Raw genomic sequence first — 57,404 nt, 5'->3', positions numbered from 1 at the left:
ACGCATTTAAACGCACTTTGCATTCCAATCAAACAAGAAATTTTGTCAATGCACAATTTCCTGGTATACCGATTACACTGATGCACACATCAGAGCTACAAAGATGGCGTGCCCAAAACCATAGGCTGCATCCTCCTGAGGACCCGGCCATTGCGGTCTATGTGGGCCGGGTCTTTAGAAGGTCGGGTAGGCCGGAAGTAAACTGCTGTGAAATTGGATGGTCTTGCCTTCAGATTTGCGTCACCGCTGTCTCGGTGGAGTTTAATAAACTCAGCCGTCTACTCCTTGCTATCTAAAATATAACAGGGCACTGGAGTAAATTCTTGACCATCTCACACTTCTGTTTATTCAGTTTTCTTCGTTTCAGCTGTGTGAAAACTAAGGAGGAACCCACCCGAGGGATTAATAAAGTTTTATTTAATCTAATCTAATCTAATAACTTTAATCTCAGCCAAACCGATTTACTCACAAACAAATAAAACACTGAAAAAGCCAAACAGTAACATTTTTAGGTAATCTAAGTGACTTATATATTACGTTTTACCTGAGTAGCGAAAGACTGCGGTGATCTGAAAATGATGTGCTGGGAGTTGTGCCATTCTCGACGGCTCTAGTGACCCTCGAGCTCCCGGCTGGCTATCGAGCTGGTGGGTAACAGACGTCTCCAACAACGTCGGAGCACTTTTGCAAGTATGCGATGTCTTGATAAACCGAGCAGATATTTGAAGATTACACAGCTACATTCTCGCCTGAAAATATATTAAAAGTTTATTTTGTGACCCAGAAAGCGTAATAAGAGTAATATTAAAACTAAGTAGCTGGGCTGGGCCGCGCTATGAATTCTGGGATATGGTGGGCCACGAAGGATACACCAGACTCATCCTCCAAATCTGGGGAAAAGGAGGATGCATTTGTCTGCTGCATTTGGAGGAGTCTATGGTTTTGGACAGCCTTCGTAACCTGGCTGTGACGTAATCGGCCTACAAATGCGTCCTCAGGAGGATGCAGCCCATGGTTTTGGACACCCCCAGAATCAGAGTAAAGCGCGTTGCTAGGAATGGTCGAAGGCAAATTTAATTTCAAAAGACTGGCAGGCGGAAGCCTTGATAAAAGTGTGGTTTTGTGCAAACTGTGCAAAAAGGAGTTTGCATACAAGCACTTTAACCTTATGTTACTATCTAAATGCAGATGTAATGTAATGTAAATTTTAGAATATTATTAACCTTTTTTACTTCAAAGTGTATATTTACTCCTCTTACCTCAGTCTGAAAGTGTATATTTATTCTTACTCTCTCTATATTTATTGCTATTCTTTTGCACTGAATGGAACTGGATCCTCGTCGTCTCCAGTTCTCTATATAGTGTACTGTATATAGCAGAGATGACAATAAAGTTTACTTTGACTTTGACTCTGAAAACATGTTGCAGCGAGCACAGAAACTGTGGGAGCTATTAGTGCTAGCAGTTCCAGTTTGAGTACCAACTAAAGGTGTCGGCAGCCCAAACTTGATGAAATGACTGGTTTCAGGACCAAAATTAGTAAGTCAACACCGGACAAACTCACAAATTCTCTTGCAAAATGGACTGTTCTGGACTGTAGAACACTATCAGTGGTAGAAGATAGGGGGTTAGAAAATGTCACATTGTCATTTGACTTTGGGTCCTGAAGCGGACTGAATTTAGGACCCAGATTACTCCGTGAGGCACCTGCCTACGGTAGCTGTAATGCTCCGACAATCCATCAAGTGGTGTGCGGCTTTGTAGCTTACTAAAGTCGTACTAAAACATTTTTTTGACAGTTTTTTAAGCGCCGTGTACCACATAAAATCGGTTTGAGGTCAGTAAGCACAACCAGAATTCATACATAAGGCAATTATAAGGTGCACTGTTGCTTTTTAAAAAAATCTAAGGATTTCAAGTGAGCCTTATAGTGCGGAAAATACTGTACATGTCTGGTAATTCCAAAATTTTAAATGTCTCTCTTTTATTTTCTGTTTTCAGTAACTGCATATGGTCAGACCTACTTTGCTATAAATGCCAGCTACTCGTCCAGCCCTGGGTATTCAAAACCAGGTGCTGATGGTTCTCAGACAGTGTTTGTAAGCCATCAATGGTATTTACACTCAGGGCAGCAGCAGCATAAAGGTGCCTCCGCCTTGCACCAATCAGCCTGATGAACGTTATGACTTCTGTAAGAATGTGTGTGTGTGTGTGTGTGTGTGTGTGTGTGTGTGTGTGTGTGTGTGTGTGTGTGTGTGTGTGTGTGTGTGTGTGTGTGTGTGTGTGTGTCAGACCTCCTGCTGACCAAAGGGTCGTAAACGCAGGAAGCTTACATCAAAAAGCACAAGGATGTGTCTGTAATAAAAGACTACAGCCCCCCACCTAGAACCTCGAGAATCTGGGGGGAAGGACAGTAGAATTCCTTTCATCCCACAGTTAAACAATGTAGAGATGGATGGTAAGCATAAAAATGACAACATTTAACAATCCACTCTAACATAAGGCTTATCCAGATTACCTCATTATCTTCTGTTAGTGCTTCATCATGGGGAATATTTCCTATACAGCTAATACATTTTCAACACCGATTTACCATCAGTGTTCTGAACAGTCAGGCCCCATCTTATGTTAAAGACCTCATAATACTGTATCACCCCAACAGAGCACTTTGCTCTCAGACTGCAGGCTTACTTTTGGTTCTTAGGATATTTAAAAGTAGTGTGGGTTAAGATTAAATTAGGCTTAAAACTTCCATTTTTGATAAAGCATTATGTTTAGTGCAGATGACCCCTCAATCCTTCCCATGATGCACTTTATGTTTCTTTTTCACTCATGTTTTTCACTCTCTGTGTGTTTATAAACTACTGTGTATTTAATTGTTAATTAGAATTTCTGGCTCTTCCACAGTGTGTCTGTTTTTCCTCTCTTCCACCATTAACTATTCAACCAGTCACAGCACATGGCTGAGCAGCCAATCAAATAGTCACTCTGTAGGAAAAAATGGATAATTAGCTGCTCAACTACACAACATTAAACAGCAAATAAATCCACCTTCAAAAGTCTCTGTGCTTAAATTCCTGAACGTAAATTCAAAGAAAAGTGGTTTCTCATGATAGCACAAGTTTTACTTTGTGTAACTGCTTCTGCCACAGCGCAGTCTGGGTCCTTACTCAGCAGCGTGAGATGAAAATAGAAGAGGTGGATTTTCCCACCCCTTAATAGGCGGGGCTGCTGAATGGGAAGGACATATTTAAAGAGGCACAGATCTGATTTCGAGACAGTTCAACATATAATTTATGTGTGGTCACTTTCTCTCAATTTACACGTAAAATATGACCGTTTCAATAATTGTTATTCTAACCATATGTTGAAAAACCATGTAATTATTTCTTAATGCACAATAAACTAAGCTAACTTTAACTTTATGGTAACTTCAGTTGGACACTAAAGATTGGGTTCTGAGCTTTAGATATTTCTAGATTACTGCTTGAAACTACATGTGAGAATGTGGAAGATCACTGTTGGAGATCAAGACAAAATCTGTAACTGTAAACAGACATTCATGCGAAAATTAAAACATTTGGTGATTTATAGGATCACAAATATAAATGCAGTGTTTAATACTAAAATGAAAGATGTGTAATTTCCTCAGCAGTTAATAACAAGGAATTTTGACTTTGTTTAGTAGCTGTAGCTTTACGAAATTTTAAAAGTGTTTTTAAAATGTATTAAATCAGTAACGCTTTTTTGCCCGGTGATTTTTTAGATATACTGTGTTTGCTCTTAAAATAAACTATTTGAGAAAGAAAAATCTAAGATGTTTATATAATTTGTTCAGCAATATGATCTTCACAAACTGATGCTTCTTCTCCATTGTTTAAAGAATCAATGTAATGTATGCTATTGTTCATGGCATGACATCTGTCCATAAAGGACCTCATCACATGAATCAGTCACTGCCACAAATCTCCTGAGCTTATTTACCTCCTTCTTAGTAAAAGTCATATCTGTAGATTTTAGTGTGATGTTTTCAGATGAAAATATGAAAACAGCTCGAGCTTGAGTTAATGTCAGACCTCACATAATTACTGGTAAAATGTCTTTCTCAAAACCATATTAAGACATAAATATGATTTAGAGCAGCGGTCCCCAACCTTTTTTGCGCCACGGACCGGTTTATGCCCGATAATATTTTCACGGACTTTAAGGTGTCGCGGATAAATACAACAAAATAAAACTAGTACCGGTACCGAAAAAAGGAAGATTTATTCATAACACACGTGAAAAGACCCAGGAAAACCGAGTTAACGATAAAAACGATAATAAAATAACGCTGAAAACCGATAAAAAATCCTGAAAACCACACATTTCACACCTGAGCCTCAACTCTCGCGGCCCGGTACCAAACGACTCACGGACCGGTACCGGTGACCGCTGATTTAGAGTTATACTCTGACAGCTGAAACACCTTGTAAAATACCTGCAGAGCAGGTGAGCTGAAAAAATCCCCTGAGAATTAAATGCAGCACTTTTTCCATTGCTGGGTGTGGGAGTGTAAACATGAGGATGTGATACTTTAAAAGTGAAACTGAAAGAAAAACGGGCACTCAGAGCGGCCAAATGTTTGACGGGATTAAAGTTCTCATGTTAGTGTAGACTTGCAGATAAAATGGATGAATATCAGTATCCACTGTTTTTTGAAGCCACTGACTTTACAGACAGAGAGAAGGAGAAAGTGAGGAGATACTTTCAGAAAAGGCGAGAGTCCGGGGGTGGCGACTGTGGAAATCTTGAAAAACTCGGAGGAAGCGTTTATAAAATCTGTTTCAAGGAAAAAGAAGGTAGGACAGTCGGTTATTTGTAAAATGTATTCCTATATTTGTGTTTAATTGCAGGCTGTTTCAGTGACTCTGTTTATGGATGTTTTACAGATCAAGACAGAGTTTTGCAGAGGAAGTTTCACACCATCACTCTTCCTAGTGGACAAGTGCGGCTGACCGTGAGCCGGACAAGTTCACCACAGACCTCTGACCAGCCATCGCCAAGCCAATCACTGGTACAGTTTACTGCCCTTTCAAACATGACTTTTGGTTACAGTAAAAACTCAGCGTCAAAGCCGGATAATGTTGCCGAATCAGTTTAAGAGTAGCGAGTTAACCTTTTTTTTTTTTATCTAACTGTCGTGTCTCTGATGTTTGGCACTATTTACACCCCCACAGAGGAGAGTACTCGTTTTTTCACAGGTACACCACACTTATTCTAGGATGGATTATTTTCTCATCAATAATCGGTTGACTCCATGGGTCCAATCCTGTGAATACCAGGCCATAGTAACATCAGACCATACCCCTGTTGTGTTATCAATGAGTTTTCCAGACGTCCTTCAATCCAGACGACACTGGTGTTTTAATTTAACTCTCCTGGCAGATGTAAATTCCCTGGAATACATGAATATATATATATATATATATATATATATATATATATATATATATATATATATATATATATATATATATATATATAAATGCATGGAGCTGCAGACTAAATTTGATCTTGATCTCTCAGCCTGCCTGGAAGCCCCTTAACTGGCTGGCTAGCATCTTACCCGATTTGTCACTATGAATATAAAACAAACTCTTACTCTTCAGCTGCTGACATTCGATTGAGTGTGTTGAGAGTAGAGATGGACCGATCTGATATTATGTATCGGTATCAGTCCAATACTGACTTAAATTACTGGATCGGAGAAACAAAAAATGTAATCCATCCATTAAATATCAAAAAGCATCTCACAAAACCTTGTGACATGGCGTAACTCGGCTCATAACCGTAGCACGTCGGAGCAGTATGCATCACATGATAGAGTGGCTGTGGCGTGCCAGACCCGTCTGCGGTCTGGTTGAGCAGTCGGAGCCTCGCTACCAAACCAGCATTTCATCTCCGAGAAAGTTATCCCAGAGAGAAGTAAAGCAAGTGTGTAAGTCCATCTGAATGTTTGTAAAGCATTCCCACGTTAAGCTTAACGACTGATATATGGAGCGACTGCCTCTTCTCTCTCCCTCCCTCTCCTGCTGCTACTTCAGCGTGAAACTGATTAGTGATCAGCTGATCGGAGTCTGTCTCTCTTGTTTGTTTGTCGCCCAATTCGCGCCAGAAAGAGAAAACCAGCAGCTGAACAACAGCACCACGTTTAAGCTTGATAAGCAGTTGTTAGAATTTTTTTTTTTTTTTTATAAAAAAAGATCCTGGTGTACAAAGTAATTACTTTGTACACCAGGATCTACTAGCTGACGGCTGGTAACTGTGCAGGGGCGGATCTAGCAAAGTTTAGCCAGGGGGGCCGATAGGGCATGAACAGGGAAAGGGGGCACAAAGACATACTTTTCTTTCTTATTCTCATTTAAAATGTCTAGCTTTTAATAAATAATTATCTGAATCTTACACCCAAATTTTAATCTGATGTAAAAAGTATAGAAGTCCATTACTGTATATAGTAACTATTAAGTCTAATATACCCTAGTAAGTTATAGTACTTTTTCCTTTGGGAAGGTACCATCTGTGCAGTCTGCAGTTCTGTTGAAGAAATATGTTGAATCTATTTAAATGTTCTTGAAAAATAATTGATTTCTGTGCATTTTTTTTCACACTGCATCAAATTAAAGTTGATTACGTCGATTAAGCATCATTAGGTGGGGGGTGGTTCCCTATTTTATTTATTTTTTTGCTGGGAGTTTGCAGCCCTATTAGTTAGGTTGCTTACTCTTTAAAATACCAGAATAAGAAGGATTGAGTAGGTTTAAGTTTATTAGATTGATCAGTATTGCTGAACTATGAAATATTTTGGGTGCAGTGTATTTTTTGCATACAGGTATAACAGAATAGCTTTAGTGTTTTTTTTTTAGGTTTGAACTTATACAAAATGCAGCAAGATATTAAAAAACAGTTTTATTTATTAAAAAACACACTATATTGGTGTCATGGTCCGGAGTCTGTGACTCCGTGTTTATGTTTTAGCTTATTATTATTCTGTGGTTTTGTTTATTCTGGGTTTCTGTACTCTCCTTTTTTCACGTTTCATGTTCCTATGCCATTTTCCTGTGCCTTCTCCCCGCATCTCTGGTTCATGTCTCAAGGTTTCATGTTTGTTTTTGCTTAGCTTTTCCCAGTTTAGGTTACTCTTAAGTTTTGGTTTTCGTCCACCTCGTCCCTGTTTGTTTCACCCTTTTGTTAATAAAGCTCGCTCACGACTTAAGCAGTCTGCATCTTGGGTCCGTTAATAATTCACACACGGCTTGCCCCGGCAACCCGTGACAATCGGATTCATATCGGTATCGGCCGATATCCAAATTTATGATATCGGTATCGGACATAAAAAAGTGGTATCGTGCCATCTCTACTCATAAGCAGAGAGTGCTTGCTAGCGCTGTCCTTAGACAGTAAATTTGACAAAACTATTCAGGAAAAAACGCAGCGTATATATTGTTTATCATGACTCTGGTTTTACTGGCCTATCAACACAATTTAAAAACCAGTATATATCACCTTGTTGCTTTGTCATCTTGAAGTGGTCATGTGACTGGCTTACCATGACTACTTTATTCTTCCTCAGTCAAACAGCAGCACTCATGTGATTGTTTTGCCCCTTAGCTCCAGGTGTTGTGCCAAAAAGTGATTGTCTGCTGAACACATCTTCGACCGCCTGTTTGTGGAAAAATAGTAACGCACTGCACCGCACTTTTCTGTTAGTAATGGTAACGACATTGTAACGATAGAAATAGTAACTAGTTTACTCGTTACTGAAAAAATGTAACGGTGTTAGTAACGTTATTCCTATCACTGGAAATAACGTAGACGATCCAGTAACGAACACAAGAGAACACACACTGTAAATGCACAGAGGGGAACGAGGAAACTACACACATAAGGGAGGCACAATTGACTGTAATTGACAAGACGAGACAAGCAAGTAACCAATGCCATGTATGTTACTCCACCTCCATACAATCAAAGATAGTGTTTTTTTAAAACATAGGTCATAAAAAGCCAGAAGGTAACACTCTCACTGGACACTTTATTAGGTACACTTTAATAGTACCAAGTAAGACTTCAGTGCTGTTTCTTTTAAATCTTTGTTGTTAATTTTGGATTGTAATGTTGTGATGTTATTTGAGTTACTGTTTCCTTCCTATCAGCTTGAAGGAATCTGGCCAGTAAACAAAATTTTTAATTCTTCGTGGAATCCATGGACACTGCTGCTAGCAAACAGATTAAAAAAAAAAAAAAAACCCTCAACATCGTGTTTTAACTGATTCACAAACCATTGTATTCTGCTTTCATTTACATTGTACACAATATCGAAACTGTTTTAGAAACTCGACTGTAGCATATTTCTGTTCTAACACAGTGTCATAGTCAGACATAACAACAACAAAAAAAAAACATATACAGAGAAATATTAATGTTATGTGTTTTTATTTACATAACAGAAAGGACTCTATGAATCAGTACAACTGAAAACTGCTGTGAAATCAACTTTTTTTTTAATGTACGTTGATTAGAGTTTTTGAATGAAGGTTATGATTCGTTTTTGATTTACTACTCAGGCCTATGTGGTACACTCCAATTGTTCATGATAAGTAGTCTATCTTATAGCATTAATTGACAGATTTGTTTGATTTCTTCTCTTCTTTCAGAGCTCTACAAACTCAAACATAAATGGTCTTGAGAAGACTTTCAGAATAGATGTTTTCCTGCTGTTTTTCCTGAGAGACAACTGTAAAGCATACAAATTTTTCGAAAAACAACTGTCGTCAATCGGCTGCACAGTGGAGCTAAATTTCGATGAAGAGGAGGTTTTGGTTAGAGGGGAGGTTGACAAGGGGCCAGGAGGAGGTTTTGGTGGTTCTGCAGAGAAATGGGAGTATCAGGTAAATCAGGTCTTCGTCCAGCTAACTGAGAGCTACAACTGCTATCATGTGCTTGAGCCAAAACAGATGAAAATCGTACTGCAGGACCGGTCCTTTAAGACAGATGATATCAAAGTTTACACAGAGAGTGGCTATGCTGTGGTTGTAGGGAGAGGTTGATGCCATGAAGGAGAAGATTGCAATTCTGGAAAAAAGCCTACCCACCAAAAAGGAAATGCCGATTGTGGAGAAGAACTTCAAGCTCATAGAAGAAGACTTCAATCGAGAAATGCGTGCTAATTGTCCAGAGGTTACAATCATCAGAGGTAGTGCCATGATCACTTTGGAGGGCCCTGACAAAGAGGTGCAGTCAGGAGCTACAAAACTGGATGAACTGATTAAGAACGTAAAGGAGAAGAGCGTTAAGTTCCCTACAGCTCTGCTAACCTTCATGAAGACCAGTGATGCCATCCCAAAATACCAAACTCGCTTCCAGCAGAGCCTCAGAAACCCTGTTTTCTTTGAGGTGGGTGCAGATCTGGTTCTGTCCAGTTTGTCCTCTGATGCTCTGAATGAGGCAGAGGCAGCAGTAATGAGAGACTTTAAAGTGACCACTGTACAGCTGCAGGGTGCAATAGATCTCAACAGGTTAAAAGAAATTCTGACGAAAGCCAAGAACGAGGCAAACAGTAGAGAGTTCAGAGTGGACATCAGCTACATGCCAGGCGCCAGTGGAACCTCAACAACCAAAGTCCAACTGGTGGGCTACAGTGAAAATGTGGCCAAGCTCAATGAAGTTCTTCATGACTTCCAGTTGAATCAAGTTTCAACTCAAGAAACCATCAATCTGCTTCATCATGACACTGTCTACTGTTTTAATAAAATCTTAGACTTGATTGGCATGAAGCAGACCAAGGTGACCTTACAAGCCTCACATTTTCCAAATCCTTGTGTGTTTGTGTCTGGTCCTCGATGTCATGTTCAGGAGGCCAAGGAGGCCCTAACATCAACTCTAGACAGTGTTGTAGTAGACACTTTGACTCTAGATGGACCAGGGGCTCAGCAGTATTTCCAGGAAGAGGGTAAAGTGACTAAAGAGCTGATAGAGGGTTCCTGTCACGTCATTATCCGAGAGAAGCAAACTGCAGCCACTCGAAACATGCAAAGACCACGAAACACCAGCAGACTCAGCGACACACCTAGATCTCTCAGCTACAGCAGCAGCATGTACAGCACAGTTGGAAACTCTGCAATCAACAGAACAAACCTGAAGATCAAACTCAGCAGTTTAGAAAATGAACAGGTTTGATTATTTCCATTCAATTCTATTTCCCATAATCCCAAAATAAAATATCAATATTCATGTTATTCAATATTATTTCTGCAGGTGGATGTTCTGGTGGTCCCCATGCTCAACAAACAGCTGACTTCTACAAATATTGGCAAAAGTTTGTTGGCCAAAGCTGGGAATATATTAAAGTTAAAGTTTGATTCAGTCTTAGCCAGTTGTGCTCTCGCCCCTGGTGATGTTCAGCTGGTTGATGCACCTCCATCTCTGGGCTGCTCCAAGATTTTCTTCATTGAGTGCTTGCCTTGGGACGGAGTAAGAGGAAAGAGTGTTCAGGTAAAATTGAGGACTTTTATTAACACTTCTAGAGATGGATAAGAGCTTATTCATATTTAATTTTACCTTCAGAAAACCAATGAAATGCATCAATGAATTTCCTTTGGGAATAGTAAAGTTTTATGAAATTAAATAAATATCATTGCTGTGTATAGTTGAAAGGTTGGAATAACTTGATGTTATATACCACAAACTCCAAGCCAGGACTTATGCAAACAAATTTAAGGTTTTTGTGGAGCCTCAAGGTTTTCCTTGTGTGCTCAGTTGCAGTGTACAATCCAAGAGTTAAGTTTGAAAACATAGTTTAAAAATATGTAACTTTTGATTTGCAGGCTCTTGGTAACGGTCTGCAGAAGTGTCTGGAGCTTTGTGTACGGCAGAATTTTGGTTCAGTGGCCATTCCAATCATTGGGCCAGGAATTGTTTTAAACTACCCACTGAGAGAAGCTATTCAAGTGTTGACTGACATCATTCACCAGTTTGGATTATCTGCATCCTCTGGCTCTCTTACAAACATCCACATTGTGATTAAACCTGGTTACCCTGATTCTGAGGAGGTAACCCTTACTTGATGGCCTGTATCTGATATGTAACATGCAGGCATCAATTCTTTATCATGTTATTCTTGTGTTTTTATCTACAGTGCTACCACGATGTCTACAGACAGCTCAGCTTAAATATGAACCAGGGGGGCCAAGGTAAACTAGCACTACTCAGACTGTCTTTATTATGTGACATTAATGCATAGTGAGCAGATAAAAAGCATTCAGCCTGTGCAATATTTTACCATATTCATTAGTACCCTCAGTTATCAGATTAAATATCAAACAATAGCTAATGTGTGGTGTTCTTCATCTCAGCAATCTTCAGGTCCCTCACCAGTGACTTGGATGACATAACCATGACAGTGGAAAGTGGGGTTAAACTACATGTGGTGTTTGGTGACATAACCAATGAAACTACAGATGTTGTAGTGAACACAACAGACTTCCAAAATTTTATCCTTGGTAAGTGAAACTGAGGATGCACACAAGTACATAGCATAGTGACCAGGAGGATCATGTTGTAACTGTGACATTATTTTTTTTTAGCCACAATGGTGGCATAGCTCTCTACGAATTTCAAAGGTAAACACATGTTCATGAATGTTTGCTCAGAAATGGAGATGTCTTTTTAAACATGATCGTTGAACATATTACGGGTGATCGTGGCTCAAGAGTTGGGAGTTTGCCTTGTAATCAGAAGGTTGCTGGTTCGAGCCCTGGCTCCGACAGTCTCGATCATTGTGTCCTTGGGCAAGACACTTGACCCGTTGCCTACTGGTGGTGGTCCGGTGGCGCCAGTGTCCGGCAGCCTCGCCTCTGTCAGTGCGCCCCAGGGTGGCTGTGGCTACAATGTAACTTGTCATCACCTGTGTGTGAATGGGTGGATGACTGGATGTGTAAAGCGCTTTGAGGTCCTTATTGTCTAGAAAAGCGCTATACAAATACAGGCCATTTACCATTTTTACCATCCAAGTTTTCATCTAGTATTATCAGCAGGCCACTTATTTTAAGATCAAATACTTACTTGTATTTTACATCTCGTACCTATCATGGTTGTAGTTTAATATTTTTGTGCAAGTGCTGACCAGGCAAATTCAGTTGGAACAGGTTTGGTGGATGACAAAATGCAAAGCAGAGATTTATGGGCATTGTTGTCCAATGATGACTTGCTAATTTTGGTCCTTAAGCCAGTCATTTCATCACATTTGGGCTGCCGACATCTTTTGTTGGTACTCGAACTGCTAGAGCTAACAGCTCCCACAGTTTCGTGCTTGCTGCAACATGTTTTGCAATTAGATGGAACCGTAAAGTTGAAGTGCTTCATGGTACGCAAACTCCTTTTTGCACAGTTTGCATAAAACCATGCTTTTATCAAGGCTTCCGTCAGGTAGTCTTTTGAAATTAAATTTGCCTCCGATCAGTCACAGCAAGTCACTTTATTCTGATTCTTTTTACCTCTGATGTGTGCATAGTGTAACCTAGTGATGTTCGATTCGTGAACGAATCGTTCAATACTCGAGAATCACTTTACTGACTCGTAAATCATGATTCACAAGTCCAACTGACTCACTGACTCATCCCTGTTGCTGTTAGCAAACTAATTCCATTAGTAGAAATATATCTAGCTTATAATTAAAATTGTGGGGGGGAAAAACAACAGCCAGTTTCTTAACAAAAGCATTTCTGCTCTGAACTGAAAGAATAAACCCTGAGTAGAAGCTCACATCAAGAAAATAGCTCCTCGGTTCACAGTAGCATCGCTCTACTAACATGCTAACACCCTCCCTTCCTGTGCTGAATCGTAAGCGTAAGCGAATCACTCAGGACTCGCTCACCCCCTCCCTCCTGGCTCACAGCTTCTTCTTCTTCTTGGTTGGCAGCCAATGTTAAGGCGCATTTCCGCCCCCTGGCTCACAGCTCAGAGGACATTTAGATGAGAAAATATATATTTGACACATTTAAGGAAAATACTAATAAAATACAAATAAACAAAATAAATGTTTATTAAGCAATTTTGATAGGAAATTGCTTAATTTTAGAAATGTTTTTGCTCTTTTTTGCTCTATAAAATAGTTTTTTGTTTTTTTTAGAATCATTCATCTTAGCAGTAGGATTTACATGAAAAGAGAAACAAATTAACTTTGAGTGAAAATGTACATTTTTTGCAATCTCTAGTCAACTGACTCAGTGAATCAAATGACTCAAAAATCCCGATTCACTTTGGTGAGTGACTCATTAAAACTCGATTCAGTAAAAAGAATCAAATTTACCATCACTAGTGTAATCGGTATACCAGGGAAACGAGCATTGACAAAAGTTCCCCTTTGCTTGGAATGCAAAGTGTGATTAAAAGCGCTTTTTTTAACGCGTTACATTTTTTGCTAATTAACTAATTGCAATCAATGCATTAAAATCCCACCCCTTGTAAAAATACATGTAGGGCAGTTAGCAGGTCCAGATTTAATTATTCAGTATTTTTTTTGTTCTTTTTCTCTTCTTCTTCTACAGATGAGGTATGCAAAGATATCTTAACTGTAGCTGGACCAGAGGTGGAAGCAGAACTGAAAGCAGGTGAGAAATAGAGAAGTTGCTACTTATCTTCTCATCTTACTTATCTGCCTCTCACTCATGCTTATTTTGTCACTTTCTGTGCAGCATACGTGGAACGAGGAAAAATATTTGTGACCCAGTCTGGAAACTTCCCCTGTAAAGCTATTTTTCATGTATGTGGACAAAGAGATGAAGTCTACAACTTGGACTTCATCCAACTTGTGTGTAATGTCATTTACTATTGTGAGTCGTATAAATACAGCTCAGTGGCAATTCCTGCCATCTTTGCTGGTACGTATTTTGTTTGGCATTCAAGTCTTGTTGTGCTACACACACAAACACACACACACACACCTAAATGCAAGTGGTGTTTCTGCAGGTGCTGGCGAGTTGGACCCTACTGTTGTGGCAGGTGCCATCCTTCGAGTGATCAAGTCTTCTACATCATCAATGAACAGCCTCACCAACATCCGCCTCATCCTGATTAAGATCGATGTCTTCTTGGCTTTTAAAGAGGAAGCGATGCAGATGTATTCCCCAGCTGTCATCAACAGAGGTGACAGAAATATTCACAAAGTGCCATCTTGTGTGGTTATTTAGTGTAGTGATTTTTAAAATAAAAAGGGATTCAATTATTATTTTACTGAAAATACTTGCTTATTTGTTTGATCCACCTTCCAGTGTCATTTCAAGAACAACAACAGCAACAACAGTCTGCTCCTAGTGTGAGTGCATACCTCAGCAGTCTCCAAATCAGCTCTTCTAGTCATCAGTCTGTCTTCACATTTCTGGGTCTTTCCATATCCGACATTGATGATGCCATGGAAAAGCTGAAGCATCAATATCAGACGCAGTGCTCCAGTAAAACCTTCTCAAAGGAGGAACTGGAACTCCTCAACCAGGATGACATGATGGAGCTGAAGGATCTGGTGGAGGCTGAGGGTTTATTTGTGCAAACTGATCAGTCTGGCGCCCTAACAGTGAGCGGGCTAAAAGACGGGGTCACCCGGGTACTGCAGAAAATGAATCAGTGCCAGTACATGAACCTTGCTAGAGAGGTGAGAGTGAGGGAGGAGGAGGATGTTTACAACAGAGTGGTTTGGTGCATCCTGGCAAATCACGGTAACTGGGAAAGACTTCCCAAATCAGCTAATCACCAATTGGAAAAAAAAGAATTAACAGAAGGAATAACAGATGCACAGGGACTTATATGGGAGGTTGATGTACAGGCAATGGTGGCCACACGACCACTGAGCAGACAGACGACAAAGCTGAAACGACTTGAGAATCTTCCAGGTGAGTAGATAGTTCTCAGAGATGTTATAAAAATGAGCCCGACTGATACTGGAGTTTGATGCTTGAGAGTAATATAAACTTAAATAAACAAATGTTAAGGTTTTGAAAAAAATAATTATACTAAAAAAGTATTAAAAAATGTACTTGTAAAAATAGTTGCAAAAGTCACTATGAGGAATGACAGTAACAGTAAACAGTTTTGAAACAGGAAATGTCAAAATTTCAATATTAGAAATATCAAAGTCTCTCCTTATCTGCTGATTTCAAATTGCATTGCAAAGGAGTGTTAGATTGGTGTCAGAAGGGCACCAATATAGCAAACAGTGTTAAGACTGATATGTGGCTGGACTGAACCACATCCCAATTTTAAAACATGTAAGACAATGTGTAAAAGTCAATGACAGCTTTATTGCTAAGCTCTTAAAAATACAAAGAAACAGAGGAGAAAAAAAAATACTTTTTCAACTTCTTAGAAAACACAAGGCACAGAGGAAAAGAGCTGAGAGAGAACGCAACAAAGGGCAAGGGAAGATTGATGAGACAGAGGAAAGAACTGGACACGAAGCGCAAGAGACGAAAGACCACCAAAGTAAAACAGGAAGTAAGAGATGACAGGCTCACAACATGAAAGTGTGACAGAGAGACAGAAGATAAACATAGAGACACAGCTGAAGGAACAGAAAGTATGGAAGCCCGTTTCCGCCACTAAAAAAAAAAAAAAGCTAGTATCCATAACTCGAAATTTCGAGTTATTTTCTCAAAATTTCGAGTTATTTTCTCGAAATTTCGAGTTATTTTCTCAAAATTTCGAGTTAGCTCTGCCAATCAAAAATATACGTGAATGAGGTCGCTTTCTTGTTACCCGGAAGCATATGGCGCACTCAAAAACGGATCCCAACAAATTAAAGTATGTTTGCTGATAGTAACACCATGTGATTCAGCTAATAACACAGGGATTTCATCATTTGTGAAGCCAGGCTGAAAACACTCAGCAATCTGTGCATTCACGACTGGATGTAATACCGGTAGCTTAGCTGTAGCATTTGTAGCTGAGGGCTTCAGCTTCCGGGTAACATGGAAATGACGTCATTCACGTAGATTACTGATTGGCAGCGCTAACTCGAAATTTCGAGTTGCTTTTCTCAAAATTTTGAGTTAATATGTCGAAATTTCGAGAAAATAACTCGAAATTTCGAGAAAATAACTCGAAATTTCGAGTTATGGATCCTTTTTTTTTTTTTTTAGTGGCGGAAACGGGCTTCCATAAGAAAGGGAATAGAAAAGGGCTTTAACAAACTTATCATCAGTTAAAGAAAGCAAGCACTAAAGTAATGGAAAACAGGAAATGCATTCCTATGCCAAACCAATAGTTACCTGAGTTAATAAAATATAACAAACATGTTGTCTTTTTCAGACTTTACTTTCCCTCTGTACTGGGACCCCATGGCTGCCAATGAGACTATGAAGGTGGTTTCTCTGGAGACTTCTTCTGCAGAGTATCAGAGTGTGAAGGAGGCTTTCAAACGAACTGTCCCCAAAACTGTGATGAAGGTGGGTGGCTTTTCCTGCACAAGTACAAGTGCATATATACACAAGTACATGCATACAAGCTGAAAAAGTTGATTGTGTGGTTACAGTGCAAACTGGTGAGCATTACTGGCTGTAATGTGGTCTGCTTAACTGGTCAGCTATCATGATACATGTTAACATTCAGGGAAAGAAGCTAATTAAAATATTAACTGCACCAGACTTTATATCAACAGTGCATGTGGTCATTAATTACATATTTCGATAACATAAAGGGTGTAACAAATAGATATTTTTATTTTTAACTGACTTACTATAAATACTGTTTATTTATTTTTATTTAAACATCAATAAATAGTGTTTAATTTCCTATTATTTTATTTAACCTTTAAAATGCATAAATATTAAAAAAAAATAATAAATGAATATTAAAAAAAAATAATAAATAAAAATATTTTTCCCTAGGAACTTTTTTTCCTATGTAAAGAAATGATGTCTTGTAACCCATGGCAACTGCAACATCATCACATACCTGCTCTCCTTTTGTGTCCACACGTAAAACATGATTGAATTTAATTAATTTATTCAGTAAATTTATATATTAAAATCGAAATGATAAAAGAGAAATACAGGAAATTAAAGGAAACAGAAATCAGTCACATTCTGTCAACAAATTAATTGCCACATTAAAAAAAGAAATACATTATATTTTATTTTATCAATCAATTTATCTATCTATGTTGGATATTTGCACTTTCCGGCCACCATATCTCTGTGGTCCATTGAACCGATGTTAATATATTTGCTCAGAAATGCTATGAAAAATTCAAACTCCCTACCTGAGAAATATCATGTTTCTAAAGTGTTTTTTTTATTTTAATTTTTAAGTTTCTAAAGTTTTCAGTTTTGCAGTAAGAAAGTCATTAATTATTCACTGCTGTAATCTAAACGTCTCATACCTGAAACCCATGCCTCAGTTTATGGTTACCACCATAAAGACATGAACTAAGCCATCAGATGTAATTAATATCCACACTGCTTTGTTTGGCATCTCTTTGATCCTTTGGCTTCGGTCTCTCTTGTCAGATTGAACGTTTGCAGAACGTTCACCTGCGGCGCGCCTATGAAGCCCAGAAGAAGCACATTTCTGATAAGAACGCACACGAGGGAGGAGCAGCGGAGAAACCTCTGTACCACGGGACGACTCAGGAAAACTGCCACTCCATCATGACAACTGGATTCAACAGGAGTTTTGCTGGGCAAAACGGTGATAATTGTTACTGAACAAGACAACATTTTTCTGTTGCTTCAAAACGAATCACTAGTGTTGACTTTGTCTTAGAAATTATTACCTCCTATACACCAGGGTTTTACATATACATGTAAGTCTTTACCGCTCTGATCACTCTGACATTGTGTCTATATTGGTCCACCATTACATGGTGACAGATAGATCATTTGCAGACCGCTTCAAGTATTTTATGGTCTTGAATGTGGTTGTATTTAACCATCATTTATAGACACACACAGGACTCTTAGGATATTAAATGCAAGACTTACAATACTTACGTAATATATGTTGGAAGTCACCATGTTTTATCTATGATAACCTATTACTAATTTCCTTTTTTTTCTTCCTACATTCAGCAACTGTACACGGTCATGGGACCTACTTTGCTGTAAACGCCAGCTACTCAGCCCGGCCCACCTACTCCAAGCCAGCTGCTGATGGTTCTCGGTTAATGTTCGTCGCCCGAGTCCTCACAGGCGTCTTCACTCAGGGCCAAGCTACCATGAAGGTGCTTCCACTCCGAAACAGCCAGCAGCCTCACAACCGCTTCGATAGCGCAGTGGACAAAATTGATAACCCTGCCATGTATATTGTGTTCCATGACAACCAAGCATACCCCGACTACCTCATCACATTCAAAGGAGATTAAGGGAAAAGTATTTTCTACTGTGGAAAAATGAAGGTCCAAAAAGAACAATATTAAAGTTATATTTCTAACTACATAAAGATTTATGTAGTAACTGGAAGTGTGTGGAAAAGTTACATTTGTAAAGGACCCAGAAACTTTATCATAGTTTACACTAAATATTTAAGAAGTTTTGCACACAAAACACTGTTGGGTACCTATGTCGTAGGTTTCTCTTACAAGAAGACAATGCACTTTTCATACTACAAGCAATTATATTTAATGTAGTGTTGACTTTATTTTTTCAGTGTTAAATTTTTTAGGTGTTAAATTATATGTTATTTTAAACTTGTTCTGAAAGCTGTAAGAAATATGCCAACAGAAGCTGCTTATATACGAAGTATATGAAATATGAAGAAATATGACATGTATGTACAAACACACACTGAAGGCATGTCACATGATTATGCATTTCTATTCTTTTATTTGGTTGATATTTGTATCTTACATCTTCAGAAGATTTATTGTATGCTTGTCTGGCACTTTCTTGTACAAAGAAAAATAAGAGGAGGTGGGTGATCAACACTCAAATAGAAACTGTGAAATGTAAATACAATTGTGGTAACATTATGCAAACACATATAAAAACATATTCAATTCATAATTAACTAACTGTTGAACATAGCAAACTGTCTCCAGAGGAGTTTAAAATGTTAACTGTGTTAAAATGAGAGTTAAACACATGAGTGATGAGATAATAGCTCCAACGGGATGATAATCTTTCTTGGATGGAGTCATATAATATTGTAGGTAATACCTATAGTATTAACTGCTGATTGGTTTTGTATTCTGATTTTCCTTTAAATTGATTTCTGATATCAGGAAAAAGCTATAAATTTAACTGGTGTTTGTTTTTGTGTTTGTTTTGGAATATTGATTGTTTTAATTGATTTTGTTATCAGTTGGAATCAATTGGAGATCATCCTGATCTTTTAATTATCAGTTAACACTCTTCACAAGTGTGAAGCAAACTGCTACTACCCTCAGGATGTTGAGATAATTTGGTACAACGAGGATCCAGTCGCTCCACATCCTAAGCCACTGAACCACAGTGTGCTGTTGAGCCACAAAAAAGTCAGGACATGACCTTCTCGCTGTCAGGTGTTTTCTGCCTCCAGGCAGTGCTCAGGGACTCTGGGAAAAGGCTCACATGCAGTGCCCGTTACAAAGAGCTTCACCCTGAATGCAGAAGGTAAGTTATTAAAAAGAACTCAGGACTTGTGACTTTGCTAGAAATTACGCTGGACAGGAATGCAGATTTAGCGGCTTTAACAATCTTCTGATATTTTGATAAGCAGTCACATAGGATGCCCAAAGATGCTAGTTCTGCACTAAGGTTGGCATCAAAGAGGACAGAGTTAGTAAAAGCAGAGGAAAAGTGAGCGGCGGTCAGTGAATTTATCATGTGCAACTAACACTCAGGTCCCTCGCTGTTCAACTCAGCATTACACACGGCAATATTAAACATCACTGGGAAATGATCCGATATCCCACAATGCTTGATTTCCATAATACAAACATCCAGACCATATGACAGCACCAGATCGAATGTATGACCTTTTTCAAGACTTGGATCACTCACCCACTGAGTGAGATTAAGTGTCAATACAGGGAGTGCAGAATTATTAGGCAAATGAGTATTTTGTCCACATCATCCTCTTCATGCATGTTGTCTTACTCCAAGCTGTATAGGCTCGAAAGCCTACTACCAATTAAGCATATTAGGTGATATGCATCTCTGTAATGAGAAGGGGTGTGGTCTAATGACATCAACACCCTATATCAGGTGTGCATAATTATTAGGCAACGTCCTTTCCTTTGGCAAAATGGGTCAAAAGAAGGACTTGACAGGCTCAGAAAAGTCAAAAATAGTGAGATATCTTGCAGAGGGATGCAGCAGTCTCAAAATTGCAAAGCTTCTGAAGCGTGATCATCGAACAATCAAGCGTTTCATTCAAAATAGTCAACAGGGTCGCAAGAAACGTGTGGAAAAACCAAGGCGCAAAATAACTGCCCATGAACTGAGAAAAGTCAAGCGTGCAGCTGCCAAGATGCCACTTGCCACCAGTTTGGCCATATTTCAGAGCTGCAACATCACTGGCAGTGCCCAAAAGCACAAGGTGTGCAATACTCAGAGACATGGCCATGGTAAGAAAGGCTGAAAGACGACCACCACTGAACAAGACACACAAGCTGAAACGTCAAGACTGGGCCAAGAAATATCTCAAGACTGATTTTTCTAAGGTTTTATGGACTGATGAAATGAGAGTGAGTCTTGATGGGCCAGATGGATGGGCCCGTGGCTGGATTGGTAAAGGGCCAGAGAGCTCCAGTCCGACTCAGACGCCAGCAAGGTGGAGGTGGAGTACTGGTTTGGGCTGGTATCATCAAAGATGAGCTTGTGGGGCCTTTTCGGGTTGAGGATGGAGTCAAGCTCAACTCCCAGTCCTACTGCCAGTTTCTGGAAGACACCTTCTTCAAGCAGTGGTACAGGAAGAAGTCTGCATCCTTCAAGAAAAACATGATTTCCTGCAGGACAATGCTCCATCACACGCGTCCAAGTACTCCACAGCGTGGCTGGCAAGAAAGGGTATAAAAGAAGAAAAACTAATGACATGGCCTACCTTGTTCACCTGATCTGAACCCCATTGAGAACCTGTGGTCCATCATCAAATGTGAGATTTACAAGGAGGGAAAACAGTACACCTCTCTGAACAGTGTCTGGGAGGCTGTGGTTGCTGCTGCACGCAATGTTGATGGTCAACAGATCAAAACACTGACAGAATCCATGGATGGCAGGCTTTTGAGTGTCCTTGCAAAGAAAGGTGGCTATATTGGTCACTGATTTGTTGTTGTTTTGTTTTTGAATGTCAGAAATGTATATTTGTGAATGTGGAGATGTTATATTGGTTTCACTGGTAAAAATAAATAATTGAAATGGGTATATATTTGTTTTTTGTTAAGTTGCCTAATAATTATGCACAGTAATAGTCACCTGCACACACAGATATCCCCCTAAAATAGCTAAAACTAAAAACAAACTAAAAACTACTTCCAAAAACATTCAGCTTTGATATTAATGAGTTTTTTGGGTTCATTGAGAACATGGTTGTTGTTCAATAATAAAATTATTCCTCAAAAATACAACTTGCCTAATAATTCTGCACTCCCTGTACTACTGTTCCAGTCTCACAGCAAACATAGATGTTAAAATCACCAGGAATTAATTCCAATTGTAATGAACGGTGTAATTAATTAATTCATTTTGTCACTCCTGGCCCTCCATAAGATCCATGCTTACATTCTGTCTATATCAAATCAAATTCTAACTCTACTGTCTGAAGGATACAGCTGATTGTGCTCTGCAGGTAACATTTTCACTCTCTTCTGTTGTCCAAGTCTTGTGCAAACTATAGCCTCGTGTCGTGGCACTCAGTGCGGCCTTCTACTACTGTTGCCCATTAGCTTCAGAGTTTGTTGTATTGTTCATTCAGAGATGCTCTTTGGGGCAACAGTTTAGCTCAATGACAAAAAGTTTCTGATTTCTTGTCATAAAATATCAGATGTTAAAAATAACAGAAATGTTGTTTTTTTTTTAAATTTTCCATAACCTATAAAACTTTGGACTGTACAATGTTTAAACATGCACCCCTCCCCTCCCCCAAAATGAAAAGCAAACAAAAAACTTTTTCCCGTAAAGACAGATTATCAAGACCAAATAAGACTAAAGCAAATAGAAACACAGTGTGAGGCTGATAGGATCTGAGTGTTAGAGCTTCTTTAAAACCCATTATCAATAGTTTTAAATCTCATGTAAAGAAGAGGGGCAAAAGATAACAATCCACACTCTTTTTTTTCCTGAGAGATATTTTTTTTAAAATTAAATTTAACCAATGAAAACATATGAACACACACTTATAACAGGCACAGTGAAAAAGCCAAGATTGAAAGGATTGTGGAAAAAACCAAAACAAAAAATCTCTCGCCAGGTACTTTGGGATACATTAAAGGGCTTTCTAAGAGCGCAAAATATGTCTTATTCGGTAAACATAAATAAAAACTAAAAACACCAACACAAAATGACTTTAGTGAGCTAATGAAATCAAAGAAATAGATCAGCTGTATGCCTAGGATTAAATACCAAAACAAAAAACTAAATTATATAATAAACAGTTGGACTGCATTTGACCTCCTTTTGACATAGTTGAACATCAGCTTTTGAAAAAGTAAAAGTTTATTTTATATGCATAGTGACAGACCCGGTAGGGCGCTATCCAACCAGTTGAAGTGTATCCAGGCCAAACAACATATTACAAAAGTCAGAATGAACAGATAGCTGCAGTTAAACATTCTTTCTGCACTGACCAAAAGTATGAAGAGAAGAGTAAATAGAAAAATGGCATGAGACACTCACAAGGCAGCCCCCTGAGCAGAGGTGGACAGTAACAAGGTACAAAAATTTGTTGCAGTACTTAAGTCGAATTTTCAGGTATCTGTACTTTACTTGAGTAGTTGTCTTTTTTGACTGCTTTTTAATTTCACTCCCTACATTTTAAACCAGTGTCTTTAATTTCTACTTACATTTTTAAAATAGACTCCTTACTTTTGGTTTAACACATTTGAGGGGAGTTATTATTTCATGTCACTGTAGGCCTTCAAATACCAAACCGATTTGAGCCTAAACAGTAAGACATGAAAGGCAGTCAGCGGATGTCGCATAAAAAGAGGCAAAACTGGGTGCTGTAGTCAGGGGTTAAAGTGGGACGGTATTTTTTTTTTGTTTATTTATTTTTTTGTACAACAATGGTGTCCAAAAGTTGCAGCTGCGGTACTTCAGCATCTAGATAGCACTACTAAAGACGAGCAAACACAAAGGGAGTAACATGTGGTAAATCATTTCAAATGCAATGCTTCTATCAGCTCAACGAACATCAGCAAACACACAAACTGTTTGTGTGCAGTTTGTCACACAGTGTGTTGCTAGCTCAAGGTCCAAGGGAGGTCACAGGGAGAAAGAAGGAAGTTCAAACTTCAAATGCTGAGGGATGCCAATTACTCAAGAACTGGACCAAAAATTAGTGACAGCACATCTTATGGAGTGATGAATTCAAGCTGCAGTCATCCTGCCTGCCCTCCTGGACTCCTTTGAGCCTTGGTTTCAGTAACAGATACCAAATAAGCAACCACTTCTTCCAGCACCAGGCAGGGCATCACCCTAGGTCAGGGGTCGGCAGCATGCGCGTCTGTAGTCCTTATAGTGCGGCAAATAAATTAGAAGTATTTAGCTAAAGTGTATTTTATTTATGTTAGTTCTTTTTTAACTTGTAGTTCTAAATTAGAAGATTATTGTGATATTGAAATATAAAAATACAATTATATTCTATTATTTTTTCATCGCTCAAAATAAGCGTCATACCCGCCGAAACGACATGCATTTATCGAGACTTTCAACCCCAGGTAGGCCAATTATGGATCTTCGGATCCACATTATGTCAGCAGCTCCACCGTGAACTATGTTAAAAACAAACACCGCTCACGCCTCACAGATGACAGCTTACAGTCCTGCATAAAGATGAAAGTGACTTCGTACAGCCCCGATTTGCAGACGCTGTTCGCAGAGGTTCAGGAGCAGAAGTCCCATTGTAAACATACCACGGCAGACCCGACGATGTTTCCATGAACACGCTTTTCAGCTTCTCTTTATTGACCACTTTTCACACACGGTTGCTGTACGCATACAGCCGGCTGTAGCTTTTCAGCTCACAGCCCGACACACACCAACAACAGCATAGAGTGTCGTGATTCTCGGTAGGGAAAGAGACGACACCTTGTAGAGCAAACAACTTCGACCTTTATTTTCTCACTTCCGGTACCCAACACCTTTCAGCATAAACCCGGATATACTTAAACAGATAACACCACATCCTCCTTTCGCAGAAAACACCAACTTATTGAAACATTTACTGCATATGGGAAACTGTACTTTCGTTGCTTCTTAGAACCTATTGCAGAAACATAGCTACTCTATTTTTAACTCGAGATGCTTTGCTTTATTTAATCTCACAAGTTCAATCTTTGTGGTTTTATGACAACTCTGCCAGCTCTAGTTCTGACAAGACCTGGGACTTCCGTCTTGGGAGTCAGAGTTGTAGACGTCGATAGGTTGGGAGCTGGCAGGGTATTTTCTCTGGGACTGACGGGGGTAGATGGGGTCTGTAACTTTGGTGTGGACTCTGGCAATGGCTGGAGGTGACGTCTATTTCTCCTGATGGCTCCTGAAGGAGTCTCAACCATATAGGAGCGGGGTGTGGAGTGAGAGGAGAGGACCGTCCCTTCACGCCTAGAGTCTGTAATCCACACTGGTTGCCCCGGTGCGAGTGGGGGAAGTTCAGTCGCCCGATGTCTCCTGTTGTACGCATCACTGTCCCTCGCCCTTCTCTCTCTCGCTTTTGCCAACACTGTATTCTTATTGGGCAGGCTGGGATTGAGCAGGGAAGGAAGCTGGGGAACTGGCGTGCGCAGTCTCCGTCCCATCAGTAGTTGCGCCGGGCTATATCCGTTAGCCAATGGTGTTGCTCTGTAAGCTAGAAGTGCAAGATATGGGTCTTTTGCCTTCTTTAGCAGGTTTTTCACAGTTTGGACATGACGCTCAGCCTCACCATTGCTCTGTGCAAATCTAGGACTGCTTGTTACATGTCTGAACCCATAAGTTGCTGCAAAGTCTTTGAACTGTTGTCCTGAAAACTGAGGTCCGTTGTCAGTGTAGAAAAGCTCTGGAATTCCATGTCTGGAAAAGACAGATTTTAGGTGTACTATAACATCTTCCGATCTGGTGGGGGTAAGTTTGGCTACTTCCACAAATTTCGAGTAGTAGTCCACCAAAAGCACATAGTTGCTGTCATTGAGTGTAAAAAGGTCTGCACCAACTTTTTGCCATGGCCTCTCCGGGAGTTGGCTCGGCATTAAAGGTTGTACTGGGTTAGTACGCTCTTTGATGCAAATGGTGCAGTTTTTCACAAGTTCATTTATTTGCCCACTCAGACCAGGCCACCACACTGCCTCTCTGGCTCTCTCTCTGCATCTAGACATTCCCTGGTGCCCCTCATGTAGGGCACTTAGGACAGAGTGGCGCATAGCAGTGGGGATTACTAGTCTGGTGCCTTTCAGTAGCAGATTGTCATGTACAGTTAAGGTCTCTCTGTGTGGCCAATATGCTTTGATTGGGCCTATGAGATGGCTGTATTCTGGCCAGCTGCTCTGACAAAAAGTCATGACCTCTGAACATATGCTGTCGGTTTTTAGCTGTTCTTTTACCTGTGTGATGTATGTCGAGGTAGCAGGCATGCATTTGACAATTTCATCCACATAAATATTTGTGTCTTCCAGAAATTCAGCTGTAGCTTTTGAATCAGGGTCTTGGTTAACGGGTGCACGTGACAGTGCATCTGCTGTGAGGAGTGCTTTACCAGGAGTGTGTGAGATGGTGTAGCTGTACCTCATAAGCCTTAGGCGGAATCGTTGGATCCTGGGTGGAAGCTCGGTTAGGGCTTGCTGGCCTAACAGGCTGATGAGTGGCTTGTGGTCAGTCTCTAAGGAGAAGTGTCTCCCGATGAGGAAATCTTTGAACCTTTCACACCCCCATGTTAATCCAAGCGCCTCCTTCTCCACCTGTGCATACCTCTGTTCTGTTTCCGTTAAAGAACGAGACGCATATGCAACAGGTCTCCATTGCTCTCCCTCTTTTTGAAATAGGACTGCTCCCAGTCCATAGGAGGAAGCATCTGCAGACAGTTTTAACTCTTTGTTTGGGTCATAGAGTGCAAGAATGGGAGTTGACGTCAGATCGCCTTTCAACTGCTTGAATGCTTTTTGCTGTGCGCAGCTCCAAACCCACTGATTTTTCTTCAAGAGCAGGTCTCTTAGGGGCTTATCTTTTTCAGCAAGTCCTGGGATAAATTTGCCTAATTGGTTTACCATCCCAAGAAAGCTGCGCATTTCACTGACGTTTGATGGCTCTCTCATTTCTGAGATTGCTCTAATTTTGTCTGGGTCAGGCTGCACTCCTTCCGCAGACAAGATGTGTCCAAGAAACTTCACTTCCTGTTTGCTCAGCTCACATTTCTGCATGTTTAGTGTGACGCCGGCCTCTTGAAGTTTACTGAGCACTGTGTGCAGTCTGGCGTTGTGCTCCTGCTGATCCTGTCCCCAAATGAGAATATCATCCATGTGACAGACCACGCCTGGCAGCCCATTAAGGATTACTGACATTCTACGCTGAAAATGTTCTGGGGCAGACGCTATTCCAAAAGGAAGTCTGTTGAAGTAGAAGCGCCCAAAGGGTGTAATGAATGTCGTGTAGTGTGCTGACTCTGGTGACAATGGAACCTGCCAGAAGCCTCTGTTTGCATCCAACTTGCTGAAGACTTTAGCTCCCGCCAGAGAACCTAGAGTCTGTTCAACCGAAGGCAGGATGTACTTTTCTCTGCACACTGCTTCATTGAGGTGGGTGAGGTCAACACAAATACGTACTGAGTCGTTTTTTGCTGGCACCGGGACCATTCCTGCGCACCACTCCGTTGGTTCTGCTACTCTGCTGATTACTCCCATGGACTCCATTCTTTCCAGTTCCTGTTTCACTTTTCCTAACAGTGGAATGGGGACCCGTCTTGGTGTGGCCAGGGAAAAAGGCACAGCCTCAGGCTTCAACTTAATTGAATAAGGTTGTTGCATTAAGCCTAAACCCTGACACAGTTTCGGGTATTTTTCGTGCAGCACATTCATGTCAATACTGTCGGCTCTACACACTAGGTTCAGCTTGACGCTTGCCGGCCTGCTTAACAGTGCTACGTGCAAATCTTTGATAATGTACACATTTTCCTGTATTCCCTGTTCACCTTTGCAAAGTGTTTCTCTGCTCATACCCAACACGTCAAGTGGGGAACCACTCGGACCAAACAACGGTCTATCTGGTTTGCATAACCCTGTCTCGTTCTGGTTTATGCTGTAAAACGTCTGGGCAGGGATAACAGATACGTCAGCTCCTGTGTCTATCTTAAATCTGACCTTGTGGTTTCTGATAGTGAGATCTGCATACCAAGGATCTGAGCCTACATCTACAGAACCAAGAAACACGGGTGTAACATCGCTTTCTTCGGCTTCTATCACATGCACAGATTTAACAGATTTACACACTTTACTGAAATGACCTCTTTTACCACATGAGTGACAAAATACATCTTTCGCTCGGCATTGATCTTTACCATGTACAGGGGTTTTCCCACACCTGTAGCATGATCTCCCATTAGATGTTTTGTCCTTTGATGTGTATTTGCGATCTCCACGGGGTTTGAACGTTGAATGCCTTTGTTCCTTGTGCTTAGCTGACACAGCGTCTATTTCCATTTTATTTTCCCCTCTGATGTCCGACTGCTGCTTCTTGATGGCTTCCGACTGCCTGGCTTGGTTAACCGCTTTCTCTAACGTCAAATCTTTGTCCATTTGAAGTCTCTCCGCTAGGCTGGTGTCCTTCAGACCCACAACGAGGCGATCTCTTATTAACTCATCGTGCAGCGCACCATAACTGCAGTTTTCAGCTAAAGCGTAAAGTGCAGTGACAAACGAGTCTACAGTCTCATTAGCTTGCTGTGTTCTCTGATTAAAGCGGGCTCTCTCGTAGATAATGTTTTTCCTGGGAACAAAGTACATCTCCAAAGTGTCTCTTACTGCTTGATACTGCTGCCTTTGTATGTCCGATAAAGCTTGCCCTCGGAGGATATCATCTGCTTCATCCCCCATGCAGTAGATGAGAGTGTTCACCTGGTTAGCCTCGGAGCTAAGGTGTAGGTTGCTTGCGAGTCGAAATCTTTCAAACCTCCGTATCCATTTTTCCCATTGCTGTGGCTTCGAGAAATCGAACAGCTCGGGGGGCTGGATGGTGAAAGTGGCATTCGGGGGTAGGTTAGCGTTAGCATTGTAGCCGCCGTTAGCTCGCTGGTGGGGCGGTGGCGTGCGAGGCCGCGTAACTGTTGCGCTAGCTCCCGCTTCTTCGTCCGACATCTTTCGTCTCGAGAAAACTCTTTACCACTCCCAAAGTCGCTTGCTGTCACTCCCCGATGATAAGGCACTTACAACCATCCCACTTCTGACACCATGTCGTGATTCTCGGTAGGGAAAGAGACGACACCTTGTAGAGCAAACAACTTCGACCTTTATTTTCTCACTTCCGGTACCCAACACCTTTCAGCATAAACCCGGATATACTTAAACAGATAACACCACAAGAGAGCACAGACGTTAAGTCCCCTGGAGCGGTGCTGCAGACCACGCCCCGCCACACACATTAACCAGGTAAAATACATATTTAGGCAGAATTTTGCAAATATCTATTTTCCCTTTTTTTTTTTTTTTTTTTTTTTTTTTTTAGCAACATGGTACTTTTTTTCCAATTACTTTTCAAAAGCCAGGTCAAGGCTTCAAAAGCCCAAAGGCGATTGTCACGAAATTAATGTATTGAAAGTGCTTAATTAGTACTTATTGTTAAGGCTGGCGGCTCACAACAGTTTTTGTTTGCTACATGGATCATTTTAGTTCAGCTGGGTGTCTTTCCTTTTGTTATATTTCGTTAAAAATGTGTTAATTACATAAATAGAGGCCAGAGAGGCCGATGGCGCGATATGGCAGCCTCGCTTCTGTCAGTCTGCCCCAGGCCAGCTGTGGCTACAACTGTGTGTGAATGTGAAAGTGAATGAATAGTGGAATTGTAAAGCGCTTTGGGTGCCTAGAAAAGCGCTATATAAATGCAATCAATTATCATTATTATTATTAAATAAAATATATTTTTCTCTGTAGCACTTCATGGATTTCATAAGCAACACACCTTAGTTTTTCACACAAAGCATACAGTGTTATCTTCATTTTAGATGTCAAAAAGTATTTGCGGCTCCCAGTGTTTTCTTTTGTGTGGAAACTGGGTCCAAATGGCTCTTTGGGTCTTAAAGGTTGCTGATCCCTGCCCTAGGTGTATATGAGCAAGCCATGAAATTCTTAGGAGAACAGCATGGATGCCCTGTATTAATACCTGTTTCTGTGCAAATCTTGCCGCGAAACCTGAACCTGTGAGGTCTATTCACATGTGTGCATGCCACTACTGGAAGTCAAAAGCCAAAAATGCCTGCTCTGTTGACTGCTTCTGTTCCCTCTTGCCTAAATCTGTAAATAAACTTGTGGAACTTTTACAGTGCTTTGTGCTCGGGTGACGTTTCTACTAATTTATGACATGTTCTTCATAATTTCATTTCATTTCATTTTTCATTTATTTATTTATTTCACACTTGGTACAACAATTCAAACCAACCAACCACACTTTCTATCAAAAAACACTACAACCATGTGTGAAAAGGAGCAGGAAGAAGAAAATATTCTTATTAAACCCTGCCCCCTAATTCACAACACAGCGATCATCCTGTGTTTCATACTCAGTCAGCATCTTCATGGTGTTACTCTGTATCACGTCTGTGATATGTATGTTATGTATGTTATCTGTTATTTCAGAATGCCATTACAGATCAGTAGTTGTTACAACACTTCACTCACTGCAACCACATTTCCTTCCTGGATTTTGGTAAAATATTAGGAAAACATCAATACTTACAAAAAATAACTCTTCTCTCTCTCCAGTGTTAGCATAAATAGAATGGAATACACATTTGAAAACTAAAAACTTAAAAAAAACTACTACTTGCTTTAATTTTGAAGACAGCACCTGGTGCTAAACAAGTCTGTGGATAAAAAAAAAAAACTACATCTTAAGTATCTTAAAATTGTTTGAATTTTTTGACCTGTAGAATTTTTGCATGACCAACTTTTTGTGCTTTTAAGATATCTGGAGACCGAACAGAAGGGGCTGGTCATGGGTGTTGGTATCTGTGCTAAGTGGGAGGGGCATGGGGGTTGAGGGGGTGTCGATTTAACAGACGCTGACTCTGAAAATCTTTGCAGTGAGTCATGGGCTGTTCAAGAATTCTGACATGGACACTGAGTGTCCTCCTGAGCTGGATGTGTGTGGATCAAGCGGTGGCTGAACCGTAAGTTTAAGTGTTCTTTATAAAGAAAAATAGAATTTGTTTGCTTTGTGACTTTGTGTGTAACATTTGTAGTTAAAGTTTGCACGAGCACTGGTTTGGGGTTTCCTTCTTTGTCAGTGCTTTATGCGTTCATCTGTCTGTGTCTGCAGGCAGTACCTGGTGGCCATTCCTGCAGTTATAGAAGCTGGAGCTGAGACCAAATTTTGTGCAAGTCTTCTGCAGCCCAGTGAGACTGTGGTCATGACTGTCACTTTGATGTCCAGAGAGGAGAATAAAACCCTGCTCACACATACATCCAATGAAGATTTTCATACTTGTACTCAATTTAAGGTGAGCTCCCTAAGATGGGTTTTGATTCACTTGGTAATTTCTAATATATAAAAAAAAAAAGACTGCAGGTGAATACAATCAAGTATTTTAAACACAGCATACAATTATTTATTTATTCTTATAAATATATAAGAATAAATAAATAATGCGCCTCATTCTCTAAAACACTTTTTTTAAAGGCTCCTTTAGTGGAAGGAGAAAAGATTCTGGATATTGAGGTGGAGTTAAGAGGAGATACATTTCACTCAAAAGAAGTGAGAAAAGTCATGATCAAAGCCTACAAGGCCAGGACATTCATCCAGACGGATAAACCCCTCTACCTCCCTGGACAAACAGGTAAGAGTGAGCTGATGACCCATCAGAGCTAGATGGACTTGTTCTGATACAGATTCAGCCTCTTAGTATTTCTGCCCCCAGCTGCTGGGAGACCCCCCCCCCTTTCCTGGGGCGTATTGAACTTCCACCATGAACACGTCCCTTTCACTCAAAAACAAAAACGTTTATTTCTATAATTTCCAGATATTTTGATGGCATGTCAAGCTGAACTATGATAATTACAAACTATTGAGCAAGTTTTGAAAATGTGAATTGAAGTTAGTCTGGCCATGTTTGTACAAATCACCAAAACTATTTCCAGCAAACATTCATTCATTCATGTTTTCTTTTCAGAATAATCTAAACATTAAATAGATAAATAAAAATGTGTAAAAATACAGCAGTGCTGCACAATCCAAGCACTCTCTGTGTCACCAACACTTTTGAAACACATTATTGTCTTTGAAACACTTAGATTTAAATTTTTAAACTGTTCTGCTTTTTTAAAACACCTTCTGCCTTCAGTCTGAACAAGTATATGCTACAAACTGTTTTTCTAAATTGTTCAGCATTATGATTCTATGATAAATCCAGAAGCCTTGACAGAATTCATGGATGCTGCTTCACAATGCAGATTTTTATTAACTATAAATTATTTTAAAAAATACCTATTAAATGTATTTAACAGTTTATAAAGTGACTGACTTAAAGCACTACAGACAAAACATAACAGCTGACTGAAGTTTGGCTTTTTGTTATTTCTGCAAAGATACCCCTTGTTCACAAACATATATGAGTTTGCATCCTCTTATTGTAGCTGTCAGGAAAGTCTGGTACAGTTTGAAGGTGCAAATACATCATTAACATTAATACTGGCCTTTTGTTAGGTTACAACTCAATATTCTGATTTGTCCTATAAAGTTCTTTAAACTCTGACACTGTTTAAGCCAGCTATCATTTCTTTACATTTTGCTTCGGAGAAGTCAGATTCTCTTCTGCTGTGTTTTTTTAAAGTGCTCTCCGGGCTTTATGAAAGTCTTTTGCTGCAACCTGATATCACAACAAGGCGTGTATAGACATGGCAGTCCACCATGTCCATTTCACGCTTTTCCTCTACAAAGGATATGAGGATGAACAATATAAAATATATACACATTTAATTTACTTAAAGCTTGTTACGAATAGAAGCAAAGAGAAAATGATGTTAGTACTACTGCTTATTTGGCAGTAATGATGTTGGAGAATGTTTCAGTTTCATTTCTTGGTCAGGATTTATTACTTATTAAGGTGTAAAATCTTTGAACTTCTTCCAAAGTGCATTTCAGAGTTGTTGCGCTGGACCCCAAGTTGAGACCTGTCAGTCAGCTGGTGAGTGCTGCTGTCTCTCCTTTCCTCCTTGACTTTTATCACTCTGAGTTTATCAGTCAACTTGCACTAACAAATCAATAGTACAATGTATTGTCTGTGTTTAGTAATTTGTTTTTTACTTATTCTGTGATAACTCTAACAAGCAAACACTTGGAGTATACAAAATAACATAAAAAAAATCACATACTGTTGAAATTCATTTTATGTTCAATTGTGTTACGTGTTTAATATTTTTGAATTTCTACCAAGCCTGCAGTTGGATAGAGACATTGGTAGGACACTGTATGAGAAAATCATTTCCTCTAACAATTTTCTCACTTTTGTTTGTTTTGATTTTTTGCCTTTTAGTGCAACATCATTGAACTCGAGGTAAGAAAATATCCACACATCATTTTATTTTCTTTTTTACATTCAGCATGTAAATCTAATAGATTTGTTAAGGATCTAAACGTTCCTTAAAGCCAACAGCACAACAAAGTGCAGCAACTCTGAAATTTATATGCTGATTCTGATATCAGTGTTTTACCGTGGTTTTTGTTGATATATAAACAGTATATATTGTGTCAGGTTATTTCTTACACCTTTACATTAAACACACAGCACTGATAATTAAACTATTTTGTATAATTACAATACAAACAAGTAGAAGAACAGCTAACAGGGAGCCTAACCTTCACCATAACATATCAAAGCTGGATAGAGAAGAACATGGTGCTTTAGCAGAAAACTAAAAGTATAGCTTCAAACATTAGTCCACTGAGGGCACTCATTGGCTATAGTCATTCCAATTTCAGTGCGTGACATGAAGGTGGGAAAGATGGGAACTAAATGGAAGAAATAGAATATACCAAAAGGTCAGGAGGTTTAGGAAGCTATACAACATTATATTATAAGTAGAATGTAAGAATAGCTCAAGTATTGAATCCGTTTTTAAAAAGGCTGAAAAATCATAGACAGCATCAAAGATGTCTGTAGCTGCTGTGATGTTGTCTCTAAATTTGTGAAATCCCATTATGAAGCCTTGAGGTGAGCAAAAATCTGCATCTGCACAGGATCATTATCACTGTATAATCTGTCATGATCCTGGGTTTTTTTGCCCAGCATTTTCCATTTTCCTTGTGTTAGTTGTGGAGTTTCTGTCTGTTTATATTTATGTTCATAAGTCGCTTTAGTTTTCTTATCTTTAGGGTTCTCTTGGTCTTGTCTCTGTTTCCTCCCCAGCATCTCCTTTGTTATTGTGCCTCCCCGTGCAGTCTTTCATGTCTGGTTAGGTGTGTTAAGTTCTGTCTCTCGCTCTCAATTTCCCAGTCGTGTCTCGGTCTCCATGTTTTTGCCTGTTCCCCAGCCATGTCTCCGTGTCTCTCTCACTCCACCTGTTGCCTGTGTTTCAGTGAGGACAGATTATTAGCAAGAATGAACATGATTTATTGCTGAATAAATCGGAGCTTAGACGCTGGTGGTGGAGATGAAGGTGTCTTGAATGGAGCTTGAGTGATGAGAGGTGGGGATGGGGATGAGTTGGATTGCTCAACAGCATCTGCAAAGGAGAAAAACAGATGCACAGTGAGATTTAAAGTCTGCGCTATGAATGCTGATTGGCCTGGAAAAGGCTGGAGAAGGTGATTGGACTAGACCAGTGATGACACAAACAGCTTGGAAACGTGGGAAAGTGGAAGAATAAAACTTGAGATTCCCAGCACCTGGAAGCAGATAGCTGTGAGGCCATCCATCTTCCTTGATGAACTTGCGCATAAGCTTCATTTACTCAGTCTGCATCTTAGTGTGTGTTTCTTGTACTTCCTGTTTTACTTTGATAGTCTCCTGTCTCAGCATGTTCACTTTTGCCTCCCGTCTTTTTTGTTAGATTACGTTTAGCTGTGTTCCCACCTTCGTTTGCCCTTCGTTTGTGTGTATTTATGTCTGCATCTCCCCTCTGTTTCTTGTCACGATCTTGCTCATTCCCTGGCTGTGTGCTCTGTCTGTTTCTTTGGTTCTAGTTCATTCCTGTTTTTGTTTTGTATTGCTTAAGTCCAGCAATAAACTCATAAATTTTTGAGTTTAGTTTTTGTCTGAGAGTTTGTGTTTTGGGTCCTCCATCCTGCCTGTTTCACAACACCATATGACATAACCTCTTAAGCCCCAATGCCAAACCGATCTCCTGTCTTTTGCCCCCTTATCTGGGGCGTATGGGCTTAAGAGGATAACCACTTTGCCAAGTTCCAGAAGAAGACCCAAACTGTCACACTTAAATTTTAAAAAAAATAATTTAGGATTTCCAGGAAACGTTTGATGCACAGATGACACACAGATTGAGCTGTTTGGTCACAATGACAAGAAGTATGTTTGGAGGAGTTAAGCTTTCAAACCAAAGAACACTGTACGAGCTGTCAAGTAGCAGTGATAGCATCACCTGTTTTGCTTCTTCTGGTACTGGTACATTGCACAAACCAGATGAAATAATGAATGAGGTCTATTGTATCTCCAAATTCTTCAACTTCACCTTTAGTGAATAGCTAGACAGCTGAAACTTGGACACAATTGACTGCTCCAACAAGACAATGATCACAAACACAAACTAAAACTGAATGGATAAGGCAGGCTTACATTACTTTCTGAAAGCCTTGTTCTTAATTCTATTAAAAATGTCTTACTTCAACCTTAATTCTACCAATTCTGCTAAGAAGAATGGTCAAATAAATGACCTGAAACCCTGCCTCTCTTCTCTACTCCCACTCATCTCTGCTATCATTCAACTTTAACAACCTCCTTCTAATCTAACCTCCATTTCTAAAATACTTGAAAAAATGGTGCAGCTCAACTGCTTTCACACCTGGTTAATAATAATATCTACAAGAGATTTCAATCTGGTTTTCACTCATGTCACAGTATAGAAACTTGTAGCACTTATGTGGGTTTATATACAGTACCAATGGATAATAACCAAGGTGATGAGTAATTTGGGCTGGTATCAGAAGAATAGGAAGGACTCTTGGAGCTCTGGTACATGAATGACAGAGAAACAAAACACAGTCGTGTGGCTTTAAAGTAACTTTAGTAATTTAAGCCATTTTAAGATTTTTTTCAAGAGATTTTTGTAACCAACACAGAATTACAACATATGTATAAAAATGTCCTCCCAAAGTAGCAAAAAAATAGAATAAAATAAAATTGTGCAGAAGTAAAGAATTAGTCTTTAAAGTCCAAATGGTACCGGTGGGGCCCATGACAAATGGGTGCATTGCAACAGAGTCCGTCCAATGAGAAGTGCGTGTGTGTGATTGTCTGTCCTACTGCACTACTTGTACAGCAGAGAATTGTAGTCCATCAATGTGCAAATGAGTGTGCGTGTAAATGTATATCGTCCCCTAGGATCTGGGATTGGCTCACCATCCAGTGAAAACTGGAACACTCTGGGATCTGTAATCGCTGAACTGGTCCTTGGATTCGTCCCATATAAAAACCTGACCTATAAACAATGGTCAAATATATGTCACAACCAATTTAAGAATAACTCTCACAAATTACAATACTGTCACGCTGCAGTAACTACTGTTCAGATCAGCTATCATCAGTTCAATCATTATCAGTTCAGGCATGTTGTACAACATTAAAATATCAAGGTTCAAAGTTCACAGTATCAATTTTCAAAATTCACAGTTGTAACCTTCAGTAAGATTTAAGATTTTCCACAAGGCTTCAAATATTCAGGAACTATAGTCGCCACTTTTATGGTAAACATTCATCACATCCATCAGAAATAAACTCACTGTATATATAATCACAAATAAATAAATATATTACTCCCTTGAGAAATGGAGCAATATGTAAATGCTTATCAGATCTGAACAAAATACAAATAATCAATTTCAATAACATGTAAACACAAGAACTCAGTCTGTAAATAGGAGTATTAAAATAGATGTGCTTAATCCACCTTGTACCATAGGCCTTCTAGTACACGTGGAAATACACTAAAAATTACCTCAAAGTATTCAATACTGAGTGTAGTAAAATAACTTGTTTTTCCTTTTTGTTTAGGATGATTTCAGGAACTGGATTACAAACTCCTTTACTTAAAGTTACTAATAATCTTGTAATCGGAGCTGACTCTGGTCTTCTCAACATTCTCATCCTTTTGGATCTGAGCTCAGCCTTCGACACAAACTCTCACTACGTCCTTCTGAGCAGACTTTCCTCTCTTGGCATCTCTGACACACCCCTAGCCTGATTTCAGTCATATCTCCTTGACCGCTCCCAGTTTATTCAAATTAAATCATTCCATTCTCATCTATTGCCAGTCACATCTGGTGTACCCCAAGGGTTAGTCTTAGGCCCTCTTGTCTTCATAATATACATCCTCCCTCTTGGTACCATTTTCTGTGAATTTGATCTTCACTTTCACTGTTTTGCTGATGACGCCCAGTTATATCTCTCCTGCAGACCTGGTTCTTCAATTCAGAATGCATATCTGAATTGAAATCCTGATTCAGCTCTAATTTTCTTAAGCTTAATGAGGAAAAAACTGAAATCCTTCTTATTGGCACTAAATCCAACCTTTTGAAGGCAAATCATTTCTCACTCACTACTGATGACTCCAGAGGTTTTCCCTTCACCTCATGTTAAGAGCCTTGGTGTCATCCTGTCCTATAAATCTCACATCAATAATCTCAATCGTTCTGCCTATTTCCATCTATGCAACATCAGCAGATTACGTCCTTCTCTCTCCCACCAGTCTTTGTCCATTGTTGTCCGTGGTCTCGTTACCTCCCGGCTTTGCTACTGTAATTCTCTCTTACACGGTCTCCTCCAAAAGTCCCTCCACAAGCTTTAACTGGTTCAAAACTCCACTGTCCGCATTATTACCAGAACCTCCTCGTACCAGCACATCGCCCCTGTTCTTCAGGAACTTCACTGGCTCCCTGTGAAATTCTGGATAGTGTACAAACTTCTTCTGCTCACCCTCATATCCTTGCTCCTGCTTACCTTTCTGATCTGTTAAGCACTACCTCTTCTGCCTGCTCACTTCGATCCTCGTCTTCTATCCAGCTTGCTGTGCCTTCTTTCCGCCTCACGACCATGGGAAGCAGAGCTTGCAGCTGCTCTGCTCCCAGATATAAGAAACATTGGTTTAAATCTCAACTCAAAACCCATCTGTTCAAATCTGTATATTCACTGTGAATCAATTGTTTGCTAATTTTATATTGTGCTTTTGTTTTTATTGTTCTTCATTTGATCATTGTTCTGTTATTTGTTTTATTCTTGTTTATTTGTTGTTTGTTAAGTGTCCTTGGGTGTCTTGAAAGGCACTTTATGAATAAAATGTATTATTATTAAATATCCACCTGGAATTATGCCAGAAGATTCTTGATGGCTACCGATTAGAGAAAATACAAAATAATTAATTTTTTCTGTATAGTCATTTCAACCTGGAAAAATAACAGTCTACAGAAATAATAATAATAATAATAAAAAAAACCAAAGTCACTATGACATTTTTCCCTATGATAACTTTATGTAACATTTTGATCACAACTTTATATTGCCTATACTGGAGACCAGATGAGATGCAGTAGTCCAGTTCTCTCTTATACCAGGTTATTAGACTTTCATTTGTTTGTTTTTTACTCAATAAGCAGAAATACATACACCAATATATGCCCCAGACAACCTTTGGGGATCACCAACATATTCTTTAATATGCAAACAAGTGCAAACAATTGAAAAGGTTAAGTTGTACACGTACTTCTCTTGTATTTAACAGAATCCCAATAAAAACAGGATTGGACAGTGGTTAAATGAAACATCCAATAATAAAATATTGCAGCTTTCATACTCCTTGAACTCTGAGGCCCATGAAGGAACGTACAAAATAATTGTGTCTGTGGGTGAAGATAAATTTGTTCACAAATTCAAGGTGGAAAAGTATGGTAAGTCAGGTCTTTAAAAAGATCTTTTGACATTCTGTTTTTAAATATTCTTAATATAATGCAGATACGAACTTTGATATTTTGTCCCCAGTTTTACCCAAATTTGACGTAACAGTAAATGTATCTGAAGAAGTGAGTATTGGCCAGGAAGAAGTTGATATTAAATTATGTGCAAAGTAAGTAGGAGTCCTTTCTTGACAAATGGCAATTTAGATCCTCACAAATTGGAGTTTTGTTTTATTTTTGTTTTTATTTTAATAGGTACACATTTGGACAGCCTGTTCCAGGAAATATTACAGTTACGATGTGCCGACTTCTTGAACGCTCTATTTCCTCTGCTAAGAAACACAAGACAGAGGCTCCCTGCCACACAGAGACCAAACGGGTACAGTTGTTCCAGTCTCAAATTTCTCCTGAAACAATGTGCAGATAAAAGCAGACCACATGCCCATGCAGAAGGTTTCTGTATGTCAGGAATTAATGCAGTATTTTATCATTATCTTATCTATCTCCAAATTTCGAGAATATAATGAGTAAAATTTCAAGTTGAACTTGAATTTCAATTAAATAATTTTTAGTGTCCTTAAAGCATTTATTTTTAATTCTGTATTATAAAATACCCGGTTACAGATTCAGTAATATTCACTGTTGTGCCCTCATTATTTATGAATGCTGAATTATAGCTATCGCTTTGACTCCATTTTTTTTCTGCTGTTATGAATATGTTCTGTGGCTGATGCTTGTGTCAGTGTGTCAGCTCTTAACAAGCTAACTGATTAAATAATGAGTTTAAGTCATTTATTCCATTAGTAACACTGGTAGAGCTACAACTGGCTTAAGCGACTGCAACAAAGTCCAAATTGTTGCAACCTGTTTAACCTCCTAGAACCTGGCGTCCACATATGTGGACATCACATTTTGGGTTGTCTAGACCACAATACTAAATTTTGCTCTACACGAGCCTGATTTTCACTTACAACAACATTATACTGATTGATTGATTGATTGATTGATTGATTGATTGAATCTTTATTTTGAACATGTTGAAAAAGTACAACAAAATAGAATTAAAAGAGACAAATGAACAAAGCAAAACAAAAGGAAAACGAGCAACCACAACTCCAAATAACGTTCATGTTCAAAAAGGAGCAGGAAGATACTGTTCTATTGAAATTAAAACGAATATCCTTATATGTGGATATCAGGCCCTTGTAGAGCAAAATCAGTATAAAGATAATTCTTTGTTTTTACATTCATCAGGTCCCAATCAGCCCAAATAGCAAAGACAAATTAAAAATGCATGCCATGAAAGACTTCGGGTCTTAGGAGATAAAAGTATGATGTAAGCCTTTTTAAAATTATTTATATTTTATTGTTTTGGAATTTCTAGGCTGATGGGACAGGCTGTGCAGCTGTTACGTTCAAGATGTCAACCTTCACCAAAATTAACAAAAAATTCCTTAAAGATAAGCTGAATGTCATTGCCAAAATGGAAGAGGAGGGAACAGGAAAGTCTTGCAGTTGTTATTTTTCCATTTTATTTTAATTGTTACATTTTTTAAATTATAGGTTATTGTGCATTTGCGGAAATATGGCATGTGCATTGTTTTAACATTGAGGTTTCGTATTCAGGCATTTCACACAAACAAGAAATGAAAATAAGAATTTCTTTTGTCCTTGGAAAAGCGTCTTTTGTTGATGTTCCCAAGATTTGGGAACCAGGATCAAATGTGGAGGGAAAAGTAAGTTCAAATTTGTGCTATGTAATTTAGAATGTAGTGTAAATAATGTGGGTTGTAGTAATGAAACATTGTGGTTTGAACAGGTTAAAGCAGTTTACTACAATGATACACCCATTTCCAAAGCACCTGTGTACCTGTTTGTGGGAGAACGTTGGTCGGAGCGCTTACTAAAAAATCTAACAACTGACAGCAACGGTGTCGCTGAGTTTTCATTCAGCACAGATAACTTTCATGGGGATATTAAACTCCGTGTAAGTAGATAATTACACTGAAATGGTAGTTTTTAAGTCAGCATTGGTAAGTTACATGACAATGTTTTCATTGACTTAATATGATTTCTGATGCTTGTCCAAGGTGCTACAATAGTAATTAGTGACTATTGTGAAACTGTTAAGATTATTTTATATTAGCTTGCTTCTAAAACCCCATTTTCCAGTGTTTTCTTCTTCATCAAATTATGTATGTTTCTTTTCTACAATTCAGGCAGCCCTGACACCAACCCTATACTTCCAAAGCCATAGAACTCCTTTTTATGATTTAGGATTTCACACAGTGTATACATCCCAACCTCCTTCTCAAGATGAAAAACCATTCAGCTCGCTGAAGCTGAAGATGAAGGATAAAGCCCTTTCCTGCGATGCAGAAGAGGATATATCTATTCAGTACACTATAGTGAGGGAAACCGCAGTTTACATGGATGTGGTATATCTGGTGAGTTATTGCTTGTCACAAGTTCATCCACAGTAAAAAAAAAAAAAAAAAAAAAAAAGGAAAAAAAAAACATTTGAAAATCTACCAGTTTATCGAATGAAACAGAAAGAGTTTATTAATATATTCACCTCAGAGAAAGTGGTTTGTAAATGCTGAAGAAAAAGCAACACATCATCTGCATAAAGACTAATTTTATGTTCTACATTCTTGCATTTTATTCCCTTAATTGCTATAGCCTGATTGCTGCTGCTAGTTTGATAAAAATTGCAAACAATGAAGGGGAGAGGGGGCATCTAAGCCTTTTGCCCCACTGGAGACAGAAGCTGGAGGATGTTTGGTCATTTGTCCAAAGTCCAGTCAATTTTCAAAATAAAAGACCACAAGCAGACTGCACTGTCTGTTTCTGAAACATTCCTGGCAGGACTTAACGCTGTGAGAGACGCAAAATGCACAACGTCACGGCTGGATTACACATTTTGTGTCATTTTCTTCTATATTCTTCAGGTGCTGTCCAGAGGAGCCATTGTCATGCAAGGATTTAAACAGATTAAATTTAAAGATCAGTCAGGTATGTAAAGACTGGCTCAAATCACGAGTTCATGAAATTCTTTTGTAATATCAGGTATTAAATCCAGTTACACTTTTAAAAAAAGTTGGTGATTATTAAAATAAAATTGATATTATAGCTATTTTTGGTATGCTTGTTTGTTTCAGTGAATGAGGGTGAAGTGTCCTTTAAATTGAGAATTTCTACTGACATGGCACCAGTCGTCCAGATTGTAGCATATGCTGTACTTTCCAGTACGAATGTGATTGCCCACAGCGCTGACTTCTCTACTGAGAAATGCTTCAGTCACAAGGTATGTGTTGGTGTAAACCAGGGGTAGGCAACTCCAGGCCTCGAGTGCCGGTGTCCTGGAGGTTTTAGATGTGTCCATGATCCATCACAGCTGATTTAAAGGGCTAAATGACTCCTCAGCATTTCTTGAAGTTCTCCAGAGGCCTGGTAATGAACTAATCATTTGATTCAGGTGTGTTAACCCAGGGTGCGATCTAAAACCTGCAGGACACCGGCACTCGAGGCCTGGAGTTGCCTACCCCTGGTGTAAACTGTGTGTAGCTGTACTAGATATATTGATTAGTGTAAGTTAGGTTTAATTATATGAAACCATGACATACAAAAAAACCCTCAAAAAACTTCAATCGAAGTGGAACAGACTCCCTCCCAACAAGGAAGCCACAGCTTTAGCAAACATCGAGTGGGCAGTGTGTCACAAGCGCCTGGAGAGCAGTACATGGACGAGGACCCAAGAGCAGATTCAAGCACAGGAAACAGTGATAAGGTTTTCACAAGTTCTAAACACAAGAATAAACACCAAAGGAGGGATACTTGGCAGGGCGTCAAATATGGCAAAACTGTGAACAGAGGGCTGGAGTTCCCCAGCCTGACTTGGGACACGTGGAATATGGGATTTATGCGCATGAATGCAGGGAGCCTTAACTTTATTGCCGTACGGCTGATGATGGCCTTGATTTCATAGGGACCAATGCTGCGTGGGGCCTGCTTGCGGGAGGTATTTGCCATAGCTTTTGCCCCGGAGCATACCTGGGAGCCGGAGTTCTCAATCGATCTGCATTGTGGCGTGGTCAATTGAGAACCTTGAGCAGCACTTCCTGAGTCCAAGTCGAGATGTCATGGCAATGTAGATATTGGACTCATGGAATGGCAAGCTCCACCTCCGGCTGCAAAAAGAGGTTCATCAAGCAGAGCACAGTGGATAGTTTCCTCTACGTCCCAGGAAATTAAACCGCTCCTGTATTGGAGGCATAAACCTCCAACTGTAATTCCAGATGAAGCAGCAGTAAAAATTGACGAATCTGAGAACGTTTTTTTTGAGATGTGGGAGTGAGACATTCCCTAACAGCTTGGACTTTTGCTGGGTTGGTCTTCACCTGCCCTCCTGCCAGGATGTAACCAAGAAAAGTGACTGAAGATGAATGAAACTCGCCTTTCTCCGCTTTGACGTATAACCAGTTTCGAGAAGGTGCTTCAGCACAGATTTGATCTGGACCAGATGTTCCTCCAGAGTCTTGGAAAAGGTTAGGATGTCGTCTAAATACACAAACACAAAAATGTTCAAGAAGTTTCTCAGGACCTCATTAACTAATGTTTGGTAAACTGTGGGAATTTTAGTGAGACCAAACGGCATGACCAGATACTTTGAGTGACCAAAGGGGGACCAGATGATAGTCATTGTGTAGATTTAACTTAGAAAAAGTGGTGGCACTATGAACAGGTTCAAAAGCTGAATTGATGAGCGGGAGAAGATATTTGCTTTTGATCGCAATCTCATTTAAACTTCTGTAGTCAATACAAGGACGAAGGGTCTTGTCCTTCTTAGTGATGAAGAAAAAGCCATCACCTACCAGGGAAGAGGATGGGCAGATGATGGGACTCTCGAATATACTTATCCATGGCTTCTCTCTCTGGTTTGGACAAGTTGTCAGGTTGGCTGGTTGATGGTGCAATCATAGGGCCTGTGGAGTGGAAGTGCCTTATGTTTACGAAATACTTCCTGGAGGTCATGATATTCCTTGGGGACTGAGGACAGATCTGGTGGTGAAGGTTCGGCAGGTGATTATTGAGGCAGTTAGCAAGTCAAAAAAGGCTCCAGCTAGTAATTTGTGTAACCATTCAATATGGGGATTATGTTTCTTTAGACAAGGGTAGCCAAGGACAGTCACCAGAAGTAATTAGGGAGACTGGTCTGGTTTGATGAGTAATATGGGAAAAAATCTGATTGTTTAAAACTGTGGCTAGAATGGGAGGATCAGGTAGAACAGAGGCAAGTGCAATTACATAACCAGCTATGTAGCCTTTTCTCTCTCTCAGGCGATCCTGAGAGAGAGGGAGGAGGAAATAAACCAAATCCTTGAACGATGCGGGCTCATCATGAGAAGCTAACTCATAAATATTCCCAGGAGCATATGATCAGGCCAACCCACCTTGGCAGCTGCCATGCAGAAATCGATGACAAACTTAGCTATGTTACATCTAACTTGACTTCAAGCTCCAAGCTACGCTGCCCTCAGAGATGGGGTGGGCAAAGGTCTTTTAAGCTTCCCTTGAAACTCATCATAAGAGCAGGATGAAAAGGAATGTGATGACAAACACGCCTCAACCCATACCAATGCTTTACCCCTCAGCTTGCCTACCACTTACGAGAGCTCAGAGGTGTTGTCAGGGATGGAGTGTGGTGATTGAGAAAACATAAGAGCATTGCAACAGGAAACCATTACAGCAACCCTGTACCCTGGTGAATGGCTCAGGCTGAGAAGTGCTAATGGCAGGTAAAGATGGGGCAGGTCCTATGGAAGCGGGGAAAGGAGTGGAAGTGTGCGTGGAAGTGGTTTGGCTGGGAGTGAAACTGAGCTGGAGTTCTAAAAGTGAGGCAATGATTTTCACTTGAGTGTCACCAATAGATTTGCATTGTATTTCTAGGAATTGGACTGACTGTTGATAATTACCTAGTATTGAACCCTACTTCGAGATCGCTGCCTGTATTGGCTCTTCTGGGTCCATTTTTCATTGGGCCAATTGTACTGTCACAAGGGCCTGGAGGTTAGTACATGGATGAGGACCCAAGAGCCGATTCAAGCATGGGAAACAGCGATAAGGTTTTCACAGCTTTTATTTGCTTAAACACATGAGTAAATAGTGTCACGAAGGAGGGATACTTGGCAGGGAACCGAATGTAGCAAAACTGATCAGAGGGAGAGCATGGTTAGAGAAAAGGCAAGGGAAGCTTGTCTGGAGAGGTGACTAATACTGAAATAGTCTTAGTTGACAGGTTTGAATCGCTGGGTGTGCGTCTAGAATGGTGAGCTAGTGAGAGGGTTCCGACCTTTCTTTTCTAGAGAGCCAAGAGAGAAGGTGGCAGGAGGACAGGCGGAAGCGGTAGAAGGATTAATCCTGAGTGGCGGATGTGCAACAGAAAATGCTCCTTTAACAAGGAGAATGATAAGGCCTGTTACCAACGTGAGGTTAGCTCGAAAACAGGTGGAGAAGAGATGGGGGACCCTGGTCTTAAATGCTATCTCACTGATTGCAGTGAGGATGAGGGGAGCAGATCAGGTGAGATGACGAGGACGCCACCCCAGGGTAGATACTGGGCAACACAAGAAAAACAGAGGAAAAAACACTTGAGCTCACCCAGACTATGACACAGTGATTATCAAACCTGAACTCCAAAAACTACATAAAAGCTAGTGAATGGTTTCTGTGTGATATAGACTTGAACTTTTGTTCTTTTAGAACCATTAAAGTTTAGATGGTCTAATGTCTGTGTTAGGTGTCATTGGAGTTCACACCTTCTTCAACTGTCCCAGGAGAAAAAACCAACATGGAGGTGACGGCTCTTCCACACTCTTTGTGTGGTTTAAGTGCCATTGACAAGAGTGTCCTCATCAAAGAGCCTGAGAATATTCTGGATGCAGATAAGGTAAGTGTGGTCTCAACCACCTTATACATCCTTCACTCTCAGGCTATGTCCACACTAGCCCGGATAGATTGGAAAATGGCGTTTTCATCTGAAAATGCACCGCGTCCACACTAGCATTTTCAGTCGTTTTCACAGTTGCGCGTCCACATTGAAATGGCTGAAAACGCTTACGTTCCAGTCCTGCGCATGCGCAAAAGCGAGTGAGAGTTAAAGAATTTGAAGAAAAGCTATCTGGAGCATGTACAAACTGATATTCATCTTTTTTTAGGGCTGTCAAAATTGAGAGCAATCAAAACAACCGCTGTATAATGCACTCTGCTATCTTTGTTTATTTGGTCACATGACTGCATCACATGACTAAAATACTTCATCGTTTTAGAAAGTCTGCATTTTTGTGTGTCCACACTGTGACAGGACAGCTGCGTTTTTAAATGTATGCGTTTTCTAGAGCGTTTTCAAAATGCTGCATTTTTCCTTGAGGAAAGCGCAGCGTCTCAGTGTGGACGGGGGGCCAAAACAGAGAAAACAATGCGTTTTCAAACGAAAACACATTAGTGTGGAGTAGCCTCAGTCTCTTCTAGTGTCATAAGTAGCAGACATTATATGAAGGCAACATGGATCTTAATTTGTGGGGAAGTTCTATAATTGCCAAGACAGAGATTCTCCTGCATCTGAAGAGCCAATCAAAACTGAATGAGATCAACTATGAGGTTCACAACTGTTTAACCTGTCTCATGGCAGTTCCTTGCTGTGTAACCATAGCATCCATTCAGTTTACTGGTGTGTTGAACCAAGACCTGTGTATAACTTTAAGCATGGTTGGTATAAAATAAACTTTCAGGTGAACAAAAAAGTCTTTAAAATCTTACTTTTGATAAATAACCACGTGGAGGTGTTTGCAACTTGCACAGCCTAGTTGTAAATCTTGCTTCTAGATAGGCCTTTTTGGTCATTTAGAGGTTTTGTTCTCTATCTATTTTTCTCTATTTGTTTTCTTTTTTGTATAATACTGCATAAAACTGTATAAAACAACTATTAATACAGTTCAACACTTATTCTGTTATAAAGCATCCTGAGACAGTGATTAAAACATTTATTTGGCTACCTGTCATAAAAAGGGGAAAAAGATAAATATTTTGGAACACTGTCAAATAAGAAACTGAATTCACATTTTTATACCCAGATTTCAGCTGGCAAACTCAACTTAAAATGCTTTTTTCTGTTCAGAAATTCAAGTATATAACGATAATTTTAAATGTATTTTCAGAGATAACAATAGTATTTATATTTTAGCATTAAAAATATTTTGATTAAAGAGCTTGTTCATACTGGTATATTAACCATTACTGTCATGGTCCTGGGACTGTGACCCAGTGTTTATGTGTTTTTGGGTTTTATTAATATTCCTATATTTAGTGTCATTCATGGTTCTGGTTCTCTTAGTTGTTTTCTGCTTAGAACTTAGAAGAACTTAGAATTTTTTTATCGTCATTGTGCAGCTGTTGCACGGCAAAATTAGGTAGCAAGACCACAAAGGTGCAAAAGTACAGAAAACAATATTCAAAGAAGAAAAACAATATAAGTTCAGCAATATTAGTACACTATATGCACGGTGTATGAGTTACAGAAACCTTTTGGGGTTATGTACAAGGGCAATAATATAATATAATAAATAAATAACAGTGGAACGGCTGTGGTCATTAAGGATGGGGTGGTAATTGCACATTTGCTAGAATATTGCACAGGGGCCAAAATATTGCTCAGAAAAAGGAAACACCAAAATATTGCATAGGGAATGGCAACAACAGAGTCAAAAGCAGCGACAGAATGAAATCTGTTCACACTCTTAATTTGCATTAATGGTTCTGACAGCCCACGGGTAGAAGCTGTTCTTTAGTCTGCTGGTTTTGCATCTGATGGATCTGAACCAGGATGTTGAAGAGGTGGTGGTTAGGATGGAGGTGGTCTTTTAAGATAGCCCTGGCTCTGGAGAGACATCTAGAGCTGGCAATAGAGTCCAGGGGGGTGAGTGGTCAGCCGATCACCTTCTCTGCAGTTCTGGTGACCCTCTGGAGTCTCTTATTGGCTATTGTGCAACAAGCGTACCACACGAAGATGGCGTGGACCAGCACACTCTCGATTGTGGCTCGATAGAAGGAAACTAGTAGAAGGACACTTATGTTATATTTATAGTTTCTTGTCTTTAATTTTCTTATTCTGTGTTTTCCCTGTGTTCCACGTCTCTCACTTAGTTACTCTTTTCTTCGTGATCTGTGTTCTCTCTCTGTCCCCCCAGTCAGTTATGTCCCCATGTCTATTTCTCCCCCGGTCACAGCTTTAATCCTGCGTGTCTTAGTGTTCGTCTCCATGTTTGTTGTGCTTGCTGTTTTATTTTGACAGTCTCTTGCTTCCCCTGTCCTGTTATGTCTGATTAGTTCCTGATGTGTGTCTGATATGTTCCCCAGCTGCTTCGACTTCCCTGATCATCCTGCTGTGTGTTATAATTTGAGTTTCCCTTTGTCACTTGTCGGTTTCTCTGTTCGCCACTCACGTTTCTGGTCTTTGTTTTAATGACTTAGGGCTTCACGTTCCATGTTATTTTTCTTCACATCCAGGTACTTAGTGCTTATTTTTTTTCCCCAGTTTAGGTCTTGTTAGTTTCAACTCTATCTCCATTTGCTTTTTGTTTGTTATTTGTACAGCCAAGAATAAAAGGTTCACGTTTGTTAAAAATTCAATTCTGTCTCCGTAGTCTGCATTTGGGTCCACTCTCTCTCTTCTCCACACAGTCCTGAGAATTACAGAACCATAAAAATTGATTTTGGTAATTACCAATCCTGTTCATTTATGACAGCTGTGGTATAAACCTTACATTGAATAGTGATCTGATCATTTGTAAATACTACATATGTGGTTCATATAAGTATAGATCTTTAATCTGATTTTCTCAATTGTTTGAACTTCTTTGAACCATTTTTTTTCTTAGATATTTAACTTGCTGCCTGTCATGAAAGCATCTTATTTCTCATATCGGCTACGAGAACCAAGAAAATGCTTGAAAGTGAGAACAAGAAGATATAGTTCACCTAAAGGAGATAATGAAGCCTACATTGCTTTTGAGGTAATATATAAATATTTTCCATGAGCATGTGTTATGTGTTTCACTGGATCCACGGATCCAGCTTCTTGATGTTGGCCTTGCACCTTGACTGTTTCAAATGTTCCACATAAGGTGAGTCTTAATAGTTGCATAAATAAATAATATTCTACTGCACTATGTAATATATGACAAACAATAGTCCTTCTCTGCAGCATTGGTGAACTTGGTATAGTTACAACAGCATTCCATCTGCAGATTTTGCATCCAGCTAACAGTAAAACTCCAGAGCATATCAGCTGATGATAAATATAATGCTTTTCATGGCTTTAGCTGCAATTAACTCTGTGATGTTTGTGTGTCTAGAGAGTAGGATTAAAGGTGGCAACAAACCTGCTGCTCGAAATCCCTTCATGTCTGAGTTTCATGGGAAGAGAATACGAGTTCATGCCCTTAGGTGATATTTTTGTTTTGATTTGCTTTGCAAATTCCAAATCATAAAAAAGTTCCCAAAATCAAAGCAGTGTGTTACACCTTCTTATTCATTCTGATTAAGTATTTATTTTTCATTTTTCATTTTTTTTTCTTTTTTTTTATGATTCTAAATTACAAGTGCGTTCAAGTTACTCTAGAGGATCTTTAGGTCCATCAGAAGGACCGATGAAAACTGTCCGTGCTTTCTTCCCCGAGACTTGGATTTGGGACCTGGTGGAAGTTGGGTATGTCTTAGTTTTTGGAGATCGATCTATCTATCTATCTATCTATCTATCTATCTATCTATAGTGAGTCTATCTAATATATAAAATGTCTATGAACGTGGTGACTGCTACACTGTCATTTGCATTATTGGCTAATCTGTGTTATCACCACCTGACAATGTGCATATTTTGAATCTGCTGATTCAGAGAGTCTGGATCAAAGGATGTGTCCCTCACTGTCCCTGACACCATCACGACCTGGGAGACGGAGGCTTTCTGCTTGTCCTCTCAGGGTTTTGGTTTGGCTCCTCGTCAAGAAGTTGAGGTCTTCCAGCCGTTCTTCCTCGAGCTCACCATGCCCTACTCCATCATCCGTGGGGAGCACTTTGAACTGAAGGCAACTGTCTTCAGCTACCTGACCAGCTGCATCATGGTGATCAATATTTCTATATCAAAAATTACAAATGTCAACAAATGTTAGCATGCTGATAGGCTTTGCAGATGGTTATGAAGTGGCCCCTGATGCAGGACTCATCAGACAGAATAAAACTCAAAATCTCAGCTTTATTTGACTGGGCAGGATAGGAATTCACTAATTTAATAGAATACATCCACAATGAAGGACGATGCAGTGGGGAATAGAAGGGTGATTAAGGGAAGTGGAGACACGTGGAAACACAGCTGACTTGAATCAAAACTAATAACACAAAGGAAGCAAAAGTCAACATCATACCCATGAGACAAGACACTATCGAAATAAAACAGGAAGTAACAGAGGGACTGCAGAAAAATAGACATATCAACTACATTAGATAAGGAACACAGACAGCCATTGAGACAGAACCCAGAGAGACCAAAAAACACTATCACAAGATAGTGACAGACTGGACAAAAAGGGGAACAAACACGACTGAACAAGAGGTGAGAACTAAAAATAACACAGAAACACAAGTCTAATCCGGAACTCAAAACTAACTAATAAAAACTCTGAACATCAGTCCAAGGTCTTTCAAACAAATAAATAATTCCAGAGCATAACTAAAAAAAAAACTGGGTTGAAGAGCCAGTACCATGACATTAGTGGTGTACACACTTCCCATCAAGTATCAGGAAGGATATTCAGTGCAAAATTATACCAAATCAAAACATGTGAAGCGACTCTTGGTGAATGAGGCAATAGCTGAAAGTATTCTGTCCTCACAGAGTAACAAGAAAACACTGAATTCCTCTTTGACTTAGAAACTCAACCCGCTGTTTTGTTCTTTGTGCAGGTCACAGTCTTTTCTACGCCTTCCTCAGATTATACCCTCACCCCTCTTTCCGGTGAGCAGTACACATCCTGTTTGTGTGCTAAGGAGCGCAAGACTGTAAGCTGGACCATGATTCCAACAGTTTTAGGTAAGGATCAAGTTTTTATCCACGCTGGTGTAAATGTCCTTTCAGTCAGCGCCCCTTCTCTTTTCAGTATCTACAAAATCAGTGAGATGATCTAATTAACAATATTTTAATGTGCAAGACTTTACGGGGTTGAGAAAAATGATGTTTGTTGTCCTTTTTTAGGGGCTGTGAATGTGACTGTGTCTGCTGAGGCAGTGCCATCCCATGTTTCATGTGATAATGAGGTTGTGAGAGTACCAGAGAGAGGCCGCATTGATGTGGTCACAAAATCCTTCATAGTAAAGGTTGGTGCCATTAACACAAGATGAAAAACATTCTGCATTTGAAAACTTGTTTTCTCACGAAGGTGAAACTGTAACTTGTTCTTTCTCAGGCTGAGGGGACTGAGATGACAAAGACATCCAACTGGCTGCTTTGTCCAAAAGGTTGGTGTGGTTTATACACCAACCAAATACACGGGGAACACAGCTGACACAAATAAACATGACGCCACAGGGGATGCAAAACTAAACACACCGAACATGGAAACGTGAGACTGTCAAAATAAAACAGGAAACAAAGGAACGCAAGACTGACATACGAGCTTGGCACAGGAGTGGGAGAAAGTCAGAGGAGAGTGAGTGAGGAAACAAGAGAGGGCGAGAGAGCACAAGAGACAAAGAGGATGAGAGAAAGGGGAACATGGATAAACAAGATGGAATGAAACACAAGGAGGGCAAACAAAACACACACACAGACACACAAACTCACATAAACACAGACACACAGACAGGGACACACATGACAACAACACAAAGCGAGACTAAATGGACAAACAGACTAAACTTAAGACTACTAATGTACCTAAAACATAAACCACAATACACAATAACAAAAACACTGGGTCAAAATGACCCAGAACCATGACAGCTAAATATCCCTTGTCAAGTTGCACCTTGACCACATGCCTTTGGTAGTCATCAACAAACTAATGGTATAATTCTGGCTCGACATTTAGACACAATCTCTTGTGTACCCAAGTCTTGTTTTTTAAAGTCATTAAAGATGTGTGCCACGTAGTCATTCCAGTTTTGAGTTTTTGTTGAAGGGTGTTTGTGGGTGTCACACCAAATTTTGATAATCCCCCCACAGGACATTTAGTTGTTACAGTATATCTCAACTATATATGAGATATTTATAGTTATATCTCATATATACACTATGTTACAAACTTGACATGCTTGGTAAGAGTCAGTCTGGACACATCTGTGTGGAAATATTAGGTCACACTCATAGTACTCTTATTTTTGTTGTTGTTGTTGTTGTTGTTATTGTTTTAATAATATTTTTTGTGCTTATAGGTTTAATTATAGGTATCTGATTTCTCATATGACCTGTTACAGTTCATGATGCTGTGACCACCTGCTGATTTGAAACTATTTTGGTACTGACATTCTGATTAAGCTTCTCTCTGTATGGTGATTGTTTGTCTGTACACAGGAGACACACTGACAGAGGAAACTGAGATACAGCTGCCTGAGAATATGATTGAAGGATCTACCCGCACTTTTGTATCAGTCCTGGGTAAACCTGATCATTTTTAATTAAATGAGTTTAGATTAATCCAGAAAGAAATATAGCAAGTTTCATTTTTTAACCAGTACAATAGTAAATGAATATAAAAGACAAATACAACTGGACCGGCATTCTTTTTGCCTAGTTTTGAAACACGCTATTAAATGAGACTCCAACAGTTTTGTAGTGTAGAAAATAGTTTAGAAACTACATTCCAATAACAAAGTGCAAAATATTATAATTTAGTATATACAGTTTTTATATAACCTGCTGTATTTTTCTAAATATTTAACTTCTTTACTAGTTTTAATCTATTTGCAGTTCAAGTGTTCGAACGTTGTATGTTCTGTCTCAGTGACTGAGTGCCTCTGATCAGGTGACATCCTCGGCCGGGCTCTGAAGAACTTGGATGGACTGCTCCGGATGCCATATGGATGTGGAGAGCAGAACATGGCTCTTCTAGCCCCCAACATCTACATCCTCCAGTACCTGAAAGGCACACAGCAGCTCACCCCAGCCATCATGGAAAAAGCTGCGAACTTCCTGACCAGTGGTGAGTGTGTTTGTTTCATAGTGAGACTAAAATCAAAGGTTTATGAATAGAATATCTATTTAAGAGTCATTTTCCTGTTGTTACAGGTTACCAAAGACAGCTGAACTACAAAAGTTATGAAGGCGCATACACCACATTTGGAAGAGGACCAGGAAACACTTGGTGAAAATAATAATTACCTTAATATTCCATTTGCCTCAGAAACAAAACTGAGCCTGTTGGTGAAATTTACTCCTTAAATCTCCCGTCCTATTATCATTTTATTTCTGGACATGGAGAAAATCAACTCACATTATAATGGCATAACTGTGACACATTTTGATATAATTTCGAAACATGAGGAAGTTTTCTTTTGGGTGCTTTTTTATGTCAGGCTGACTGCTTTTGTGATGAGAAGTTTTGCCAAAGCTCAGTCTTTTGTCTACATTGATCCAAAAATCATTCAAAAATCTAAGACATGGCTGGAAAATAAACAACAAACAAATGGCTGTTTTAAAAAGTCAGGCGAACTCTTCAACAACAGAATGAAGGTAAGTCTATACTTTAGCTGGACACTGATACTAATTCTGTGTGGAGAGAAATTCTGGCAGCACACAGAAATAACTTGGTTTCACTCACCAGGGTGGTGTGTCTGATGAAGTGACTCTCAGTGCATACATCACTGCTGCTTTCTTGGAAATGAATATATCCCAACATGTGAGTAAATTTGAGTGATGTAATCAAATTTGTACAATGTAAAAAAAAAAAATACAACACCGACTTGTATATGTTTATTTCATTTTCTTCTTTTGACATCCATTTTCCCCTCATTTTAAAAATACATTTTTATGATAGATTTCTAAGTCACTTACGTCGATACTTTCTGTCTGTAGGTGAAAAAGAAATTTGTTAAAGCATTATTTCTATTTCCAGTCATGAAAATAAAGTTTAAAAAATAAGTACATAAAGGAAATGATCAACTTTGGTGATATAAGATAAGATAAGATAAGATAAGATAAGATAAGAAGAACTTTATTTATCCTGAGGGAAATTCTTTTGTCATACACATGCTCAATGCTGCAAGAGAGACAAAGGAACAGAGGAATAAGATATACAATATATACAATAAGAATAGTAGTATACAGTAATATACAGTAGGATAGTGCAAAATATAATATCAAATAAATCTAACAAAGTAACAATATAACTATATCCTGAAAAATAAATAGCTTAGCTATCAGTGCAGGTGATTCTAAAAAGTGACATAGTATTGTGCAATTGAATAAAAGAGAGTGGCAGCGTATGTCCTGTCCTGGGCAGGGTCAATAGTTTTTCTTCATAGGGCTCTTCTTTCGATCTTTTAAAGGATCCTGTGGTGAATAATAGCTTGGCTTGTCTCAAGGAGTCCATCAATGACCTCAGCAACACCTACACTACAGCTCTGCTGGCCTATGTCTTCACCCTGGCAGGAGACACGGAGACCCGCGCTCACCTTTTGCAGCACTTAGACACAGTTGCAGTGAGGGAAGGTGAGTCACCATCTAACAGGAAATCATTCAGGTGTTATTACCATAAGTGTAACTTTTATTGTATGTTTGTAGGAGGTTTCCTGTACTGGTCTCAGACAGCAGCAGAAACATCAGCCTCCCTGTCAGTGGAAATCAGTTCTTATGTGCTGTTGGCCAAACTCAGTGCCTCCACAACTGCTGATGACCTGGGTTATGCCTCTGGCATTATTAGGTGGCTGACTGGCCAGCAGAACTACTATGGAGGCTTCTCCTCCACTCAGGTGCTACACCACCCAAACAGCTTAAATCTCACCTTTGAGTTCATATACACTGGGATAAATAAAAACTAATTTGAGAGAAGCTGAATACTGAAGTTTTACTTGCTGTTGCTGTCCTGTAAAATACAAAATATAAATATATATGTAAGTATGTGTAGTAGCTGTGATTTTGTTTGTAGGACACAGTGGTGGCTCTTCAGGCTCTGGCTCTCTACTCCACTCTGGTGTTCAGTCCTGAGGGTTCAAGCACAGTGACAGTTCAGTCTGACAGCAGTCAGCTGACATTTGATGTAAATCCGGGCAACAAACTGCTCTACCAGGAGGAGACGATGCGGGGCGTGTCAGGAAAATACAGCCTGGAGGTGAAGGGCACTGCATGTGTGTCAGTGCAGGTCAGTGACAGTATCCTGCTTGTTCCTTTTTCCAAATACAGAAGTATAATGAAAAAATGTGATTTCACTCAGAAAAGCACATTTGCTTATCCATCTGTGTATTTGCTCAAATTATCCAAATTCAGGATGCAGTGGCTTCCCACTAAGGAAATGATTTCAAACATTCCTTTTCCTCCTATGTATTTTTTTTTCTTGTTGTTGTTGTCGTTGTTCTTCATCATGGATTTCACTAAGGCCAGATGACATGTATAATATCTCCAGGAAGGTGTAGCTACACTGTGTGTATCCTCGCAGTTGGATTTGCCTGGAAAATCTCCAGAGGGTAGTGTCATAAAGGCATCCTGCAAACATGCCTGCACCATCTTAGCTGGTATATTTTAAGTAAATAACCAGCAGTTCTATTTCCAGATCCCTTCTCACGTCCAAGCCTTTATCTCAATTTTAAATATTTTGATGAAAGAAGCTCCAAATCAAGATGACATTTCTGCCCACAATTAGTGTACATAATATTCTGGCCACAACCACCAAAATAATTTCATAACTTTAATCAGTCCCCTAAAATGTGACGCCACTATATTTTGAACATAAATGCAAAACATAAACATAAAAACATAAACAGATTTCTATTCTTCTTATTATTACTATTATTATAAACTGCAAACCTCTTTTGGTTGACTATTTCGCAGATTTCTGTTCACTACAACATCCCGAGTCCCACTGATGTCACTACTCTCAGCATGGAGGTCAAATCAGAGGTTGATGCAACAAGTGAATCCAGACGCAAGCTCACTCTGACAATAAAATCCCTGTAAGTATTTAACAGATTAGATATGTGCTAGGGGAATTTTATTTACCACTGTGGGATAAGTGTTGGAAATGTGGCTGTCCAGATCGAAAAGCATCTATGGATACACATCAGTGCAATCACTTTTTAACTGTTCGAACACAGGTACAGTGGAAAGGAGAATACTACCAACATGGTGATCCTGGATATCAAAATGCTCTCTGGATTTGTCCCAAATGCAGTGTCTTTAAAGATGGTGGGTTGTTGCAGTTGTTAGCTGAATAGAAATGTTGCTACCATGTGTCAGTTTATGATGAGATAAAATAATAATAATAAGGAGACAGTTGTCTCCTCACAGCTCGAAGATGCCCCATTGGTGGATCGTGTTGAACAAACAGAAGATCATGTTCTCGTGTATTTACAGGAGGTGAGAGATAATCACAGTGGGGATACCAGATGATGATGTTTGTATTGTTACAGAGTGTGTCTCCTGTTTTTTCAGTTACCAAAGGACATGCCCATGAACTACAGCTTGACAGTCATGGAAGAACTTCGAGTGGAGAACCTGAAACCAGCCATGATCAAAATCTATGACTACTACCAGCCAAGTACAATTCTAACTCACTTCACTGCAACAGCACACTGACACACGTTGCTCCTTAGTGAAGCTGTACAACAAACAGCAGTTAACAGAATTTGAAGGATCAAATTTAAACGTGTTGTAAAAACACAGCAAGTCACATTTTTCCACTTTGTTTTCTCTCTCAGGTGACCAGGCTGAGACTGAATACATTTACCCATCAGCTGCAGGTAACAAACTGTTATAGCGAGAACACCACATTTCACACAAAATTAAATTGAAGTTATTTTTAAAATATTTGTTCAATCTCAACACAATACAGTATTTGACAATACAGTTAAATCAGTACTTTTTTAGGCCTGAATGAGAATTAAATGTACAGTCTCGGTCGTTGTGTCCTTGGGCAAGACACTTCACCTACCGCCTACTGGTGATGGCCAGAGGGGCCGATGGCGCGATACGGCAGCCTCGCCTCTGTCAGTCTGCCCCAGGGCAGCTGTGGCTACAATTGTAGCTGCCTCCACCAGTGTGTGAATGTGAGAGTGAATGAATGGTGGTATTGTAAAGCGCTTTGAGGGGTCCCGAAAAGCGCTATATAAATGCAATCCATTATTATTATTATTCATTACTAAACGATTATTTTAACACAATTGCATCCTTACGTTTTATTCTTTGTTTGCAGCTTAAAGATGTGCAGTCAGTCCTGAGGTTGTCACTCAAGTTATACAACTTGCATTTTAATAAAGATGTTTTTTAAACACAAATATGCCTCCATATGTTTTGTTTTCATCTACCAATAGTTCTTCTGTATAAAAATTTCATCCATCTCAACCTGACTCTACCATCCTATTCTGTCACACTAACACTCTGCATGTCTTCTTTCACTACATCCATGAATCTTCTCTGGTCTTTCTTTTTTCCTTCTGTTTGACAGCTACATGTTCAACATCCTTTGTCCAGTATGTCCGCTATCCCTCCTCTTCCACCAACCTGTCTCTCATGTACACAGATATATTCTGTCTCCATTCTACTCACTTTCATTCCTCTTGTCTCCCGTGCATACTTCCACCTTTGCAGGCTCTCTTCCACCTGCTCCATACTCTCACTACAGATCATAACATCTTGAACCCATCTGTATGTTGATGGCTAAAGGACATACTTGTGGCTTTTGATAATGG

The 57,404-nt window shown here is 39.5% G+C and overlaps 3 protein-coding genes across 3 annotated transcripts in view; all 3 read left to right on the top strand.

Moving 5' to 3' along the window:
* LOC120741901 (protein mono-ADP-ribosyltransferase PARP14-like) overlaps positions 1–327 on the top strand; it is an 11,537-nt gene extending 11,210 nt beyond the window's left edge. The window contains exon 14 of the mRNA XM_040045007.1: positions 1–327. This exon is cut by the window's left edge and continues 1,145 nt beyond it. The gene's annotated coding sequence lies outside the window, so the exon portion shown is untranslated.
* Positions 328–4,568: 4,241 nt separating this feature from the next.
* On the top strand, positions 4,569–19,268 carry LOC120741906 (protein mono-ADP-ribosyltransferase PARP14-like). Its single transcript, XM_040045013.1, has 14 exons — positions 4,569–4,841; positions 4,932–5,056; positions 8,697–10,212; positions 10,297–10,533; positions 10,866–11,090; positions 11,177–11,231; positions 11,394–11,540; positions 13,587–13,649; positions 13,734–13,919; positions 14,008–14,184; positions 14,310–14,924; positions 16,339–16,475; positions 17,538–17,718; positions 18,099–19,268. Exons 3-14 carry the CDS (start codon positions 9,094–9,096, stop codon positions 18,389–18,391), a joined length of 3,435 nt encoding a protein of 1,144 aa, XP_039900947.1. The 5' UTR covers positions 4,569–4,841; positions 4,932–5,056; positions 8,697–9,093; the 3' UTR covers positions 18,392–19,268.
* Positions 19,269–22,830: 3,562 nt separating this feature from the next.
* On the top strand, positions 22,831–56,964 carry LOC120741899 (alpha-2-macroglobulin-like). The gene is made up of 37 exons (XM_040045003.1): positions 22,831–22,877; positions 30,425–30,510; positions 30,660–30,840; positions 31,020–31,176; positions 32,471–32,523; positions 32,872–32,892; positions 38,285–38,450; positions 38,542–38,626; positions 38,712–38,835; positions 39,841–39,958; positions 40,083–40,192; positions 40,276–40,443; positions 40,676–40,903; positions 41,408–41,471; positions 41,618–41,763; positions 45,256–45,405; positions 48,392–48,526; positions 48,869–48,959; positions 49,116–49,221; positions 49,408–49,633; positions 50,472–50,598; positions 50,761–50,882; positions 50,972–51,023; positions 52,078–52,161; positions 52,529–52,705; positions 52,792–52,867; positions 53,079–53,235; positions 53,327–53,401; positions 54,051–54,213; positions 54,286–54,473; positions 54,650–54,862; positions 55,549–55,670; positions 55,812–55,902; positions 56,005–56,073; positions 56,149–56,254; positions 56,415–56,456; positions 56,909–56,964. The coding sequence occupies exons 2-37, from the start codon at positions 30,431–30,433 to the stop codon at positions 56,911–56,913; spliced, it is 4,278 nt and encodes a 1,425-aa protein (XP_039900937.1). The 5' UTR covers positions 22,831–22,877; positions 30,425–30,430; the 3' UTR covers positions 56,914–56,964.
* The last annotated feature ends 440 nt before the right edge of the window (positions 56,965–57,404 follow it).

The sequence above is a fragment of the Simochromis diagramma genome, unplaced genomic scaffold (genome assembly GCF_900408965.1).
Source record: "Simochromis diagramma unplaced genomic scaffold, fSimDia1.1 OVJJ01000590.1, whole genome shotgun sequence".
Classification (NCBI taxonomy): Eukaryota; Metazoa; Chordata; class Actinopteri; order Cichliformes; family Cichlidae; genus Simochromis; species Simochromis diagramma.
This window is presented reverse-complemented; position numbering and strand designations above follow the sequence as displayed.

Excerpts from the sequence above, each read along its gene's own strand:
- LOC120741906 (XM_040045013.1), top strand. The coding sequence starts at position 9,094 with ATGAAGGAGAAGATTGCAATTCTGGAAAAAAGCCTACCCACCAAAAAG. Across the intron at positions 13,920-14,007 it reads AATTCCTGCCATCTTTGCTG|GTGCTGGCGAGTTGGACCCT; the intron begins GTACGTATTTTG and ends GTGTTTCTGCAG. Across the intron at positions 16,476-17,537 it reads TCCCCAAAACTGTGATGAAG|ATTGAACGTTTGCAGAACGT; the intron begins GTGGGTGGCTTT and ends CTCTCTTGTCAG.
- LOC120741899 (XM_040045003.1), top strand. The coding sequence starts at position 30,431 with ATGGGCTGTTCAAGAATTCTGACATGGACACTGAGTGTCCTCCTGAGC. Across the intron at positions 40,904-41,407 it reads ACATGGATGTGGTATATCTG|GTGCTGTCCAGAGGAGCCAT; the intron begins GTGAGTTATTGC and ends TATATTCTTCAG. Across the intron at positions 41,764-45,255 it reads AGAAATGCTTCAGTCACAAG|GTGTCATTGGAGTTCACACC; the intron begins GTATGTGTTGGT and ends TGTCTGTGTTAG.